The following is a 63,496-nucleotide window of genomic DNA, read 5'->3' as shown; positions in this document are numbered from 1 at the left end:
ACCCCTCAACAAAGTACTCATGGGGCTGGATGCAACGGGCAGCACCCCTAGAAATCCCACATGATTTGGGAGAAGGGGCAGGGAACCTCAGCCGTCTAACAGAGGGGTTGTTTCGTAATACGTGGGACTCAGCTAAGGCATAAGTGCATACCAGCACTACCCATTCAGAATAGGCCTTGAATGGAAACAAAATTCAATTAAATCCATGAATATTTTTGTTGTGTGAAGCAGCTTTAAAATCCACATTGCTGGAATTATTTCTAATTCTTCCCCCCCCCCCCCCAACACACACTCGTCTCTTTGGCTTTGTACTTTTCCTCTCAAAGTCTCTACCTACTTTCTTCAGTGTTTGTCTACAGGCATTGCCACATTCTGACACAGTGGGTTAGAAATATCTATTGACGCTCCAGGGAGACATTGGGCTGGTATTGTTTTTCCCTTATTATTGCTCGCTCTTGTTAGTATGTTTCACCCACACAGCCCTCCGGGGCTGCCAATGCCTTGCTTCCTGTTGAGCCCGAAGAGTGAGACCACATCTAAGAATCAAATTCTAGGCATTTATGTAGCAATTCAAAGATCGTCTACCACATTGTGAAGCTCTATGAATCATATATAATTATAGTGATTACGTAAGAATTCCCAGTTATCACTCTGAGGTTTGACAGGTTCTTGTCTCAAAATCAGACCCAGTATTATTAAAGGTTTCAGAGTAGCAGCCGTGTTAGTCTGTATTCACAAAAAAGAAAAAAAAAAGTATTATTAAAATTACAGTTTAGTTGGGAACCCTGACGTGCACATTTACAACACTCGCACTTTAGGAACACGTCTGTATTTGTAATAGTTTATTAATACATTTAGCTAAATTACAAGCACTCTAATGGCACAAGATACCTAGAGATACTACAGAATGTAGAGCTGAATATTGATATACTCACACCAGCCCTTGCAAAACAATCTGAAATGTTAGCCAGTTTCTTCCTCCTTATCACCAGTGACCATCACCCTGGCATCTCCCAAGGGCTACATTTCTCTCTCCACCAGCCCACAGGCTGGGATACAACTTTTATAATATCTTACAATGTCTAATACATATTCAGTTGGGGTTTCTCCATTTGTATTTCCTCACCCTACTAATGTTGGGGTGCCTGTCTCCCACAGATTAGTGTATTAATGATGTCAATTTATTGCCGTGGCTGTACTTAACAATAGGCGCTTTTCAAGCTGTATTTATGAGCAAATATATTGTAAACTTTCTTCTTTATAATCTGCTGCCTCTTGTCCCACTCCTGAGTGCTCAGCTATGGTGAATTGCAAAGACAAGACCACGATATTGCTGAATGGTGGAGGCTGATTATATCACCATCAGGTGGTTGGCCCCTTTCCTTGAAGTAGGCCCTGTGCCTTTGTGCCAGTACAGCTGGTCCCAGTTTGGCCAATTAAGAGGGTGAGGATGAAAGAGAGTCAGGGAAGTGGGTGGTTCTTGGGGAAGGCAAGAGAACGGGGTGCTGGATGAGCAGCAGCGAGAACCCCAGCTAAGAGGCAGCAAGAGAGCTAAAGGCAGGGGGCCGGCAGAGGGGTTTAATCTCTCCAACCTGGCAAAGGTTAATGGAACGGGGAGTGAGGGGTGCTCCCTGGTGAGGATGGACTCTCCCAGCAGAGATACTATAGGGGGTTCCTGCTAGGAAGAACAGGGCTGTACTCCAACTGGAAGGGCTGGGGCAGCCTGGCAGATGGACAGGAGAGGAACGAAGAAGAGATGCTGTATAATATATGCTCTATTGATGGAGTTGAGATAGTGGTCTTTTCAGGCCCATAAACAAGAGCTGGGCGGGGGGGGGGGGTGATAAATGGACTATGTTTGGGAATTTTTGATATGGACTATGTCATTGTAATAAACTAGGCCCCCTCGGGGGGGGGGGGCAGGGGAGATCGTATTAAGGCTTGGAGTCCTTAGGGGCACGAGAAGGGAAGGGGGATGTTAATCCCAGCATTAGAGCACCAAGCTGCAAGGGAGCTTTTGGGAATAAAGAGGACATGTACACAGTGATTAAGAAAAAACATGTATATGGCCACTGTGATAGTACTTAGGACCCTCCCCTACTTCACTCATTTGGGCTAAACAAACGCTCCCTACCAAATGAGTTACTTTGAAGCCCCCGTCCCCCAGTGTAAGTGAGATCACAATGTTCCTCTAGGTAGTAAGATTCATCTGAATGTCTCAGTCCACTGGCTCCACTGCCTCACAGTAGACAAAAAGGGGCCTTAATCCAGCTGAGTTCAATAAAAAGGAAGTTAGCTTCCTCTTTGTGCCAAGTGAGGATGTTGGTCACATTGGAGGTGCCACTGTTGGTTTTACCAACTTAGGCTTTGATGCAGTAAGGTTCTTTGCCTCCATAAGGTGCGTTGCCTAACTTAAGCATGCGAGTCATCCTATTGCACTACCTTGCTGAATTGGAGCTTTAAAGAAAGGTAGTCGAGACATGTCACTATTGACTCACATGATGTACCTTCTCCTGAGGACTGCTCACCACTTTTGTCAGAATTTGGTCCACTACATTCAGAAGAATTCAAGTGCAAACCCTGGTAAGAGAACCCATTTTTGAAATGTGCTGTCAATCACTTCTCACATGCACCAAAAGCAAACCGTGCATAATGTGGTTGGCACCATTTATATGAACACCTGTTATAAGAGTAATGTTTATAGTAATAAGTTTAAAGACTTTACCAGAAGTTTTCAGTGAAATTTTTTTCTGGTTATAAGAACTGAGTCCCAATCTCCTCCCTCCAAAAAAACCCATAGTCCCTTTACCCTTTAAAGAACATCCATTCTGCCCCCCCGTCCCCCTGTATTTTTTAGCTTTTACAATCAATTTATCTCTATCTGTTGAGAAGTGGCCTACTAGATGCACCATGGGTTTCCTCGTTTTTCAATGCAGTATTTGCATTGAGTATCATGTTCCTTACTTGATACTCAATGCAAATGTGTTCTTGGTAATGGTGCTCTACTGTACTAACTACTGTGGCAGTTTAACAACAACCTTCCAAACTCCCATTCACTAATCTAGCTGGACTGAGATAGCTCCTGCTCCACCAGTAACTTTCCCAGTCTGCTTCTAGGGAACCAGGAAATAAAATGCAAGCTTACTCTTAGGACCTTACAGACCAGCTCTAGTCATAAATGCAATAGAAAAATTCATTTTTCTAAAGGTATGTCTCATAACTTTAAACAGCAGCTTCAGTGACTCTTTGTAGGTATAATGAAGGTTGGCAAATGCAGCTAAACATTACATTAAACTAGATAATGACGCACGAAACCATGTATAATGCAAAATAGTTTATCTATATAGAAACCTATAGAGAAATTTGTTTCAGATCCAGGCAATAATTATTTGACTTTGTACTGGTATAATTATTACAGCATGTTTTAAAAGCTGGTCTTGCTTACTAATTTTCTAAATAGTACATGCTGATGTATTATCTGTATTAAGACTGAAAACTTGTCTAGCCATGCAGTTGATTAAAAATATGCTTCTTGTAAATGCCTTAGAATTTCATAGAAAGAAAATGAACAGCACATTAGAAGAAATCTAGCATTCCTTCTAAGTTGTCTATATGAGGAATTTCAAACTCTTTCACAGAGTTGGTGGCATCTTACTAGAAAGATTGCCTCATGGATCCACCTCCTTGTCCACTCATGATTGACCAGTATCCCTGTGATGACTTCAGCAATTGTAAACATGAACAAGTGATATTAGAAGAGTATTTAATGTATTTTCAGCTGCTTTGAATAAAATTTAGCAGATGGAAACAAGAGGAGGAACAAACACCATGTGAACAGCCAGTTCTCAGCAGACACCTGTAAGTGCTCCATGACCCACAGCTTGGGACATGTGCTCTAGAAGGAGAATACCACAATAAAAGAGACAAAGAAATCAGTAACCTATGTCATTTGTCCTAACAGATAAAATCAAAATTAAACTCACTATGAAAAAGCCAGGCTGTTACTGAAAATCTACAACAGATAAGTTATCGGGCATTCCAGACTGTTCTACTCTGTTGGTCTTATCACCCCCTTCAGGCAGAAGCAAACAAATAGAGCAAAAAGGTATCTCCCAACAATGGGTGAAATCCTGGTGTCACTGAAGTTGATGGGCATTTTATGACTGACTTCACTGGAGCCAGGATTTCACCCACTATATCTAATCATCAGCTGTTCCTAATCCCCAATTTGACTGACTTCACTGGAGCCAGGATTTCACCCACTATATCTAATCATCAGCTGTTCCTAATCCCCAATTTTCTTGTCTCCTTATATCTTCAAGTATTGTAACTACTCAGCCCTGTGCTTAATTCCTGTCTCTCTCCTTCATTCTAGCACCTCCAAGACAATCACTCTGAAAAAGGAAAGGAGAGAGAGAAGGATATAAGCACATGGGTGAGAAGATGAAGGAGGAAGGAAAGAAACTGCCAAAGAAGAAAGAAAATAAGAAACACCCCACTGGTGAGCATCCAACCTTGGTGCAGTATCTGAGGTAGACACTTTGCCTGAGGTCTCTTATTGCCCTAACCCCTTAGCCCTGACCCTAACTGGCTGGTCCGTTCCAGATGTAGGCTGGCTTCTTCACGTGATCTTGTCCTGTATACAAGTCCTTCCTCTCTATCTCTATCCTGGGAAGCAGTGACTCTGAAAAAGATTTGGGGGTCCTGGTGAATAAGCAGCTGAACCTGAGCTCCCAGTATGATGTTCTATATCAAGTTACCTGCCCCCTTCTCTATTTACCACTCCCCCCATTCCTTTTGCCACAAGTGATTGTTGGAGGATGAAATTCCCTCATTCTCTCTTTGTACTCCTTCCAGACGTGTACGCCTGGATAGAGAAAAGCCTTCTCATTGTGCCAATAGTGCTGTGTAAATAGCCTCTATGAGGCTTGCCAACCCCATATCATCCTGCACCCAGGTCTTTTTTGCTTGGCAGGAATATGGGGCCCTCATCTCCCAGGATCCTTGGCTTCGGGAGACAGCAGCATGAGGGTATCCTATCAATTTCCTCAAGGGCCCAAACCCGAGTTCCTTTCAGGGACTTGCCTTCCTCTCTTTCATCTTTCCAGAGGCAAACATTCTTTTAGGAAATATGTCCAATCGCATTCCAGGGAGGATGGGAGAAGGGCTGATCTCCCTAATCCCAACTGTGGAGCAGACCAAGGGATATTTTTCTTCCTACTTCCTGGTCTCCAAGAGGCCTGAATGGTTTGGGTCCACCCTGGATCTCCAACTTTTAAACTGCTGAATTTGGAGATTCCTGCATGATGACCCATTCACTCCATTCTCCCTTTTCTATATCTGGACAGCCTCCAGGATATGTGGTTCCACATCTCTGTCCAGCGGGAGTGGCAGTGGGTCACAGTCTTCCAGAGATATAGTCCTGTGTTGCCTAACTCAACATGGTTTCATCATAAAAGTAAGGAAGGATCATCTTAGATAAATCCCTGTAGAAGGCCTTCATTTCCCAGGACTGTCAAGTCTCTCTGCAGCTTTTGCTGGATGTCACTCTGCCCATCTCCCTTATCCCAGGATATGCTAAGCACTTTTTCAAACTGTGTGGAAAACACTGCCCTGGATTTCATGTTAAGAAACTAGTTAGTATTTTATTACCCAGATCCAGCTTTTTCCTCAGCAAAATAGTGTTCCATTCTTTGGATGCTAAATGTGTTATTGCTTATTTTCAGCCTCAGTCATTCTGCAATTCCAGGCACCCACTTGGCTGATCTGTAGTTCCAATAAAGGTCAGAGGGCTTCAAACCCTTCCCTCTTCTCTTGGATCAGGGACTGCAAAAGCTGACCAAGCTGCAACTTAGCAAGTTTATTTTTTTTAACATAACAGGACATTCTGGAAAGAGGCCTGGTCAGGAAAGGCTTTCAGCATGCCTAAATCACTTGGGCATTTCTGAAAATCCCACCTGTTGTCAACCTTAGAAATGCATAGAGCAGTGACCTTATCATCGCCTCATACCTGCATTATTCACTATTGAGTGGACCTGGTTTCCTCAGCTGATGTGGCCTTGGGCTAGAAAGTGCTCCAGAAAGTGTCTTAATTCCTTTAAGTATGTGAATAAAGGTTTGTCTACAGTGGCAATTTACAGCACTGCAACTTTCTGGCTCTGAGGTGTGAAAAAACACCCCCCTGAACGCAGCAAGTTTCAGCACTGTAAAGTGCTAGTGTAGACAGTGCCCAAGTGCTGGGAGCTATGCCCCTTGTGGAGGTGGGATTTTTTAGAGTGCTGGGATCACACAAGGCACGTTAAAGCGCTGCCACGGCAGTGCTTTAGCATTACCAGCGTAGACTAGCCTCTAGTCTGGAATCTTTCAGGATGTGGGATGTCTGAGAAGGACGAATTCTCCCTAACTCTTCTTTGACAGATCTTTAATTAAGGGCTAGTCTACACTGGCAATGCTGTAGCACTTTAGCATGCCTTGTGTGGTCACAGCGCAGAGCTGGGAGAGAGAGTACGTGCAAAGTTGGTGTAAAGTGATACCATTTTGAAACCATTTTGTATTCCCTTTGTCTGGTACGAATGACCAGACAGGATGCAAGGCAGGGGAGAGTCAGGGTCACAAAGTTCACAAGGGCTCATCTCTATCAAAAATACTCCAATAAACACAAGTTCACTCCAGAGGAACAAATTTCACATGGGACATAGCTGAGGTTTGGATAACTGCAGACAAATCCTCAACCCCATCCTGCTCCTTTATGTACCTCTTAGGAGGTTCAAAGGGAGCAGATGCTGCCTATAACTTCCCTGCTAGGGACAACCTACCATGCGGAACTGGCACAGCTGGCTCCTACATTTCCTTCCCTACAGCCTCCAACCATTGAGTGAGTCAGGGATGGGGAGTGGTCATGGCCACAGTTCAATGCCCTCCAGCAATCCCCTGCTGAAATATGGTCACTTGAGGGCTAGAGCCCACCTGTGCAGTGCAGACCTAGGGCTGCTTTAACATATACCCAGCACAGAGGAATCTCTGAGCAGAGAATCAGGGAGCTCCCTGACAACCTCCTCTCTGCTGCACCTACCAGAAGCTGGGCACAGCAGGAAACCTGGCTCTAGCGGTTCAGGTAAACTGGATTCTATGTTAGCTACAAATGCTGAAGAAATCAGTTTTCCAGCAGTACAGGCAGACTACTCTTCATAGCTCTTCCAAAGCCTACCTGTATAACTGGAAAACAATCTAAAGATGTTGGGCCAAGTCCTCAGCCTGTGTAAATCAACATCTCCAGGTTAATTTGATTAGGCAATTTATGACTAACGGTGGTTTTACTTTTATTCAGAAAATGCTTTCATGTGTTCCTCAAACACAGCAGCTGAGAACATACAAGATCAACTGACTGACATTCTCCATTCTGCCTCCAGCTTTATTTTGTCGAATACCTTTCGCACCAACTGTATCCTGTCTTACCGAGTTAAATAATACAGCCAGAGAGCTAAGAAACAATAGCAGAGGGGGAGAGAAATTAAGAGAGTGAGGAGCTGGAAAAAAGATTACGCTTTCAGACACGAGCAGAAAAGAGGCAGAGTTGATGAGGTGGAGAAAGAGGAAGCATTGCAACCGCCTAAACATGTCAGTTTCCTTCTTTTATGGATATTCCTGCTATTGCACATCCAGCTCCAGAGTTTGGAGAGGCCTGTTCACACAGAAACCCCCTCAGCTGCTCTGCAGATTGCTGTGTTGAGTACCTTCTTCTCCCAGCACCCACAGGCACTTGCTTGCAATCTTTTCCCAAATAACGTTGAGCTTTTTAATCTGTGCGCACCATCAGAGCACCTCACAAACAAAAATGAATTTACCCTCACAATAGCCCTGGGAGGTGGGAGAAGTATTATTGAGTGTCATTTTAAGATGAGGAACTGAGATTGTGTGACCTTGGGTAAATGACCTAAGCAGAGCCAGGGATGGATCCCTGATATCCTGAGTGCCAGTCTAGTGCCTTAACCAAAAGCCCATCTTTCCTCATACCGTAACAAAATACCATCCCTGTTAGGTTCACACCACTGAGTACCAAAACCATGTGTATATACACAAGTGTGTGCGTGTGTGTGTGTGTGTGTGTGTGAGAGAGAGAGAGAGAGATGCCTTTTCAGACTTTGCCAGTGTTCAAATCAGTTAAATGACTTAGATACAGTACTTTAAGAATTTTTTTCTTTTGTGGGGGAAGAGGTAAGGAAGGACAAGGTTCTAGGCCACAAACCTAAGTCTACTCCCATTGCCATCAAACAGACCAAGATCAGGCCTCATCTGATTTGTGTGCTCCAGTAAGTGGGCTGTTCTGTCAACCTGCACTACTGTGGACAGCACTAAAAAAATTACCTCAGCAGAGAGACTCAACTCTCAGTTGACTAAATCCAACAACTAGAGGTAAATCAGTTTAAATCAGGTGGAAAAAGCAGCTGTTACACTGTGTCCCCCACTCTTCATTTCCACAAGCCCAAGCGTGCATGTTTAAGAACAACTTTCCCAGATACCTCTGCCTCCACTCCCAAACCCTCCTTTGCCAAGTCATTTCACTTTAAAGCAAGCATGTAGATACATATCGCAGGTGCCATGCTGTGAGCAAGAAGAGCAGTTTACACTAAATGAAAACAGGACTATAACAACTGTGCATGTGGTCCCTGTAAGCTGATAAACAATGCTGTTTGGGAAGGTGATAACGACACCACATATTTAACAGCATGGAGCTGCATAAAATGTGGTAAAAAAGATCTATAGCCTGTGTTTAAAAGGGAAGTGATTTGAAGAAATCCTGTAGGTAAATAGTGAAGTCTAGTCTATACATGTATTCTGAGTCATTGTTTCTGCATATTAGGAATTCTTTTATAATAAGTCTGAAATCCTTACTGCTTGCAGACCTCATGCTTGCCTTTGTCAGTCACTTTGGTTACCGTGAGGTGCAGGGAACTTCAAGACTTATCTTTATCTTACTCTTAACAGACGTGTATAATTTATTTAGTCGACTGTTCCATGACACCAAGCATATTTTTTACCATCTGAAGCCCAAGCAAATGCTCACCAGAGGCTGAACATTAAAATCCATTGCCTATGGGAATTGCCCTTCCCCCAGTGAAAAATAAATACAGCTCCTTGTGGATACCAAATGAGAAAATGGTGAATACCATGTTTCCCAACATGAGCATCTCTAGACGAGAGTAGTACCAGCAGTAATATCCTATCTCCAGTAACATCTACCCAAAGTTTCATGAAAAACACCCCTGGTGCTAAGGCTGTGACTCAGGTATCCGTAACTCAGCCAGCCTAACTACCTGGTTCTCTGAGAGCCCAAATTCCTCCACGCCTGCTCTGTTCATCACTAGTGCTTGCAGGTGTACATTCCAGGTGCCAAACAGCAAAATACAACTTTGTATCTATAGCAGCAGTTCTCAACAAGGGGTTCGGGGCCCCCTAGGGGGCCACGAGAAGATTTTAGAGGGTCTGCCAAGCAGGTGCAGCATTAGACTCACTGGGGCCCAGGGCAGAAAGTGAAAGTTCCACTGTGTAGGGCTGAAGCCCGGGGCCCTGAGCCCTGCCATCTGGGGCTGAAGCCCAAGCCTGAGCTTGGGGAGGAGGGGGATTGGGCGCTGTGGCAATTGCCCTGCTTGCTACCCCCTAACACCAGCCCTGGCTTTTATATGAAGAAAACCAGTTATTGTGGCACAGGTGGGCTGTGGAGTTTTTATAGCATGTTGGAAGGGGGTAGGTGCTGAGAGAGAAAAAGGTGAGAACCCTTGATGTATAGCATCTTTCATACAAACAGCATCTCCAGAGATTTGAGACCTGATAGTGTGGCAAAATCAAAATAAAGATTCATGAAAAGGAAGGAGCACAATTAAGCAGTATGAGCATGTGAGGAAAGAAAGGTGTTTTCAGCATTTGAAAATGGGCAGACAGATGAAGGGGAGAAATACGGGAAGGCTGGTTCCAGATACAGGAGGTGCCAGGAAGAAGGCTCACACACTAAGAGCGGCAAGATACTGGGAAGGCAGAATGGAGTGACTAGTGCTGGACAACAAGAAAGCAATGGGGAAGGGAAAAAGCATTGTTTATGGAAATGTAAAGCTGGGAGACATAGCAAGAGGTTAACAGGCATATTTTTACACTAAACATGTGATAAGCATAGTGTAAAGGAGACTCTTTTCAGGAATAGTAACGGTATGTCCCACCAGAAGATAAAGAGTCAGACCTCTAAAGTACAACAGTTATTGCACTCAGTATATAAAGATGGCCTTGTTCACGATCTATAGTATGTCTAATAAATAATCAAACATCATAAGTGGGTTTTAGTTCTACCATAGGATGAATTTTAGCTGTGCCTCATTCACCAGACAAATGGTTCTAGTCTCTTGTTGATGTATGGGACATATTTTGTACAGAAGATTAATGGGAGTTACCCACATAACTCCCCAATGCATTCACAGGAGAATAAACTTCAAAGTCTGAATCCTCTATCAACCAGCTGCAAGCAATAAGAAATGAAAAGGTTTTCCCCAAATATAGAAAGAAACTTAGGCAGATTCCTGGTCATGACAAAAATGAAGCAAGTGTTAGAATAAATGCTAGACACACACATGCAAAAAATTAATTATACAATCACCACCTCATACACAGTTACCATTAGTGTTCTGCTCGCTGAATTCTATTAGGCATTAAGTAAAGGAAGTAGAAATATTGATGTCTAGGAAAATGGGGCCTTGGCAATTTATAGGAGTTGGGCTTTGTTCTAAATTATAGTAGACCACCTTTACAACCACCAGTTTCAATAATTTATTCAGCAGTTAAGTGTCTTCAAGAATTTAGACTCCCAAGGCACAGTGGCCCTGCTGTAAAGTCTATTTGTTTTTACTTTTTATCACTGAAACAGCTGGCAGGGACTAGCACTGTGAGCCATTAGAGAATATTCGAATTCTAAAATTAACAATTTTTTCTTCAACAGCAAACTAAAAATAGCCTTTAGAAAGACTGTGCAGGAAGAAAATACTACGACCATTTTGAGTGATTTATTATGCACATGTTTTATTCCATCCGTCTTTCCGCCTTTCCAGTCAACTCTTTCACTTTGAGCAAAAAAGATTGGCCAAAATTTTCAAACATGGTGCAGAAGTTTAGGCACCTTCTAACAGGGCTTGCTGATCCTCTTAAGAGCAGGAACAGCCAACCCACCCTGTCATCGGAGCTTGGTCCTGTTAGGCCAGGTTGCTGTAGTTCAGGTGGTGGGTAAGGTGGGAGATCACATGACCAAGAGGGACCCACGACCACCCTATATGCCAAACCTTACAGGACTGAGCCCCTGGACCAAGAAGGCTGGTGGTGCTTGCTGGTAAAGGGTTCCATATACTGTGCTATGCTGCTAAAGCCATCTTTAGACACTTAGATAAAAGCAACTTGATTTTTGAAAATTATGATTCCCTGCAGCTTCTAATGCTTTCAATGAGCTTTGTGGATAACCAACACCTCTCAAAGTCAGGCCTCTGATATTTAGATTGTTAGATATGGCTCTAGAACCCTAACTTTAAGCACCCTGGTTAGAAAAAATCATTTTTCCTCTTACTTTGATCTCTCATTCCCCCGCCCTACCCCCAAGCATCAAGAGAGTTAGAAATCTTGTGATCTTTGGACAGGCAAACACCATTGTGAGAAGCACAGCTGGATAAATGTCAGCATTAGCAGTACTCCCTTGCTCTGGGAGAGTGGCTAACATAATGGTCATTGCTATGTGTACCAGAGCAGCAAATGATAATAATAGCAAGACAGACTAGTGGAAAGGGGAACTCCATTACAGGTTCAAATACGGCTTTAAATTAACTGTGATGAATAATTTAGGAACGCAGATGACTTTTAGATGCCTCATCCAGGGAAATCCCTTTAATAGAAGTTCTCCATTTCCCTGGGTAACAGAACATTTATTTAGCTCAAACATACAGAGAGGAAAGAGTGGAGTTTTTTCCCAACTGGCGTCTTTGGATGACACTAGGACATTGTGTCCACCCTGGCATCTGAAGCTGGGAAAACCCACTTAGTTGAACCAGCCATCCAATGGCTATAAAGCATTTGACCTGTTTTGCCTTCACCTCCACACAAAAAAGAAAACTGGTGCAAAGAGATAGATAAGTGACTGCCTTGGAGATAATAGTATGCGGTGTAATTGTAGTTGTGTCAGTCCCAGGATAATCAAGAGACAAGAGGGGGGGTGAGGTGATATCTTTTACTGGACCAATTGCTGCTGCTGCAAGAGACAAGCTTTTGAGCCACATAGCGCTCTTCTTAAGGACTAGCAAAGGTCCTCCCAGGCCTGAAGAAGAGTGCCTCGAAAGCCTGTCTCTCTCACAAAGAGAAGTTGATCCAATAAAAGATATTACCTCACCTGCCTTGTCCCCGGAGATAATGCTATTATTTTTTGACTATACTAGACCCTGCAATGAGCGTGTGCTGCGGACCTGTGGGATTGGTCAATGCTATGCACCGCTCATGTGGTGCCTCATGGTCTCGGACACCATCCAGTGGTCCAGGGACATCTACATTGAACACATCACTGGCCACCGACAGTACCAGGAGGTGTGAGCCATCATGCATCAACTATGGGAAAAGCACTGAGAGACTTTTTCCATTGGACCATATGAACTAGAACCATAAACTCACTGAACATTAAATCTCACCAAATGCGGGTAAATCCATCCTCATCATCGTATCCACTCATTATACTCCACATCTGAACATAGCCATTATATGAACAACATACCCCCATATCTCAATGTCTGTACTTTGACCTGTTAACCTTTTACCCCCAATCGGGGATATTGCAGATTATGTATTCCTTACGCCACCCATTCCTAAACTGAACTTCGCAGTCCTTGATAATCTGTACCTTATTCCCTGATAACCAGAAACTTCTATGCTTAAACTCTGTACTGTTTTCTTTTTATTTTATCATCTAAATAAAATTATTAAGATTACATATTTAAGCATTGCTAAGATCAACAAATGCTAAAGTTAAAGTAGTACTCACCACCTCAACTCTGCTTCCTTGTGTATATGCATTATACTACTCTTTAATTACATGAGCATATCCTATATACTAGATAATACAATTTCATAGTCGCTTTTCTACAACCCAGTTACAGCTGTTTAGCATCTTCTATTGCTAAATTCAGTCTGCACAGAGTGTTCATGGAAGTGAGCAAGGAGCCTGATTCACAGACTCCAAGGCCAGACGAAACCATTATGATCATCTAGTCTGACCTCTTGAATAACACAGGGCCATAGAACTTCACCAAAATAATTCCTAGAACATAGCTTTTAGAAAAAACATCCAGCCTTTATTTAAAAATTGCCAGTGATGAAGAATCCCAATTGTTCCAATGGTTAATTAACCTCCCTGTTAAAAATTTACACCTAGAATTAGTTTAGCTTCAACTTCCAGCCATTATATCGTGTTACACCTTGGTCTGCTAGATTGAAGAGACCATTTTAAAATATTTTTCCCCCATGCAGGAACTTATATATTGTAATCAAGTCACCCCTTAAACTTTGCTTGCTATGCTAAACAGATTGCGCCCTGAGTCTATCGCTATACTACATGTTTTTAATCATTCTCACGGCTTTTCTCTGAATGCCCTCATATTTTTCAATATCCTTCTAATATTGTGGGCACCGAAACTAGACACACTATTCCAGCAGCAGTCGCACCAGTGCCAAATATAGAGGTAAAATAGCCTCTCTAATCCTACTCGCAATTTCCATTTATACATCCCATTAGCTCTTTTGGCCACAGCATCACAGAGAAAACTTATGTTCATCTGATTATCCACCATGACCTCCAAAGCTTTTTCACTACTATGTTACTCTAGCTATACACTAGTGTAAATCCATTCAGAAGCAATATTGAATGGAGATATACTGGTGTAAAAAATGGAGTAATACAGACGTGAATGAGGAAAGTGCTCATGCAGCATCCTGGTCTAATTCACTGTACACCATAAGTATTCACTGGGAACAGAGCTTTTGCTCCAGCTCATTCAGTCACCATGAGCCAAGATGTTCCTTGTAAGAATGTACAAAAAAATTACAATATTCAGTTGTTTGGGATATAATTAATTCAAACCTTATTTTAATGCACTCTAAAAATGAAGGGGCAGATTTGGCATTTCCTGATTGTGAGTACTTACAGTGAATATAAAAATGGCCATAGTGGTCAGACCAATGCTCCATTTAGCCCAGTATCCTGTTTTCTGATAGTGGCCAATGCCAAGTGCTTCAGAGGGAATGAACAGAACAGGGGAATTCTCAAGTGATCCATCCTGTTATCATTTCCAGCTTCTGAAAGTCAGAGACTTAAGGACACCCAGAGCATAGGGTTGCATTCATGACCATCTTGGCTAATACCCACTGCTGGACCTATCCTCTATGATCTTAGCTAATTCTTTTTTGAACCCACTTATAATTTTGGCCTTCACAACATCTGCTGGCAACAAGTGCCTCAGGTTGACTAAGTGTTGTGTGAAGAAATATTTCCTTTTGTTTGTTTTAACCTGCTGCCTAATAATTTCATTGGATGACCCCTAGTTCTTGTGTTATGTGACAGAGTAAATAACATTCACTTTCTCCGCACCATTCATGACTTTGTAGACTGCTATCATATTCCCCGCTTTGTCTCTTTTCCAAGCTGAAAAGTCCCAATCTTTTAAATCTCAACACATATGGAAGCTGTTCCATACCCTTAATCATTTTTGTTGCCCTTCTCTGCACCACTGCTAATTCTAATACATCTTTTTTGAGATGGGTTGACAAATGTGTGGGTATGCCATGGATTTATAGAGTGGTGGTAAGATATTTATAGTCTTAGCTATCCCTTTCCTAATGGTTCCTAACATTCTCTTAGCTTTTTTTGACTGCCACTGAAGTTTCAAGAATACCCCCATTCTATAGGAGTGGCCTGAAATCCTTGCTCCTAGCAGTATTACTTGCATTTGGCTGTATTAAAATGCAATTTGTTTGAATAGGCCCAGTGTATCAAGCCAATCGAAAACTCTGTATGAATACCCTGTCCTCATCAATATTTACTACTCTGCCAATATTTACTACTTTGTGTAATCTGCAAATTTTATCAGCAGTGATTTTATATTTACTTCTAGATTATTGATGAAAATGGTGAATAGGGTTGGGTCTATCCCTGCTGAACCCCACTAGAGACACCCCCTATTCTATGATGAGCCCCACTGGCAACTACTTTATGAGATCTGTCAGCTAGCCAGTTCTCAATCCAGTTAACATGTGCTTTATTGATTCTGTATAGTGCTAATTTTTTAATCAGAATGTCATGCAGTACTAAGTCAAACACCTTATAAATGTCTAAGTATATTACATCTACGCAATTCTCTTTATTAACCAAACTTCTAATCTCATTAAAGAATGCAATCAGGTTTGTTTGATAAGATCAGTTTTCCATAACACCCTGTTGACTGGCATTAATCATATTCCCATCCTTTAATTCTTTATTAGTTTACTCCTATATCATCATTTCCATTATTTTCTCTGGGATTGATGTCAGGTTAAATGGTCCATGGGTACTTAGATCATACTGCTTAGCCATTTTGAATACTGATACATCTTTAGGAGTCTGCCAGTCTTCTGAAACATCCCTGGTATCCTTAAATTAAAGTTTGCACCTCCACACAGTTTGGACTCAGGCAGTGATCCACTCATTTCTGGGATGATTGCTTATTTGTCAGAGCAATTTCTGCACTTTCTCTCTGGCTCACCTATTAGGTGCTGATCCTGCCTTGCCTTGGGTGGCACAGGAGCACAGAAAGGGTGTGCACCTTTCCTACTGCACATAAAGGCACAGCAGGTGTGCACCAATAACCAATGGCCTGCACCTTTAGAGGAAATATCCCAGTGTCTCCATCACTCTCTTTCTCTTTTTCAGTCTCCTGTATATCCCAATCTTGTGCCCTCAACTGCAAGAGGGAAGAGGGGTTGGAATTTGGGGAGACAGTAAGGACCACCAGGACAGGCTGACTTCCTACCAACTCTGGCACTGCTAATCAGGTACTGAGCAGTCATGGAGCAAGAAATAAGTTTCTTCAGCCCTGCAGCAGGAGTAAGTGAAGCCCCTCACCTGAGGAAGCTGGCATCCCATAGGATAGAGAGGATTGTTGCCAGTTCTTCAGAAGAGTAACTCTCCCCACCCCCTGGAGCTACACACTAGGCTCAAGCATAAAACTGGAATCTTAATTAATTCATCCTCACAACATGTGGCTTAAATGGAGGAGTGATCACTATAAATATGGGAAACAATGCAGAGGAGAGAGAACTGGTTAGACTGATGTTATATTGGGTGATAAAGGATAGATTTTGTTTACACATCAGCCCAAACATTTTGGAGGATATTTTCAAAGTCATTCAGACAGTAGAATGGTTTGTTTAGCAATGTTGTTGTGGTGAAAATCATGAGACATCTTTAAGGAAAAGAATAGCTTAATTTCTGAAAGAAGTCATGTGGGGTATATTTCTAGCTGATGCATGAACATGCACCAGATGATGTGTTCCAAGCCAGTAATCCATTATTCTGTGATTTCCTGATCCTTCTCTCAACTTCATACCCCTCTGCCAAGCTCTGATGCACAGAATTTAAAAGTGTATATATTTTGGAAGCACAAACTAACATTTTAATATTAATCATTTGACTGAGCCATGTATTGCGCTTCAGTTATTCAATATACTGAAGGCAGAAATCCAATGTATGTACTGCACAAAGGTGACAACAAGAAACAGCAATACAAGTAGCACAAATATTTGGCAGTTGAAATTTTTGTGCACTTTTTTTAAAAAAAGTGTATCAGCTAATAAAATAACCATATATGTCATGCACACTCAGAAGGTATTTACCATAATGGCCTGTCATGTGAATTAATAACTGTTCATGTTAAACAGAGCCTAGTGTAAAAACTAAAAGGTCAGCCCTACAAAGGTGTGATATGCTTTTTTCCCCATTAGTCAGGGATAGGCAAATAATTTACATCAGAACCCCTGCCTCTCATTACAGAGCCACTAAGCTATGCAAAAAACAGGCCCAATTCATATACCACTGCTTGATGTTTCTGACGCAGTCCATTTTGGGGGGGAAGGGGGGGCTGTTTTCAAAATATAACTGTACATTTAATAATAAATTTCTGTGAACCTCAAGTTCAATGGTATAACTGGTCAAACTACTGATTATAAATAATATTAATTGCCAATGTTGCCTCCTCTTGATTAAGAAATCATTTGCAAACTGATCCTGGTTTTCTTCAAGAGTGTTCATAACATGCAAGGGCTCAACGGCAGCTTTGCAACAAGCCCCAAGCAAGGGGAAGCTGGTTGTGCTGCCCCAGGATTTACAATCTGCCTCTTGGATTCCCCCATGCTCCACGGGGGATGTATCCTGAGATAGCTCTGTACCTGGTGCAGCTTCATTCCCTAGGGCGGCAGGGCAACTACGCTAGCCCAAGCTCTGGACAGCTGCTGTTCTTCCCACACAGCTCCCTTGGCATGGGAGCACCTTACACCTCCTTAGCCCTCAGTGCAGCCACACAAGCTGGGACTCAGTTTAGCCCTGGATAATTGGCCACATTAGGACCTAGTCCTACTCCAACGGAGATCAAATGGCAAAGTTTCCATTGGCTTCAGAGTGCCATTAACTTGACTCTTCATGATGAGCCCAATCCTGTGAGGTGCTGAGCAGTGGAAGTGGAGGACACTCAGCAGCTTGTGGTCTGGGGCCCTGGTTCCTAATGTTATAAAATGATTGTTCACCTAAGATGGAGTCTATTGCTTCTGCTCCCTGATGGTGTGAATCAGGGTGCTCTTCTTAACAGTGAAACATTTTTAAACAGGAAAGTCATGAATAACTCCATACCAGTGTGACTTTTGAGAGTATTACCCACTTATCCCAAAAATTCATAACACCCTCAGAGTTCCAAAACTTTTTGCAAATAGCTGGTGGTGGTTTGAATGGTGTAATGAATTATGTGATCCCGGGAATCATAGCCAGCTGAACTCAGTGCTTTTAGTCACAAATATATTTGCAAATCAGTTGATTATCTTTTTACTATTCAATCTGTTTTATCTAAAGCAGCACTTTGGATTGCTCCCTGCGAGATCTAGAACTTTCTATATCTGGTTTATGTATATATAAAGAATAAGGTTTTAGTGTTAATTTTTCTAATTATTCTCATATTAGTTATGGAAAGTTAACAGATAAAGGGTTGCACACTTCATAGCTTATGCACACACCAGCGGTGTCATTCCCGACCCCACAAACTCCCTGTGCCATCATCCCATCCCCTCAGATCTATTTCAGCCCCATCCCCCATGCCAGAAGCTCTACACGTCCCCCGCATTCCATCCTTCCCCAATTCAAGAAGTTGTGTTTTTTCTCCCCCACCCTTCAAAGTACCTTTCTTCCCCCACCCGCAGACTAAAAGAGATGGGTTGGGAGTTGTCCTCTCTCTTTTTCTTTCTTTCCCTCACCATGATGCAGACTTTGCAGAACTAGCACATCTGGAGGAAGGAAGGACGAAAGCTGCCTTTGCTATCCTCACTTTCTGGCTCCCTTTGCTGTCTAAGCAACCTCTCCCTATCTATTAAGGAAAGCAAGAAGCACCTTGTAAGTGTCACAGATGGTGCAGAAGGGGTTAATCCTTCTCTTTGAGCCAAGGAGGCCATGTCCGTCCCCCTGTCTCCCCCAACAGTTCTGCTGGGCATGCTCCAGCTGGAACTAGGATATAAAAGTAAGCATCTCAGCTCAGTCGGGGCTGACCGCTGGAGAGGAGGGAGGTGAGCCCCAGGTTCTTGCAGAAGGACCACTGGCACTTCAGGACTCAGAAACAAGTCAGAAAGTGATGACCTATGACCCCCAGGCTACGGACACCACAGAGGGAGGAGAGACCGTGGGAATGCTGAGACTGCAATCCATGGACGAATGGGTAGGAAGTGGCCCAGGGAAACTTTGCAGGGAATTGGCTGTAGAAACAGAGAGTAGCTCAGCATGTTTCAGCAGGATCCTGGCCAAGCTGGTCACGGGACCCAGTGGAGCAGGGAGGGCCCGGGTCCCCCTATTCTGGCCGCCGCCCTCCCCACCAGAAGGGTGGCCCACCTTTCCAACCTTATTGACCCTGGCTGCTAGGCCACACAGCCCGGCCAGCAAGGGTCATTATATTGACTCCAGCCATCAGGATGCGTGGCCCCCAATTGAGAGAGCCACTTTATGGACTCTGGTCATTACGCTATATGCCCCGAGGCTGGGGCAGTCATCAAAACCCAGCTGCAAGGCCATAACACCCCTTCACCCCCCCGCAAAGAGTGATGGGGTTACCAGCCCCATGACAATAAGAGAAAATGGTTTTTGATGGTGTGAAATTCACCCAAATCAACAGAGTTCTTCCCACCAATACCTAGATCATTTCTTGAAATTTTGGAACTGATCAAGTAACAAAACAGATAGCTAACTGGCATTAGAGATTTTCCCGATAACCCAGCTCTCAAGTGAAATAAAAGAAACTCACTCACAACTGACCATGAGATAATAAAGAAATGATGAACTGTTTAGTCTTGCCTGGAAAGAGGAGTCTGATAATATACAATGACTCACATTTTTAACTCAGGTGTGTTGGTTCAAGCAGGAACAGAAGGAAATATCTATGCTGAAAAATCTCCTCTTGGACACAACTCCAGGCCTCTACTCATCCTCTCTGCTCTTTTGACACAGTTTATGTTCCCTTCCTTGATAACTTCTCCTTTTCCCCAAGCTTTCACTGTATTGTCCGCTCCGGTCTGCCCTTCTACATCTCTGTCTGTTCCTTCAGCATCTCTTCTGCTAGTTCTCGCCTTCTCTCTGTCATTGCAATAAGGGCCCAAAGGAGCTCTGTCCCCATTTCCCTCCCTATAACTCCTTGACACCCTTTCCTCACATCATCATATCTATTAAATACAGTCCGGTGCCAATAGCTATAGCTGAAATATAAGTTTGCCTGTCAACTCCTGACACATTAAAGCATTTTTCTCGGGGTATGTTTTCACAGCAAAACAGCCTATCCGAGTTAGTTTGACTCCAGCAGGGCTTCAGAGTGGGCTAGAGAGCCGAGTACATACCCAGGGTCTGTGCCAGGAGTGTCATATCTGTACTGAAGCACATGTTGTGTACTCTGTGCTGCTGCTATTATTTGCACCAGCTGAGTTCAAGCTAGCCCCTGCACAGCTAATGCTGTGTAGACAAACCTCCAGACAAATCATGCTGTCAACCTGATACTAAGCCAGATTCTGTCCTGCTTTACACCTTAGTGGGGTGTTTTGGGTCAAGGTGCTCGAAGCACCACAGGCCTGGCAGGAGTACTCTGAGAAAAGCAAGGCTTACACACAGCTGTGAGTTATTGGCTTTATTGAAGGTTAGTGACCTACTTGCAATGGGGACTTGAAGCGTTGCAGTCATGGAGACGGGGAACCCAGCACACAGGATCTTTGCCTGGGACGGAGTCCAATGGAGGGGCAGACAGTCAGCGTTAATAAGCATTACACAAAAACAGCTTATGAATATAAAATTAGGTGCTTTTTAAAGGGGAGCTTTTTACTACTTGGCGAAGAGCCATGCAAAGCAGCTATGTCCTTCAAGAACTATTTATATTTTGCAATAACACAGCAGCTGTGTCCTTCAAGAACTATCTCCTACAATAACAAAGCAGCTATTTATGTTCCATGGTAGCCTCTCGGCTCGAGAAAGCGAAAGTTCCCTAGCTAGGACCTAACAAAGTTTTCCGCAATCCCCTACACTCCTTCCTTCACTTTTCTGAGTGATGTTAAGGACCATGAGGATACAGTGCAGAGGGGAAACCGCGCACAGCACTGGGAGACTAGGCCACGGCCGCAAAGGCAGCAAAAATACAAGCCAAGGAGACGGAACAAATACATAGACGCATCTACATTGTATTGGGCGGGACCTAAAGCATACAAATTTATATATGTAATAGTTTTATTAATTGTTTTTAGTAAGGAATAGTGCTAAACGAGGGTTAGGTCTGTGCAGACGCTGATGAAACAGGTCTTTATTGCGGCACTTACGGCATACGTATGTGGTAAGCAAAACGACGTCTCATTAATAGCACTTTGGGCTAACACCAACCAGGTATTTATGGAGGAGGTGGTAGCTCTTGCAATAGTGATTTTTATGAGGAGCGCCACGACAAATGGGAGAGTGAGACCATGCGGGGATAGTCTTCCCCTTCCAGGGGTAAGTATGCCCATCCTTCCCCGGTGGTGAGGACTACAATGGCCTGCGATACCTGCTGTGGTACTGTCCACCACACGTTAGCCAATACGTGCCACTTGGTCTCATTCAGGGTGCTGGTTTTTAGACCTATGGGAGGTAAAGGGAACAGATTACACAGGGCCTTCCCTTTTTCCTATTGCATTGGCCACCGCATTTTAGTGGGCCTCAGAGGTTTTAGCCTTTGTATGGGCGTTTATATGTTGCACGGCTAGAGGGGCTCGTTGGGCATAGCGCAGGAGTTGCTGCCAGAGCATTGCTCCCCATAGGGGCCGGCCTGCGAGTTCCCAACTCTTCGTCTCCCACGCAGTTATTTAGGTCTGGAGGCCCTTGTATAATACCCAGCTGTCCATATTTATTAATGCCAACACGGGTTGGACTTTTTTTTTGGCCAGCGAATTGCTAGGGGTACATAGGGACATCGGTTCCCCTCCTTCCTCCCGTGTGTGGCCGTCACAACACACGGAACAGAGGACCTGCCACGCCCTCAATATGGGCGCAGCAGTTTCCACTTGGCTGGCGGCGCAGAGGGCTCCGCTGGCTTGGTTTGCTTTTTTTTTTTTTTGGTATTACGTTTGGTAGGGGCCAGCTGCATTTACCACTTATATAAATTTGCCATTGGCTTTTTATTGATTTTTTTGCAAGAGACACCAGCCTGCAAGACACCTAGCCACAAGATCTTCTGGGGCACCCGCAACTTCCCTTTCTTCTGTCCCCCACCTTGCTGCCCCTTCGCAGCCCGTATGGCTCTTGGCTTAGCACCCACCAAGGCGGGCTCCAATTACATAAGGGTGGCTGCCAAGTCTCCCACATGCCCATTCTCTGCCATGACGACGGTGAGGAGGGAAAGTTTTAACTTATTAGGGGCTAGGCGTAACACTGTGTCTTTAATTGATTTTGTTACTGGTACATTGTTTGGCCCCATCTCCCCGCCCGTGGAGACAGCCCAGGCCATTCCCAATTGACGGAGGGTTTGGACCCCTTCCGGAACAGCCTTCCAGGGGCGCGTCTGTGCCTTCAACTCCCGCACCGAAGGGTAGGCTGCCTCCACTGCAGCCACCAGCCAGCGGTACAAAGAGGGGTTTGCCACGGCAGGTTTGCCAATTGTGCACACACCTGACAGTCTTGCGATAGCACCCCCAACTGTTGAAATTCATAAGCAAGCAACAAAACCGTGTTACCCGCATTGTCCCAGACCCTCACGAGCCACTGCAGGACGATCTCCCCGGGCTCCTGGCGGAACGTCTTCACAATTTCCTGCAACTCACTCGTTTTAAATGTGCGGACAACTTCTGGTTGTAGGGCGCCTCCTTGCACCCGCAACTCCCGGACCGGGCGCGCCAGAGCCATGGCAGGGGACTCCTCCTCCCTCTCGTCCGAGGATGAGGAGTCCCAAATGTTTCCATCCCAAGTCTCGGGGTCCCAGGAGGGGGCAGCGGTCACCGCACGCACTTGGGCGATGGTGACCGGCTGCCGCCCATGCCTGAGGCGCCTTTTATTCGCTACCTGAGCAACCAACACTTCGCAGTGTTGTCTCAGCTCCTGGGCGCGCTCCGCCTGGGAGGTGACCACTTCTTGAACCACGGCCCGGGCCTCCACCTGCGCTGTGCATTCCTGAGTCTTCCCTTCCAGTGCTTGCTGTAAGCGGAGCACCTCCTCATCTTGGGCCCGGATGGTGGTCAGCAGGAGCCACCCTAGCTCCCCCTTCGCACGCTGCTCCATCCCAGAGTGCCGGTTCGCTCGTAACCATTGTAACCCCTCTACCAGCTGCATGGGCGTAACCCCCACAGCCTGTTGAAACTCAGGCCGATCCGCCGGGGCAGCCCACTCAGCCATAATCCGCGCTACCGGCCCCCAGAGGTCCATCTGGGGCCATCCAAGTATGCGCTGTGGGGACAGCAACGGCTTCCCCACTTCCCCTACCTTCAGCCAAAGCAGCATCACTTCTCAGGGTACCCTGCTCGCTGCGCCAAATGTTCTGGGCCAAGTTGCTCGAAGCACCATAGACCTGGCAGGAGTACTCTGAAAAAAACGAGGCTTACACACAGCTGTGAGTTATTGGCTTTATTGAAGGTTAGTGACCCACCCGCAACGGGGACTCCAAGCATTGCAGTCACAGAGGCGGGGAACACAGCAGACCGGAGCTTTGCCTGGGACGGAGTCCAACGGAGGGGCAGACAGTCAGCGTTAGTAAGCATTACACAAAAACAGCTCATGAATATAAAATTAGGTGCTTTTTAACTTTTTACTACTTGGCGAAGGGCCATGCAAAGCAGCTATGTCCTTCAAGAACTATTTATATTTTGCAATAACACAGCAGCTGTGTCCTTCAAGAACTATCTCCTCTTATTTATGTCCCACAGTAGCCTCTCGGCTCGAGAAAGCGAAAGTTCCCTAGCTAGGCCCTAACGAAGTTTTCCGCAGTCCCCTACATGGGAGTAATTTGGCCCAGTGACTCTTGCTAACATACGCAGGCTTGAACAAACTGATCACAAAGTCTGGAGTTGAAAAGGAATTTTCCCCAGTGAAATATTGGCAGAAACTTTAGACTTTGCTTTCCTTCGGAACACAGAACAAGACTGTCTGTAAGGATCATGAACATGAATGATTTTCTATTACAGCAGGGCAATGGTAGGCACTGGTGACTCAATGTCCGTCCCCATCATCTATGTTTCTCTGTGTTCCTGGAAGAGAGACTCCAAATAGTTCCAAACTATCAGTGCCTATCTGTAGCAGGTGGACATTTTTAAAATATATTAATAGCACATATTCAATAGCGGAATTATGGTCTAGCATATCATCCAATTTTCAAATTTAAATAAGTAAGCCATTTTAATGAAAACAAATACCAATGTGCCATAAACTGATCTCCAAACAGATGTAGCAGTGACCACTGGTCATGATTGAATATAATCAGTCTCTGTGTTTTTCTGGCCACCACCCTGCAACATGAGGGTCAAATTATGGTATAGAATATGGGCTAGAGTGGGGAGCGGACACCCGTTTACCTCCCCTGTGCTCACATGCATCAGCCAGCCTTCATTTGGCTCAGTGTGTTGGCAGCACTTACCAAATCTCAGTGGGAATATCTGATAGGGCCCTGCCTGCCCAACAGAGAGCACCAGCACAGGAACGTTGGGGAAAGCACGCCTGTTTAATGTATAACAGGACCTATACTTCATTTCACCCCACCCCAAAAGCAGCCACCTTGGGCATTCTGACTTACACAGCCATTATGAGCTGCAATCCTGACACTAGCTCTCGCAGAGGCTCATTTTGTTTTCCATCTCTGAACTTATAAGCATCTATGACTCAATTTATAAGGCTGTAAATGGCTAATTCATTAAGAACATAAGAATAGCCATACTGGGTCAGACCAATGGTCCATCTAGCCAAGCATCCTGTATCCCTACACTAGCCAACGCCAGATGCTTCAGAGGGAATGAACAGAACAGGGCTATTATCGAGCGATCCATCCCCTGTCATCAAGTCCCAACTTCTGGCAGTCAGAGATTAAGGACACCCAGATCAGAAGGTTGCATCCTTGATGGTCTTGGCTACTAACCATTGATGGACCTATCCTCCACTAACCAATCTAATTCTTTTTTGAACCCACTTATAGTTTTGGCTTTCATAACATCCCCTGGCAATGAGTTCCACAGGTTAATTGTTTGTTGTGTGAAGAAGTACTTCCTTTTGTTTGTTTTAAACTTGCTGCCTATTAATTTTGTTGGGTGATCCCAGGTTCTTGTGTTAAGTGAAGGGGTAAATAACACTTCCTTAGTCACTTCACACCAGTCATGATTTTTATCCCCACTTAGTCGTCTCTTTTCCAAGCTAAACAGTCCTATTCTTTTTAATCTCTCCTCATAGAGAAGACATTCCATATCCCTCATCATTTTTGTTGCCCTTCTCTGTACCTTTTCCAAATCTAACATATCCTTTTTGAGATGGGGTGACCAGAACTGCATGTAGTATTCAACATGTGGGCATACCATGGATTTATATTGTGGTGTTATGATATTTTCTGTCTTATTATCTACCCCTTTCCTAGTGGTTCTTAACATTCTGTTCGCTTTTTTGACTGCCACTGCACATTGAGTGGATGTTTTCAGACAACTATCTACAGTGACTCCATAATCTCTTTCTTGAGTGATAATAGCTAATTTAGACCCCATCCTTTTGTATGTTGTTCTGGGCCAAGGTGTTTGAAGCACCACACGCCTGGCAGGAGTACTCTGAAAAAATGAGGCTTATACACAGCTGTGAGTTATTGGCTTTACTGAAGGTTAGTGACCCACCCGCAACGGGGACTCCAAGCATTGCAGTCACGGAGGCGGGGAACCCAGGACACCAGAGCTCTGCCTGGGACGGAGTCCGACGGAGGGGCAGACGGCCAGTGTTAATAAGCACTATGCACAAACAGCTCATGAATATAGAATTAGGTACTTCCCAAAGGGGATTTTCGCTGCCTGGCAAAGGGCTATGTGAAGCAGTTATAACTGGCCAATGGCCAGTTCTAGCTGGGTTTCTATGTCCTGCAATAACCTCTCAGCGCAAGAAAGCAGAAGTTTCCTAGGTAGGCTGTAACAAAGTCCCTTACATATGTATACTTGGGATTACATTTTCCAGTGTGCATTACTTTGCATTTATCAACATTGATTTTCATCCCCCATTTTGTTGCCCAGTTTTGTGAGATCCCTTTGCAGTGTGCTTTGGATTTAACTATCTGGAGTAATTTGTATCATCTGCAAATTTTGCCACCTCCCTGTTCACCCCTTTTTCTGGATCACTTATCCAGAACAGCACTGGTCCCAGTACAGATCCCTGGGGGATTCCGCTATTTCTTTCTCTCCATTCTGAAAACGACTATCTAGTCCTACACTTTGTTTCTTGTCTTTTAATCAGTTACTGATCCATGAGAAGAAGCAACTTCCTTCTTATCCCATGACTGCTTATTTGCTTAAGTGTCTTCAGTGAGGGACCTTGTCAAAGGCTTTCTGAAAAGCTGACTGCAGGCATAGTAAAATACAGCATGAGAAGCTTTTCCCTTCTTGATGGTGATTATCGGGGCAGAGAAATAGCAAGAGGTCTCTGTCCCACTGTGTATTGGCCAAATGATGCTTTTAAGTGGAAACCCATTCAGTTGCCCTAGGGTAAAGAAAAACCAAATTGTTCCCTTCCCTGCATTAACTTTATAGGATTGCTAAAGGAAGGTTTATTACAATCTTAACAGCACACATACAAGCTTATAGTAAAAACAAGGAAATGTTTGTGATGTGTTGGCCTATTTCTGAAATCATATAGGACCAGACTGAGAGCCCCTACTCATCTCTTATTGAAATCTGTAGAGCTAGTTATATAATTGTTTACCCATTGAGTCTGAACCAGAGGAAGTAGATCTGACACTGTGAAAATCAGCGAAAAAAATATAGAACACTCCTGAACTCGCATCAACTTCTTGGACACCAAGATCAGCTTCAACAATAGAACCCTACAGACAACTCTATACAAGAAACCAAGAGATCACCACACCTACCTGCACAGATCCAGTAACCTCCGCATACACACCAATGAATTTGTTATCTATAGGCAAGCTCTCGGATACCACAGAAAATGATCCAAGGAGAAAAGTCAGGATACACACTTTAACACACTTAAAACCACGTTCACCAAACAAGGATACCCCACTAGAGAAGTAGATTGCATTATGGAATGGACTACCCAAAAACCCTGCTTCGATATGGTTTTAAAAAAAACATCCTTCAGACCATACACTCCTAATTGTCATCTACCACACCACACTGGAATCGAAACAAGGTATTATTAAACAATTACAACCCATATTCAATGGGAACCAAATCTTTTCTTAACCCAGGGGTCGGCAACCTATGGCACGCATGCCAAAGACGGCACGCGTGCCGATTTTTAATGGCACGCTGCTGCCTGCTGGGTCCCAGCTGCCAGCCCCGCTCAGCGCCTGCTGCCAAACCCAGGCCAGGACCCCGGCAGGCAGCAGCGTGCCATTAAAAATCCTACCTGCCCCGAGGCAGGGTGAAGAAGCTTGGTCCTGCCAGCTGCTGCTGCTGCAGGGCAGGCAAGCTCCCCCCGCCCCCGGCGCCTCTTCCCCCAGTGTGCTGGGTTTCTGCCCCTCCTCCTCTCCCTCCCTGCCACCGATCGCTGATGGTCCTTGTGAGGGAGGGGGAGAAGCAAAGCCGCAGAGCGCTCGCTGCTCCAGGGAGGAGGCGGAGAAGAGGTGGGAAAGGGGGGTGGAATCAGGGCATATCCCCTCCAGCCCCCTGCCATGAGCCGCTCTGGGCAGGGGGCTAGGAGCACCCCCAGGACCCTAGCCCACACCCCATCCCCCTGCCCTGACTCCTGCACCCCTCACATGTACCCAGCCCCCCCAACACCCTATGCCCTGACTCCTGAACCCCCCTCAAGCACCGCCAGCCCTCTGCCCTGATCCTGGCACCCCTCACACATCTCCAGCCCTCTGCCCTGACCCCAGAACCCCTCCATACACCCCCAGCCCTCTGCCCTGACCTCTGCACCCCCCTCCACAACCCCAGCCCTCTGCCCTGACTCCTGCACCCCCCCCACATACCCACCCTCCCAACACCCCATGCCCTGACCCCTGCACCCTCCTCACACACTCCCAGCCCTCTGCCCTGACCCTGGCACCCCTTTCACACACCCCCAGCCCTCTGCCCTGACCCCTGCACTCCCCATGACCCCAGCCTTGACTCCTGCACCCCCACACATACCCAGCCCCCCCCACATCCCATGCCCTGACTCTTGCACCCCCCACATTCTCACCCCCATCCTGAGCACCAAACGGGAGCTCCTGTACCCCTCCCCACATTTCTACCTGCACCCCTCGCACCAAATGGGAGCTGCCCAGGTGAGCACTCCACATCCAAACCTCCTGCCCCAACCCTGTGCCCCCTCCCTCATTCTAGTTCCTGGCCAGATCCTGCACACCAACCCCCAGCCTGCTCCTTCACCTCTAGCCCTGTGTTAGGTGCACTCCCACCCTCAGCTCAGTGCAGAGAGAGACGAAGAGAATGGGCTAGAACCAGGGAGAAGGTAGGTACCCACTCTATGTGGGCAGGGCTGGGATCCCAGACCAGCAGCGGGCTGAGCAGGGCCAGCAGCCGGGACCCTGGCTGGCAGGAGCCAGCGGACGGAACCCCAGACTGGTAGCAGGCTGAGCCACTGAACCCACTGCCGGTCTGGGATCCCGGCCGCCAGCCCCGCTCAGCATGCTGCCAGTCTGGGGTTCTGGCTGCCAGCCCCTTGCCAGCCGGGGTCCCGGCCGCAGGCCCCGCTCAGCCCGCTGCCGGACTAAGTGAATGGAACCCCAGGCTGGCAGCGGGCTGAGCGGACCGGCGGTGTAAGATCAGCATTTTAATTTAATTTTAAATGAAGCTTCTTAAACATTTTGAAAACCTTGTTTACTTTACATATGACAATAGTTTAGTTATATAATGTATAGACTTATAGAGAGAGACTTCCTAAAAAATGTTAAAATGTATTACTGGCATGCGAAACCTTAAATTAAAGTGAATAAATGAAGACTCAGCACACCACTTCTGAAAGGTTACTGACCCCTGTCTTAACCCCTTCTTCTGGCCTTCAAAAAAAACCCACCCCCCACCTCTCCAAGCTCATTATCAGAAGCAAACTCACCACAGACCAAGACTCACCAATTCTAAGTGGCACCAGACCCTGCCAGAACAACAGCTGCAAAACCTGCTGACATATCTCCACTGCTATGATGAAATATACACCACACAACACAGTTTTCAAGAGCCATGGACCTTACACATACCTATTGCAACATGTGGTGTAACTCATCCCAGGCACTAAATGCCCAACTGACGACTCTGTAGGTGAAACCAGACACCAACTAAGCTCCCTGTGATGGGGTAAACTGACCACGCACAGGACAGAAAAGGGTTAACTCCTCCTTGTGAGCTGAGAAAGTCCCACCCCCATGTCCCTACTGGGCATTCCCCAAGTGCAGTACCAGTATAAGAGTGAGCAGCTCAACCCATTCTGGGCTGACTGCTGGAGAGGAAGGATGCCTATTGCAGGCTCCAGCCTAGGAGACATAGCAGCCGCTGACTGTGAAAACCGAAGGTGCTGAGATTCCAGCAGATGCCTTGGTACCTGTGGACACCACAGGGACTTCGTAGCCCCTGTGAACAGCCCTGGCAGAGGAACCCTGAAGCCGCCCAGACTATGGATGCAGGAGTCATGGTAGGAAGTAGCCCAGGGGAGGGACTACCCATAGTCCCGAATGTAGTTGGTGTGTTGTGGCTGGATCCCCACTGACTCAGTGGCAAATGCACTTGCTGCTCTCAGGGCCCTGGGCTGGGACCCAGTGGAGAAGGGAGAGCCCCAGGTCCTCCATACTGGAGCTGCCACCCACCTCCAGGTAGTGGCCCACCACCCTGTTGACTCTGGCCATTAGGCCTTGCTGCCCTGTGAATCAGGGAGATCCCATTGACTCCACCCAGTAGGCCTCCCTGCTCTGCGAATCAGGGTAACTCTATTGACCCTGGCCATGAGGCCGTACTGCCCTACAGATCAGGGTAACCTATTGACTTTAGTTCTTAGGTTTCACTGCCTTGAGGTAAAGGACAGCTTGAGAGATGGGGTGAACTCACCCACACTGGATAGGGACCCCACCCGTCACACTCCTGAATGAACTCACACAGCAAAATGATAAAAGACAAAAAACCATAAACCTGCCTGCAAACACTTTTCACAAAATGATCACTCCATATTTGACCTCTCAGTCCCCAATCTCAAAGGAAACCTACACAACACCTTCAAAAGATGAGCATGGGAGCTTAAATTCATAATTTTGGTAGACACTAAAAATCATGGACTCAATAGAGACTCTGGATTTATGGCTTATTACAACAGTCTATAACCCATTAACTGCTTTTTTTTTTTTTTTTTTTTTTTTTTTTGTCCTAGGACTGCAGAAATGTTAACAGGCCACTTCGCCTTGAATGGTCTCTAGCATTAGTAGTTGACATACTGTTAAACTATCTGCTCCAGGTCTTTGTATTGAGCTGTAACACTCGGAGTACCTTTCCCAGACCTGAAGAAGAGCTCTGTGTAGCTCGAAATTTTGTCTCTCACTAACAGAGTTGGACTAGCTACCTCACCCACCTTGTCTCCATGACACAATCAGACTGTCTGAAGGAAAAAGGCAAAAGAGCCAGCTTGTCAGCTGGTGTAAATGGGCCCAGTTCTGTGGATGACAATGGTGATCTGCCAGTTCACACTAGCTGATGAAGTTCAAACCAGGCTTCCCAATCACATTCTTGTACAGTACTTTGCAGTGATGAAGTGTTATGTAAGGACTGAATATTGTTTTGCCTCATGAAGAGGTTCAAAAGGTCACATTTTAACCCTGCCCCCCCCGACAGAAAACTATTCTCCTCCCACTCCTATCCCCCCTCCCCATACCTCACACTGAAAACAAAATCATTTTTAATGGAAAACAGAATCCTGGAGATGAGCCAGTTTGGTGGTGGAGGCATCGCACTGCATGTAAAAAAGAGACTGCTTTATGAGTAACCTGAAGGGGTTTTAACTTTTGGCTAGCAGAAGCCACATGGGGATGTCTTCCCCACACTCAGAGGTGTGCTGATTGCAGCATGTATTGGCATACCCATGCTAGCTTTAATCTAGCTATTGCATCTGAAAATAGCAGTGCGGGTGTGGTGGCACAACCCCAGAGCAAGCTTAGCTAGCAACCTGTGTGCATAGCCAGGGTCCCTGGCGTGGTTGTACAACCCATGCCACAGCCCACCCACCACGTCTTCACTGCTATTTTTAGCTGTGCTAACTAGACTAACACTAATGTGGGCATGCCAGTCTCTGTTGCAATCAGACCTCCTCTTGCAGCATAGATATCCCTATAGTGGTAAAAGTCTGAAGACCTTGGGAAAGTTGTCAGTTTGCATTTTACCAAGGGCTACCTCCCAGTAGCCTGTACAGTTCACAACCTTCATGGGGGAAGTGTGCAGAGTTCACTGAGAGTGTGAGGATGCTTCATAAAATACCTCCGGGGGTAAAGTGAGAGCGCAGACTGAAGTGATGAATGGCTAAAAGATTTCTCATATACTATCCATGCCTATGAAAAGGAGAAGCCGCTTTGCTTAAACTGGACCTGATCCTGATTTCTCTATCAGGAGTAGCTCTGCTGAAGTCAGTACAGTTACACTAGTATAAAATTGATGTGAGCTCCGAATCGGGCTTATTGTATCTGGAATATTTTGAAATGTAGGAAAGTCAGTCAGAGGCTAGGGGGTTGGCTTGGGCTCCTTCACAAAATAGATTTTCTTGGGGGGAGGGGTCGGGGGGAACAACAAAGAAAGAGAACAGTGCACAAAACTGTTCAACATCTGTAATTTTTCAGATATTACCCATCTAGATCAGCGGGTGTTTGGCCCTGCATTGCTGACATGAGTCAGAGTATTAGATTTTGTGGTCCGGCCAAGATTAACTGTTTTGTTTAGCATTACACTATCTCTCAACTACTGTTTTCACTGCAGTAGAAATGATAGATAAACCAGTGGTATTTAAAACAGGAGATGAGTGCCACCTACTGGCTAGTAACAACAAAAGAAAAAAGTTAATCTTTTTATTTATTTAATCATTTATAATGACCAAAAAGCAGTGTGAGAAATGGGCTGCTGCCTCCTTCTGCACTTTTGGAACAGAAAAGGACATAGAAAAAGATCCACAGGGGGAGAGGATGAGAACAGAATAAAATGGGAGAAAAAGGCAGAGACAGAACCATTGTAAATGCATGAATTTGTTCTGATTTTTAATACAGAAGCTTCAGACTGATGGAGACTTGCAACAGCTTTGGCAATGTGTTGTGCCATATGGACTTATTTCAGAAATCAGGGAGGACCAGGCTGTGAGCCCCTGGCCTCTTATTGAAGTCAATGTGTTATATTTAACACAGCTGATCACATTCTCCTGACTGGCTTATTGTTCTCCCTTATTGTTCATGGCATTTCTTTTGGTGGGTCCTCCTCATTGTCACTTAGGACCACAATCCAGGAATCATTTTTGACTCCCCTCTCTTCTTTCCCCACACATCCAGGCAGTGTTCACACTTTACTGCTTCTTTCTCCATAACATTGCTTAGGTTCAACCTTTCCTGCCTGCCCAGACAGCTAAAACTCTTATCACTCATCACAATTATTGTAACCTCCTCTCTGATCACGTTGTTTCCTTCTCTCATCCATATATTTAGCCACTAAAATCATGTTCTTCACCTATTGTGCTGACCATGTCACACAGGCACACACCCCGATGAGTGCCTATGGAGGGATTCACACATTCCTACTGTATTCAAACTTCTCCATCTTCAAGGCAATTCACAACTGTCTTTCGCTACTTATCTGGTTTGGTCTCATCTCACAGGCCTGTCCTCGCTGCCAGTAACACTAGCCTTGCCTTCTCTTCCCACCATTATTTTCTTGCACAGTGTCCCTTAGGCATGAAATTCGTAAGTCTACTAAGCTGTCCCTTTTCAAATCCTTCCTCTAGACCCACTTCTACTCCAATGCCTACAACAAACAGTCCAGCTGAGAATGTATAGCTTGATAGACAGTTATGTATAGGTATATCTATATAATTTCATTGGATTTGTGCACCTACACCATTTAGGCACCTTTGAAAAATCCCTCCCACCCATGAGTATATACCTAATGCATATACAGATTATAAATATGGTACACATGTGATGGCATCCCTTTAGGGCCTCATCCCATCAGGTGTTGAGCATCTGTTTCCAATAAAATCAATGGAAGTTGAGAACATTATCTATGGTACCTATATGGCCTTTATCACCGTAGTATCTGAGGCCCTCACAGTCTTTAATGTATTTATCCTCAAAACATCCCTGTGAAGTAGTAAAGTGCTAATACCCTATTTGACAGATCAAAGGTAATTTTTTCCAAAGTGCCTAAATACCTTAGTGGCCTAAATCCCATGTAAGTGTGTAGCGAGGGAGTGTGGCCTCCCTGTGAGACTGACAGGGTTTTAGAGATTATTGCTTAGAGGGCCAGAGCCGTAAAGACTGTTAATACCTCACCAATCTCTGCCCAGAGAGGACCCAAGAGCAGGGGAGTGACCTCCCTCTGAGATTGACAGGACAGCCACATGCTCCTACAAGGTGTTTAGGGGCTTATGGTCTCATTGAAATTCAAGCTCCTGAGTGTCTGCTGCTGAAAATAGGACTTAAACTCCTTTAGAAAATCCTCATCAACTTCCCCAAAATCACACTGGATGTCTATATGACAGAGCAGGAATTAAACCTAGGTCTCCCACTGCCGTGGCTATCTCTCATCAGTGGGCCATCTCTCTCTCACTCAGTACCTCTCGGGACATATTAATGCACAGTACTGCAACTATAACTTCATCTAGTTTATTCCCAAAGGGCTTTTCATTTGTGTATCTCTCTGCCCTCAGCCATTACTTTCTACTAGTCTAAGCACGTACTATCGAAGTCCACTTGTCCTATGGAACTGCTGCAGGCTCAGTAACTGCTACACCCTCAAGTTTTCTTATTTGTTTCTATTTAGTAGGAAAAAATATTTTTTTCATCCCCATACTAGTCTATGTACTACAGAAAGGATTATTTCTCTTTGACTATATGAAAATGTGTGATGGTAACGTGTGTGTGTGTGTGTGTGTGTGTGTGTATGTATGTATATATATACACACAATATGTAGAGAGAGAATAACAAAATGGCTGTTCATAGATCTTATTTCATCTTCATGCACTAGCGCACACAGGACACAAGAGAAGATTGTTGCTTCAGGAGACACTATTTCCAGTCAAGCCACTTTAGTGCTGTATGTCAATGTGTTAGGACACTGAGACAGGTAGAAAGGAGAAAGCGATGACAAGGGGAGACAGGGGAATGAGAGAAAAGAGCTAGCCAGGACTGGGGAATATAGATGACATAAGAGTAACAAAGAAGATTGGGGGATGGTAGACAATGACAGGAGGAGAGGAGGTGAAAAACAATGTGGGGGGAAAGGGTGAGACCAGAAATATGAAGAGACAGAAGAAAGCAGAAAAGGAGATCTCATTAGAGAGGAAAAGAGTGTCAGGGGAAAATCCATCCTGACAGAAAGAAACAGCATCTTAATCAATAACAGACAGGACATGCTGTCCCCAGGAAGCAGCAGGAATAAAGAGCGCTAAATCCAATGGAAATGGGGAAGAAAAAAGGAGAGATGCAGGGGATAAAGAGAGAGGGAAAGGCCATCCAATTACTTAAGGCATTTAAATGGTTCTGTCATGTAGCTATGTTTTTAAATTGTTCCCAGTGGAACGATGACCCATTTATCTTGCTCTCTTGCCTTTGGTAGGAAGGTTTGGGATTCCACACCTACAACAAATTCAGAATCTCCGTTTAGTACAGCCTGGCAGACTACTCCACCCCACCCTAACTAGGAGCTAGGGAGGGATTTTTTTAAAGTGAGTAAAAAGCATTAATCTTTTTTCCTCCTCATCCACCCAGGAATGGTGGGCAAGCAGACTGCATAGTACGTTGCATGCCAGCTTACTGTGGCTGCCTTAGCTTGTTGTTTCTCCCTCTGAATTCCCTCCATTGGCAATGCCGGCCAACAGCTCTGTGGGTGTGAAAGGCCTGTTTACACATGCGTTAGCATGTTGAACACTAAGTAACTTTATACTAAAATTATAACCTGGCAAAACCACGATCAGGTAAAACAAGCTATTTTTTCTCATGATGTTAGTTCAGGGATGTGACCTTAATATTTGTAACAAAAGGTTCTTACCCTGGCATAGGGGTTGCCAAGACTTAAATGAGAAAAAGAACTCAGTTATTAATTATGAATAAATGTATTACTTTATTTGTAGAATAAAGTATGCAACACCTAGCAATAGGTGAATTCATTCAGTTACCACTTCCATTTTTGTGTCTCGTCTAGCGTTGCCAATTTTCTACTCTCTCAAAACCGAACATCTTTGCCCTGCCCCTTCTCTGAGGCCCCACCCCATCTCCCCTCCCTCTGTCACTCTCTCTCCACACCCTCCCTCCCTCCCTCACTCACTCATTTTCACCAGGCTGGCTCAGGGGGTTGGGGCCCAGGTAGGGATGAGAGCTGTGGCTGGGGGTGCAGGCTCTGGGAGGGGGGGCAGGGCAGAAATGAAGAGTTCAGCATATGGCAGTGGGCTCCAGGCTGAGGCAGGGGGTTGGGGTGTAGGAGGGGGTACAGGCTCTGGGCTGGGGATGCAGGAGGGGGCTCCAAGCTGGGTCAGGGTGCAAGGCGGTGAGGGCTCCAGCTGGGGGTACAGGCTCTGGGATGGGGATAAGGGATTTGGGGTGCAGTAGTCGACTCTTGGCTGAGGCAGAGGGTTGGGGTGTGAGGACTCTGGGGTTTGGTGTGTTGGAGGGTGCTCCAGGCTCAGACTGAGGAGTCTGGAGCTTGGGAGGGGGATCATGGCTGGGACAGGATGGTGGGGTGCAGGAGGGTGTCAGGGGTGCAGGCTCCAGAAAGTGCTTACCTCAAGCAGCTCTCAGAAGCAGCATGTCCCCTCCTCTGGCTGCTATGCGGAGGTGTAGCCAGGCAGCTCTGTGCACTGCCCCATCTGCAGGTGCTACCCCCGCAGTTCCCATTGGCCACAGTTCCCAGCCAATGCAAACTGCAGAGCCGGCACTTGAGGAGGGGGCAGCATGCTGAACCTCCTGGCTGTCCCTACTCATAGGAGCCAGAGGACATGCCGCCGCTTCCAGGAGTGGCGCAGAGCCATGGCAGGCAGGGAACCTGCCTTAGCCCCACTGCGCCACGGACCAGACTTTTAATGGCCAGGTCAGCGGTGCTGAGTGGAGCCCTCAGGGTTCCCCCTAAGCTATGCGTGTGTGCGTGCACACACAGATCCTAAACCCAGCACACACAGCAAAACACCACGCGCACAAAAATTTGCACAGAAGCACAAAAATTTGCACAGAAGAAATTTTTTGCACACATGGCCTGTCAAAAATTAGAGGGAACGTTGCCAAGGTCCCTTTTCGACTGGGCATTTTGGTCAAAAACCAGACACCTGGCAACTCTACTCTTGTCAAGAGCTTTCAACAGGAGATGATAGTTTCTGTAAGACTGAGGCCCAGCTCCCTGTATGGGATACTGTTCTCCAGGTGAGATCAAACAGGATTTCTCTGAAATCTGATTGTCTACATAAAAGTATTTTACTTTTCAGATATAGCAGGTTGGATTTCACAAAGCATTCAGCACTGGCCTAACGCTGTTCCTGTTGAAGCAAGGGGACTTTTACCATGGACTTCCAGAGGCACAGAATTAGGCTGGTGCTGAGCACTTTTGAAACTCCCACCCAGTACATTTGAAGTTTGTTAAATTTGGAAAAGTTATAAGCAACTGAAAATAGGCTCTTACAATTGGAAGTGTTGTGCAGCCTTTACTATAGGCATTACCTTCATCACCTATAATGGACTCTCTCTCTTTCTCTGTGTGTGTGTGTGTGTGTGTGTGTGTGTGTGCATATATAGATCAGATATGCACATGCATGCACACGAACACACAGGAAGAAAAGCAGATTTCCATTTAAAAAAAGGAAGAAGGATGAGAGATTTGGAGCAGGCAAGAATATGAGTGGAAGATCTAGCAAAACAGAATAGGGAAGTAAGATGTAGAGTGGCTCCTATATCTTCCTCTTGATGATCGAGAGAGAATAGAAGAAGAGGCACAGGGAGAGGTGAGAAAGAATAAAGGAATCAAAACAAGTATGCATGAAGCAGATATACAGAGAAGGCTATAGGCTGAAACAAATATATGAAAATGGAAACAGTGAGAGAGAAAAAGGAAAAGACGTAAGGATCTAAATAGAAAACAAATCGCATGAGAAAATACAATAGACTGGAGATGAGATGAGAACTATTGAGCACACCGCAATAAGTTTTTTTTTAAAAATACAGAGGAAAATATATAGATAATTAAAAGAAGAGATTTAGTGAAAAGCGTGGTATTTTTATTTATCTGGTTTGTGAAATGAGAAGCCATTTTACATACATTGAGGAAACAAATGGAGCCATGTGTATTTCGGAGATTGTCCCCATGCAGAAGACAGGTCTATACTACAGCCAGGAATGTGAATGGCAGCTCATGTAGGCTTCCCTGTGTTAGCTGTACTGTAGCTAGCCTGCTAAAAATAGCAGGCTTCAGCACCTGCTGCACAAGTGAATATGTACCTGGGGTAGTCAAGCAGGCTTGCACAGCCAGTGCTGAAACCTGCACCTCAGTGTCCTGGGATAGTCAGTGCATTAAAGGCTTTCACTGTACCAGACTGGGCAGCCAGAGGTAGACTCTCTCCTTTATCTAGATTGTTTCATGATTCCTTAATAGGCATGTCCCTTTTTGGACTGGGGTTCATTGCTTCAGTTTGAGGCTGGAGGATTTCTTTGGTACCTCACAGCAGCTGGGAAGTTTCCCAGTGTTTGATACTTGCTCACTCATGCTGGCTTTGGCATAAGGACAGTTTGTTCTCTTTGCACTGGAGGATCTCATTAGTTCTTCTGTAGCAAAATTATTGGAAAAAAGTCTTTGGAGCCACACCACTTCACTGCTCTTCTGCAGATTTCTTTGGGAGTTTTTTTATGAGTTCTTAGGAGCACATAATTTTGTATCAATGAGTCCTTTGAAATAGGTCTATAGCTTTTAAAAATTAGTTTCAAGGTCAGAGATATCATGGTCAAATATAAGTGGAGGCCACTAACCACATCGTAAAGAGACTAAAGAGGTGTTAGGATATCAAGAGGGATACAGTAGCTCGGGAAAGTTGTAGAAGAATAAGCTTTGGAATTAAAGCGGAGAAACTGGATAAGTATTTGGAAGAAAAATTATACAGGAGGAAAAGACAGAGCTTACTGGAGAGATTTCTGAGAAGTTATAGCAGGAGGGTAAATAGGATAGACTGAAGGGTAAAATAATGAAACTAAATTGTGTAGAAAAGCTATTTCAGTGATTGAAAGAGTTAGAGGATTGCCCTTGCATTGACAAGTCAGCCTAATAAATGAGGTGAGTACCAGAGTATGGCTCTGTGGTACTAAGATCTTAAACATGATTTGATGGTGGTTGCCTGATGGTTTCTAAAACATTCTGGTGATTGCTTGAACCACCATAGAAATTAGAGTGATTAAAAAATAACCCACAAACACCTTTTAACGTACTCTATAAACAGACCAAGTGATAAGTGCTTCAGATCACAGGGGGCCTGATTCTGTCACCTTTGTTTGCACTCGGTGGCACCAGTACAAGCAATTATAGATGGCAACAAATTGTTGCCAGACAAAGTCTCAAACAGTCCAGACTAGCTGTCTGTACTGATTTCTCAGGCCAGCAACACGAGTAAGCTGACAGAAGGGAAGTTTGTTCAGGAGGGAATGGATCCGAGAAGCATGCACCAACTACCTTGAGCTCTAAGCTTCTGACCCTGGAAACTCAGGAGTCATGAGGAGGACATATCAACTCTGTGATTTTTTTTGAGGAAAATACTGTGTTCCTAGCAATTTCCTAACATTCCTAGGGAAGAAAATGAGCAAAATTCGCACCTGCTTATACCTTATTGGGCATACATGTACACAAGAGAAGCTGCTACCATGAAGGAAACTAATGTGCTAAAATGTTATGCCCAGGGGTCTCCCCCTCCCAAAACTCTTGGCATTCCCCTTTGCTGGGAAAATTAGATTGAGTAGATGCACCTTAGTCCATCTTAGAAAAAAGAAATAAACATTTAGAGAAAAATGTCTGGGGGAAAGTAAACTAAAGCCAGTGTTAAATAAAAATACTTGTTCATCCTCGGAATAGATTTTCATCTGATGTAACTATGAAAAGGACACATGAGGGTTAGTCTGTATATCACCCTAGAGCTCTGACAAACCTCCAGCTAATGATATTAGAAACTGTGGAGTTTGAGTAAAATACACTTCATTTTTGTTATATTTTAAAATTTGGTTTGAATGTAATTATTTTTCTTATTTACCTCCTACTCCCCCCCCCAGATTTGGGTCATTTTTTTATCTCTCAAATAAATAGTACAATGCATAGCTTAATACTAGCAGTACCCAAAAAGCACTAGCTCTGCCTGAATAGGATTGTTGATTGCCATCTTTTTATACTGGGACCTGGGCATCACATAGACAAGCCAATGAAAACCTCTGCTCATAGTGCAGCTGCTAGCTAATGAGACATTCAGATGCATAAGGAATGGAATGGTGAGTATTGACCAACATTCATGGGTGGTGCAACACCTTTGAGTATTTGGCTCATTACTTCTCCTGGCTCATTTGGAGCTTCTATTCTACAGGCTCCTCTTTTAAAACTCTTTTTAGGTTGGGCCAAATACTAGTTGGCACCTCCTCCAAAATTAGTGTTCTCCTTTACTTCTGTGCCTCTCAATGTGTTACATTTGCTAATGCCTCCTCTCAACATTTTATATTACCCTTGTTAGACTCCTGAAATGATGATTTAATAAAGGAAGGTGATATGACTCATCAAGGGCCAATTTGAATTATCTGTAGATAATTCATTAGGCACACATTTCTGTGAGATCCTTAAATCAGCAGGGCTTCTTAATCAGATACTTAAAAATGTTGCCTGTAATAACCAGAGACTTGACACATAAATCAACAGACAGGCCAGCAGGGCTAAGTCATGTTTCACATTTTGCATTGTGAGAATGACATACCTTAATTATCACCAAGGTCACACAAAAGAGGGGGAAAAAACCCTCCAATGCAAAGTTGTTTTCTGAGGTAGCAGCACTGTCAGCATGCTTCATAAAATACAGAATCACACACAACAGAAGACGAAAATACTGCTCAGTGGCATCAGTTCAATATTACTTCGTTGATGATCAGGTTATACAAGTGTAATAACATCTCAGGTCTCTGTCAGAGGGAGGTAATCTGCCCAGGATGGGGCTTTACACTTTTTTTGAGGCTTTTATTATTATGGGGGTTTAACTTTACAATCTCTAACAGACAAGAAAATAAGAACTGATTGTTTGGGTATACAGTTTAACTAGAGAAAGACAAGCATATACTCACTTTCCTAAAGAAGCCCGTGTACCTCAGTCCTAGGATGACCAGATAGCAACTGTGGAAAAAATAGGATGGGGTTGGGGGGTAATAGGCGCCTATATAAGAAAAAGTCCCAAAAAACAGGACATCTGGTCACCCTACTCAGTCCTGACCTAATCACTCTGTGCTAGTCCAGTCCTGGACCTGTTTTTAAACTCCACTGTTCATCAGGTGGAATTTTGTCAGGCTGGTCTTGTAATGAGGACCAATAGGTTACTAAGATTAGGGCAACAAAACTTATTTTCACTTTTAACCACAAGCAAAATTTGAAGAGCACAGAGATGAAATCTTAGTGCATTAGACCACTGTATTACCATCACTTCTTATTTTCAATTTGTGGTATAGATTGAGGAAGTATATGGATTTAAGAATCCCAGGGTCCAAATCTTCAAATATGGATGTCTAAAGCTGGGTTCCTAGATCGCTATTTAGGGATCTAAATAAGTGGCCTGATTTTTAGGAGTGCTGAGCCCCCAGCAACGTCCATTGATCTCAAGACAAGCCCCTGAGTGTTCAGAACTTTTGAAAAATCAGGCCGGTTCCTTAGACGCCTACATATGGATTTTGGAACCTAGATTCAGACACCCATGGTTGAAGATTTGGGCCCTGGGATTCTTAAATCCATACACTTCCTAATCCTACATCATTCAGAGAAAATAAGAGGTGGAAGGTAGCACAGTGGGCCTAGGTTCTGATGGGTAGCAACAGTCCCTTAATAGTTCAGTTCATTAGCAATGCTACACAGCTCAGAATTATTTTCTAAAAGGGGCCCTGGTCTGAAGCTGGAACAAAAATATTGATTAATCTGCCAAATGTATTGGAGTAAGTCAACTGCGCAAAAATTACAATTCAGGATTGTTAGCACCCATCAGTGGTTTGGCCTCTCCTCCTCCCGTGTGGGTGAGATACTTAGCTGCAGGCCCCTGGAGTCTGTCCACACTGCTGTTCCAATCCCCTTTCCTGGCAATCTGCCAATGAGTGAAATCCCCATTGTGGGAGAGAGGGTGGCTTATGTGCAGCTGTGGAGGTGAAGTGAGCTTCTGCTTGTAGGCGTGGATATCTGCTGCCTAGGGACGGAAGAAAGCTCTGGATAGTGACCCTTCTGCTTCTAGCCCAGCCTAAATCCCACAGACACCCTGTGGAGAGTCCACCTGACTGGCATTCTCCTCCTCCCCCTGGCCCCAGGGGGATCTGCAGATTTATGTTCCGTCATATGCAGACATTTAGAGGAGCATTTCAGGTACCTAAGGCAGGGAGAGAGTCCGTTCCTTTGTTTCATGCAACACAAAGCATGCTTTTGTCTCTTCACAAGTCATTAACACAGATGATTAATAATGATGCATTGAATTTGGCCTAAACACGTTGCTTGCTTTCAGGCAGTGAACAAAGGTAGAGCTTCAGGTACGTTTTTATCTGTGGGGGAAAAAACAGCTCAAAAAGTTAGAATGGATAAAGCCCCTCTCTGCTCACTATCACCCTAACTCCAGACACATCTCAACTGTTGGGGTCTAGTGGAAGTAGTAGTTTAAAGGCACTCCTGAAAGCTAGTCCAAGTATGCAGCAAGAAACTACAAACAGTCTGTGAGAGAAAGAAAAGAGGGACTATACACTAATTTTCATCCATCTCTGGTGCAAAGCAGGACCTGGCTGCTGTTTGGATTTGAGCCTGGTGTGGTAATTTGACTTAATGATACTGATTCAGCATTGACTTCTTTGCCTCCTTTTTCAAAACTCTCTGCCACAAAGGGTTTGAAGATAGGAAAGATTTATTCCAGCAGGTCCAGCAGAAACCATGTCTGTCTTGATATCATTGAACATGATGTATTTGTTTAGTGAGCGTATTCTTAGTCAGAATGTAACAATCTCTGTAGTAGATAGAATTCATCTTGTGGAGTTAGATGTTGGAGTGAAGATGCTTTATACTTTTCTAGATATGGGCTTGAGCCTTTGGAGAGAAATAAAAGGTGTAAAGTATCTCACTTATCTCTGTGGCAGGAGTGTCTGTTGGGAGATGCCTGTCTCTGAAGTGAAGGCCTAAGATTAGGCACAATGCTATAAGGTGGAAGTGCCAAAAGATTAATTTCTTAAGATTGAAGCTAAAGTAGCTACTTTTTTACTTGGCAAAGTTGGACAGCACTCAAAAAGACACTATCATTTTTATTTGTTATGATAACAGCATTTGCTCAGTTTCCTGACAATGCACCTGCGTCAGGTGAACTTGAAACAGGAAAACTCTTTCCTGGAAGAGTTCTGACCTGGTTAAAATAGCTATTTCTACACGTTTGCATGATAGAGAGAGGTTTTAAGAACACTTGGGTTTCTGTTGTTATTGCAACTTATACATTTTTTTTTCTTCTTAGTCTCATCATGTGACACAATGGAGCATAGTACTTTACATCTTCAAGGTGTGTTGTTCAAACATTAGCTAACTAAGCTTTCCAAAACCTCAAATATTGTTAACACGGCTTTACAGTGAAATTGAGGGCACCAGTTAAAGGTACTTGTAGAACTGATCACGTAGGGAGATATGGAGATGTGCTACCCCAAGAGCAGGGAGAGGTGGGCAGAGAATTAGGCATCAGAAAGCCGCAGTTCTTTGCTACTTCACACTTGTTCCAGAGCGGTAGCAATCAGCTACTGATCTTCCTTCCCAGTAGTGCTAGCAAGCTGGGTCAGGTCCTAGAAGGCACATTATTGTGTCTCACCAGTCTCTCACCAGTCTCTGCTCTGGTCATGGAGAGAAATGTGCCCAGACTCAAGGTTTTGCATCATCTTGTGTCCCTGTACAGGAATTCTGCTCGGTTGAGCTGGCCCTAATTGACCACAGAGGGACAGAGTGCCAGAACTCGAGTCTCCCCGGCTCCTTCTGCTGCGCACAAACCTTTGAGAAACGTGAGTTATTTCTGAGAACTGTCTTTTTGCTATGTGATCATTATGTATTATCATTAATAATACAATATTCTGACATTCCTTTTCTTTTTATTGGTGTCATTCGTGTATGTATAAAAGGGACTATCAGAGATAGCGGCCAGGTGAGGTTATAGCATGTCAGGGCTGTTTTACTTTATAAAGATATTTTTTTTTAAGTCATGTTCAAATCTGCCTTATTCTCAGTGAAACATTATATCTGGTTACTAATCAAACTCCAGCAGTATTGCCAACTCCAAATATTCAAAGATCATAAGTCAAGCCCCAAGAAATCATGAGATTGTCTGTCTTAAAAATCATGAATTAAAAAAAAAATTGGGGGGGGAGGGGGGAAGAGGTAATTTGTCTTCTGGTTTCAGAGTCTTTAGGGAACAGTACGGTCACAACTCTGCTTTTTACTTTGCAATCATGATGGCTAGGAATTTATTTATTTTAATGAAAACTGAGGTTCTCACATACTCGCTCGTCTCCAGTATTCATTCTCTCTCATTGCATCTCTTACCTTCTCCCCAATGTCATGTCTTTTAGAACGTGACCATACCATCTGTGCCCGACAGTCTGGTGCCCTTGCAGCATTCATTAGTTCTCTTAATCTTAAGAAGTGTCCTCTTTTGTGAGTCTAATAGCCTATATAGAGGGTCTGAGCTTGCAATATGTAGAGGTCCTGAGAGTTGCTCAGTACTCTCAATTTCTAGTGAAGTAATTGGGAGTTGAGGGTTCTCAGCCCCTGGCAGTAGGCACTCAGGCCCAGATCTTCAAAGGCACCTAAGTCTGTTTAGTTAGGCACCTAAATACCTTTGAAGACCTGAGGTTCAGCCTCTTGAGAGACAAGTCCCAAAGTATGTTAGTTTCAAACTTCAGTGCTTTATAGTTCTTATCTGACACATGGCATTCTGTTCTGGTTCTAATTATGTTTCTTCTTGTCATTTCCCCATCTGTTTTATGTCTAGGTGTTAGATTTTTTAAGTTCCAAAACCCACTGAATGTTGGGGCTGCTTAGTGTGATTTAGATTTTATTAATTTCTTTATTTTACCACCATTGGATTCCCGTGGATGAGAGAGAATTATATTAGCACTGAATTGTCATAATTTTGTATGGTGTGCTTTGTCTTTTGGTTTCAGATTCTGACTTGGTTTGGTTCTGTAGAGTTAGAAATTATTTTATCCTTTTTTTTTTTTTTTTTAAACCCACAAGCTCTTCCAGTATAATTTTTCATGCAATTTTTTAACTGGGAATTTTTTTATATCCAAATTTTTGTTTCATTTATGTAAGTTTGTTTTTTGTTTTGTTTTGTTTTTAATTTGGGCCTCTCTTGATTTGTTGAGTGTCTGATCATTAGATTATTTTGCTTTTAAGTATCAAGATGTTAACAGATGATTTAAAAAATGGGTATACAGTTAAGTCAGGTTATTTAAGTTTAAGATGGACAGCAATCACACTGTCTTAATCAGACTTAATGACAGTACGGTACTAGATTTGACACATATTTTAAGAGTGATTGTATAGCAAAATACTATATGTTGCAATATTTTTTTTGGCTGGTGAGTGGATGTATATTCTAACTATGATCCACTTTCTTTAATTCCTATCTACTGTGTGCCAGGAAAGATGCAGAAAGTTCTTCCTGCCACCATATATTAGCATGAGTTAAGTTGAGTGCCAGTTAGAAGAGCATTATTTTTGGAAATAAAACACTTCCAGAAATCTACATGCACATCTAATACATAATCTCATGTTTGTCTTTTTGTTGTTGTATATGAATTTTGAAGTTGCTTTGTCTTGGAATAAAACAATGATGGTGCAATAAGAATTAACAATAGCTGCAATAGACTGTGGAGCAGAATTTGACCTTTGTTTCTACTTCATTTATAAATGGGTTTAGAGAGGAACTTTGAAGTCTGGATCTAAATCCATATTCATGTGTTATGGCTTGAACCCATCTTTACTATAAAATAAAATTTTACTCTACATAGATTAAACTTAAGCATGGTCCACAGTGAATTATGGGCAAAATTTTCAAGAGTCCCTAAAAATGATTTAGGCCCCTAGGTCCCATTATCTTTCAATGGGACGTCGGTGACTCAGTCACAGGAGCTTTTGAAACTGGTTACCCTATACTTCTGCAGTTAGATTTTTCAAAAGGATTGGCCTATTTCTGTCCCCACTGAAATACACAGGCGCTTCACCATTGGCGTCAATGGGAGCGGAGCTACACCAATGCTAGAGCTTTTGAAAATGCCATCCTTGAAGTTTTGTAGATTCAAAAGAGCAAATAAAGTGGTTAAGGAGCAATCTGAACAGACTTCTGATTTTGTCCAATTCATTTTATATCCTGACAAGTCTGATATTTCATTGAGGATATTTAGCATTGTATTCATCAATCTCTTGGGTTGGATTTTTCTCTTGGGTATGAGGAGGCTGGGTGCTAGATAATCCATATAGAAGTGTGATTTCTCTCCCCCCCCTCCCCGTTATGCGCCACATCCTGAAGTCCTTCATTGTTCTTTAATTTGTGTTTATGATGTTTGGCTTTGGTGTAGGTAAGGGGACATTTTATAAATAACGTTATTGTTACATTGCTAAAAGGTATATTTGTCTTCCATTCCTCAGGGGATGCTGCGTCTTTAAAAATTCCACCTGATCTGTCACATAGCTTGGGATCATAAATTTGGCATTATCCTGCTGGCTTTATTTAGTGGTATTTCTAACTTCCCTAATAATCTGCTTTTTGAATAATGACACCATATTTCACCGTAGTGAAGGTGATACAGAATAATATATTATGTCTGGTTATAGCTGTTGGTTGTATCAGACAAGATCTTATCCTGTCCCAAGAAAGTTCCTTCCAAGGCAATTCTGCCAGTTAAACTAGTATAACTGAATAACACTGAGAGAGTTTGTTAACTTTACCTTTGTCAAGTTGTGGTTATTTACAACTGTTGTTTTTATTTAGTATATGTTTAGGGCTGTTCTCGCTCTTGCATCAGCAACAGAATTGTTAATCTGCTTCCAGTTTCATGTCCACATTTTTCCCTGTGCAACCCTACATATACCAAAGGATGAAATATGATTGGTTCCAGATCTTTCTTTCTGTTGGTGATGCATGTGAATTAGAAAGAATCCAGCTTGATTCAGATCCCAGGTGGAGCTTGAGAAGACATACAGCATGGGACAGGCATGGGGGGGTGTCAAGTGCCCCCCTCTATTGGCCTGCCGGGAGGAGGGAGAGGGGCTCTGTCCTCCCTCTGTGTCTTCCCCCGGCACGCTCGGCCCATCCCTGGCAAGGAGCGGAGGGGGCGGTACTAGCTTCTCACTTTGGCCACTGTGGGTCACTGCTCCATGCAATGCGACAGGTGCCTGCGAGAGCCCAGCTCAAGCAGCAGCAGTGGTCCCCCCCCGACCTAGCTACCGGGGACAGGAGCCGAGTGAGCCAGAGCCCCCTCTCCCCTCCGCCCAGCCAGACTCTTGGACAGTTGAGCCGCCTGAGAAGCAGCTCCCTCCCACTCCCCATCCCTTCCACCACCTGGCTTGGCTGCCAGAACATGCCAGAGGGCAGGCAGAGTGTGAGAAAGACAGCGTCCCCTCATCCCCCATGTCAGGGTGTCAAGTGCCCCCCGCATGTAATGTGGGGCGGAGAGAGTATAGGGGCACTGGGCTGGGCACTGGGCAGAGGAGACATTTGGGGCAGTCCCGTGTCCTCCCCTTTAGATTGTGTCCCCCCAGTATGGGAAGGCACATCTGTCTGCCATGCTGTACATTAAGACAAGCCCTGAGATACCTATTAAGAGCTCCCATCATGATTGTGTCTAAGCAACAATCATTTAGGCCTGGATTCAACAAGATAACTTAAACATATGCCTAAATTTTTAAGCCTGACAAGGTGAGTGAGGTAATATCTTTTATTGGACCAACTTCTGTTGGTGAGACAGACAAGCTTTCGAGCTGCACAGAGCTCTTCTTCACTCACTTTGTCTCTTAATAGTCTGGGACTGACATGGCTACAAAAACACTGCATATAACTTTAAACCTGTGAGTCCATCCCACTGAGACCATAATCAGTCAGTTCCCCATCACCCACTTGAAACTTTTCCTTGTTTATATTCTTTCATTTCTTCTCAGAAGCAAGAGTGCTGTAAATTCATGAGAGGAGCTATTCTCTGGTCCAACTGGGGAACCCAATCCATTGGTTGACTGAGACTCCCACTGGCTTCAGTGAGAGATGGATCAGACCCTACAGAAAGAAAGTACTGGGAAATTAGAAAGAGAGAGAGAGACTTCTTGTGAGACTGCCAGCCCAGTTTTGTGTGCAATGAAGTTCAAATATAAGCTTCGGACTGTTTTGGTGCTTATCTGAACTGACCCATTTGATCTTCACACCTCCCTATCAAATCAGGTCAATTTAGGGGAAAGCTGACAGTAACTCTCCCAGCTCTTGTTCTGTGCTGTCCTTTCTGTACCAATGAACCTGGGCTCATTTGTGTGGTGAGACATCCCATAGAAAACTAGGGCCAGATCAGTATAAATGGGCATAGCTGCACTGAGGTCATTAGAGGCATGTCAGTTTACACCAGCTGCAGATATGGCCCATTGTTTTCAGCACGGTACCTCCCCCAAAGAGACTGTATGCACAAGTGCATGAACATCTGACACTATGCACCTTCCCCCACATATATCTGGAACTTTCACCCCCAACCCCCAGAGCGCCACACACATACACTGACAAGCTGGCGATGCAACCTCCCACCCTGCCCTCTTCACACACATGGGCTGGCTCTTCTCTACTCAGTCCCCATCTCCAGACAGGCTGAGTACTTCCTTTCTTCTCCACACAAAAACAGACTTTATTTTCCAGGTGGTGGTGGGGAGATATCAAGGGCATTAGACTCCGCTCCTCACTTAAAGGTAATTCAGGGAGCGCTGTTGGTAAGGGACACTCTTGGGTGAGAGCAGCAAATTATCACAGTATTCTCCTACTGCCTCCCCACATCCAAACCCCAACTTTTGGCTCCCCTGTATGTTTGGCTTTAGCCTGAATACCTGGCCATGGAGAGAGGTTCACTCAAATCTGAATCCCCACCTTCTTGCAAGATTTCATGGGAGATTGAGCTTCAAATTTAAAACCGTTCTCCCATATAAAATAAACTAAATCTACAAATGTAAACCTGTGGATTAAGTCAAACCATAACAAACAGCATATTTTAATGCCTTCAGCACTGTTTTAATCTGACTGGGATTATACTCTGAGGTTTCCTTCAAGGGACCAAATTTTACCTAATATACACTTCCATCCATAGACACACACCCACAGAAAAAAATTTCAGGGTGCTCAGCACCCATAGATTGTGGCCCCACACACACTGCACCCCATGGTGCTCCCCATGCTGTGCCTCTTCCCCCCCAAAGCCCCTGCCATTCACTCCTCTCTGCCCCCTCCCCTGTCACTTGTCCTTAAGGCAGGAAGGGACAGAGAAGAGCGAGCAGCAGGCAGGTTGCCCTCGGGGGAGGGGGCAGAGAGGAGGGAGGGTGAGAGGGTTTCTGGGGAGGGAGCAGAGAGGAGTGAGCAGCAGGCAGGTAGGGGGAGGCTTCAGGGGAAGAGGCAGAGTGGGGGCGGGAAGAGACAGAGATGGGGCCTCTGGGCAAAACTGTGGTGACCACCCACCAGCAAAAACAAAAATCAGCACCTGTGCTTCTACCCACCCCATTGGAAATCAGTGGAAGTGGATCTGGGTTTAAATCAGCATTTGATCCAGAATAGGAAGATTCCGGCTACTGCATGCTTTATCGCTAAACTGTTATTTAAATAAACTAAAAATAATACTTGCAGCCAAAACTGGTCGTCTCCAACTGGTTAATGCCATTAGGCCATTTTTCTGAATTCTCCATACAATTAGGGTCACTCCCTTTCAAGGGTTTTAGCATTTTATCTAACTCCCTAAGGTAAGCCTTCTCAAACATCAAGATTTTTCCAGGCAGTTTAATGGTTCTTCTCTCCTCACAGAAGCAGCTCTGGCACCCTTTATGTCCTCTCAGGTATTTCACCCCTTCTAGGGAGGAAAAAGCTGAATTGTCTCTGGATGGCAATAGCCCAGACTTCAGGAAAGCCAGCATTCATGGCTCTGAACACAGTAATAGTGCCCTCTCTAGTCCTGTCTGGCTTATGGAAATAAGAATATAGAAAGCAGCTTTGAGAATATCTTTCTTCAACCACATGAAACAGGGCAGGAGATCAGAAGACATGTAAGGTGTAGTTTGGTTAAGGGCATGCTTTCAGGCATTCCTAGGCAGCAAGAGTGCAACCCCTGCCTGCTTTCTCCTTTTCCAGCTCTCACTACTCATGCTCTGCTGCAGGACAATTTCTTTTGCCTTCTGGATATGCTGGATACTGGGCAGGAGGAAATTCTTCTACTCCAGGTGTTTTCACTTCAGGGCTAATAAGGATTTCTTTTGATCTTCCTGCTGACCTTTTATTAACCCTTCAGAGGTGGTTTCTTTGTTAGCACAGGATCGGGACCCAGAAATTGCTGAGTTCTAATGCTTGTTATGCTACTGGAGCCTTCTCTGTCACTGGGTAAGTCACTTAACCTCTCTGTCGGTCAATTTCCCATGGAAACTGGAGTAACTATTTACCAACCTCCTGGGAGTGTTGTGAGGATTGACACTGGAAAGAATTCAGCCTCTTTAATAGGGAACTCTTTAATAACAGCTACATTTAATTATTTTTTGATTGTAAAGGTTTTTCTGCTTTCCTGCTGATGGGTATTGCAATGGGCTTTTAAGCAGTAGAGGAATAGTAAGTCTGAGAGGGGGGAAAAAAAAGCAAGCATATTCAGGCCTACCAATCCTTCTCCTCCCCTTTCTTCCCTCTCTGTAAATGCCTGCTTGCTGCTTCTGTTTCACTGCAGCTGTTATTGGACCCAAGGAATAACATGCAGAGAGTGATATCATCATACTAAGTGCCTGACTCTGGGAATCACCTGTAACCCACTGGTCAGTGTGGGTTATGCATCCCAAGTTTTATTTTTCTAAATCTAGAGGGATGGGAGTCTATTATTGCCACCACTTAAGTGATGGCTGACAGTAGGGACTGCACCAGGGGCATTCAGAGCTGAAAGTGTAACCCACACACCTCCTGGGCATGGTATTCTGCCAGAGCGAGAGAGAGAGCGAGAGAGAGAGAGAGGAGTCTGCTCTACAGCCTTAGCTAACAGGATATGGCTTGGCTTTTAGCTCATGCAGTGGAGGTCTAGAGGTCCCAGATTCAATCCTGCCCGATGACCAGAGTCTGTCGGTGTTACAAAAGCACTGAATCTCTACAGATAAAGAGCCAAGCTTTGTAGCTGAGTCTGTAACAGACTCCTATTCTCTGTGGATCAGGCACATGTAACACACAGACCAGGGGGTTACACACTGATTATCAACAAAACAATAGAACTAGACATAGGATCCTGCCAAATGCACAAAGCCTAGAAATTGAAAATTAGAATTGTTTTTCTTTGGTCTCTTTCAGTTACAAGGTGCACTAACAATAGTGTGCACAAAGTCTTCAGGTGGAAACAGGGACGTGTACAAGGGCGAGCAAGCAATGGCACGCCCAACCCCCAAATCTCTGTACCTCCTGGCAGTCCAGGGAGGGAAACTTCACCTCCCCACATGCTTATAGCTGCTGCTTCTCTTTCCTTGCTGCTGGAGTTCCACCTGTTGGCCTCTGCCTGCACCCCCTGCCCAGTGAGCGCTCTGCAAAGCAGGCAGCAGCCATTGGGACTCCAGTAGCAGAGAAGGAGAAGCAGCAGTGGTAGGGGTGGAGGTGGAGGAGAAGCTCAGACAGCCTCCCTGCTGCTTCCTTCCTCCCTGGACTGCAGGGACACTGAGATTGCCACCGTCTCCTCGCTGCTGGGTGTTCCTGCCAGAGGCATTCGGAGAAATCGGAGGGGGGGGGTCTCACTCGCCTTTCATTTCGGTGTGTTGAATGTGCCCTTCCCAAAGGGCTCAAGTTTAAATTCCTGCACATGCCACTGGGTGGAGATGAAACAAGTTGGGGGTGTCCCTTTAATACTTACAAACTTTGCCTTTAAAGTGTTTTATAAGAACTAGGAAATCCTAAGTTTTCGTATTTATTTACACAGAGCCCAAGTGCTAGCTACTTCAGAGACAGATTAAAAATGGTACCCTGACCCAGAGTTTACAATACAACACCTCGACCCTGCAATTGGATTCATGTGAATGGACCTTTACGCTTGTGAAGAAACCTTCTGAGGTTATTCACATGTGTAAATTTACTCAAACACATAATTGTTTGCAGGACTGGGGCCGTAGAATATTTAAGGATGAAACAGGCTGAGAGTTAGGGGAGGGGCGGGATAAAGGATATACAGTAACAAATCATGCTTGCAATGTCTGATTGTATGTTTCCTAAAGGTATTGGATTTTTTTTCCTATGGGCCAGACTGCATTATCCTTATTGATGCTACGTAGTACCTTCTTCCACAATTAGGGATTTCAGCAAGACTACTTGTGGAGGAAGGTATTGTACTATGCAACATAAGGGTCCTACATTCTTTGCTAGGTTTCAGAGTAGCAGCCGTGTTAGTCTGTATCCGTAAAAAGAAAAGGAGTACTTGTGGCACCTTAGAGACTAACAAATTTATTAGCGCATAAACTTTTGTGAGCTACAGCTTACTTCATCGGATGCATACGGTGGAAAATATAGTGGGAAGATTTTATATACACAGAAAACATGAAACAATGGGTATTACCATACACACTGTAATAAGAGAGATCAGGTAAGGTGAGCTATTACCAGTGAGGGGCGGGGGGACCTTTTGTAGTGATGATCAAGGTGGGCCATTTCCAGCAGTTTACAAGAACAGTAGGAGGGGAAATAAACAAGGGGAAATAGTTTTACTTTGTGTAATGACACATCCACTCCCAGTCTTTATTCAAGCCTAAGTTAATTGTATCCAGTTTGCAAATTAATTCCAATTTAGCAGTTTCTTGTTAGTCTGTTTTTGAAGTTTTTTTTTGTTGTTGAAGAATTGCCACTTTTAGGTCTGTAATCGAGTGACCAGAGAGATTGAAGTGTTCTCCAACTGGTTTTTGAATGGTATAATTCTTGACGTCTGATTTGTGTCCATTCATTCTTTTACGTAGAGACTGTCCAGTTTGGCCAATGTACATGGCAGAGGGGCATTGCTGGCACATGATGGCATATATCACATTGGTAGATGCACAGGTGAACGAGCCTCTGATAGTATGGCTGATGTGATTAGGCCCTCCGATGGTGTCCCCTGAATAGATATGTGGACACAGTTGGCAACGGACTTTGTTGCAAGAATAGGTTCCTGGGTCAGTGTTATTTGTTGTGTGGTGTGTGGTTGCTGGTGAGTATTTTCTTCAGGTTGAGGGGCTGTCTGTAAGCAAGGACTGGCCTCTCTCTCAAGATCTGTGAGAGTGATGGGTCATCCTTCAGGATAGGTTGTAGATCCTTGATGCATTGGATAGGTTTTAGTTGGGGGCTTAAGGTGATGGCTAGTGGCGTTCTGTTATTGTCTTTGTTGGGCCTGTCCTGTAGTAGGTAACTTCTGGGTTCTGGCTCGTTCACCTGCGCATCTACCAATGTGATATATGCCATCATGTGCCAGCAATGCCGTTCTGCCATGTACATTGGCCAAATTGGACAGTCTCTACGTAAAAGAATGAATGGACACAAATCAGACGTCAGGAATTATACCATTCAAAAACCAGTTGGAGAACACTTCAATCTCTCTGGTCACTCGATTACAGACCTAAAAGTGGCAATTCTTCAACAAAAAAACTTCAAAACCAGACTCCAGCGAGAGACTGCTGAACTGGAATTAACTTGCAAACTGGATACAATTAACTTAGGCTTGAATAAAGACTGGGAGTGGATGTGTCATTACACAAAGTAAAACTATTTCCCCTCCTACTGTTCTTGTAAACTGCTAGAAATGGCCCACCTTGATTATTACTACAAAAGGTCCCCCAGCCCGCCACTGGTAATATCTCACCTTACCTGATATCTCTCATTACAGTGTGTATGATAATACCCATTGTTTCATGTTCTCCGTGAATATAAAATCTCCCCACTATATTTTCCACTGTATGCATCCGATGAAGTGAGCTGTAGCTCACGAAAGCTTATGCTCTAATAAATTTGTTAGTCTCTAAGGTGCCACAAGTACTCGTTTTACTTTCTTTACTAGTTAAGACTATATTTTTTTGTATTAGCTGATGGTTCTGGAGCCCTCTGCTAAAATCAGGAGGCTCCATTTGGGTAAAATATCATCTACAGTAAATATCAAACAGAACAATAGAAACAAGAAGGCTTCCCTGTGAAGTAACTTAGTGGACTATGGGCAGACTTCATTTTGAAAAGTACTTCAGTCCTCTGGTGGGTTTCAGAGTAGCAGCCGTGTTAGTCTGTATTCGCAAAAAGAAAAGGAGTACTTGTGGCACCTTAGAGACTAACAAATTTATTAGAGCATAAGCTTTCATGAGCTACAGCTTACTTCATCGGATGCATTTGGTGGAAAAAACAGAGGAGAGATTTATATATACACACACACACACACACACACACACACACACACACAGAGAGAGAACATGAAACAATGGGTTTATCATACACACTGTAAGGAGAGTGATCACTTAAGTTAAGCCATCACCAGCAGCAGGGGGGGGAAAGGAGGAAAACCTTTCATGGTGACAAGCAAGGTAGGCTAATTCCAGCAGTTAACAAGAATATCAGAGGAACAGTGGGGGGTGGGGTGGGAGGGAGAAATACCATGGGGAAATAGTTTTACTTTGTGTATTGACTCATCCATTCCCAGTCTCTATTCAAGCCTAAGTTAATTGTATCCAGTTTGCAAATTAATTCCAATTCAGCAGTCTCTCGTTGGAGTCTGTTTTTGAAGCTTTTTTGTTGAAGTATAGCCACTCTTAGGTCTGTGATCGAGTGACCAGAGAGATTGAAGTGTTCTCCAACTGGTTTTTGAATGTTATAATTCTTGACATCTGATTTGTGCCCATTCATTCTTTTACGTACAGACTGTCCAGTTTGGCCAATGTACATGGCAGAGGGGCATTGCTGGCACATGATGGCATATATCACATTGGTAGATGCGCAGGTGAACGAGCCTCTGATAGTGTGGCTGATGTGATTAGGCCCTATGATGGTGTCCCCTGAATAGATATGTGGACAGAGTTGGCAACGGGCTTTGTTGCAAGGATAGGTTCCTGGGTTAGTGGTTCTGTTGTGTGGTGTGTGGTTGCTGGTGAGTATTTGCTTCAGATTGGGGGGCTGTCTGTAAGCAAGGACTGGTCTGTCTCCCAAGATCTGTGAGAGTGATGGGTCATCCTTCAGGATAGGTTGTAGATCCTTGACGATGCGTTGGAGAGGTTTTAGTTGGGGGCTGAAGGTGATGGCTAATGGTGTTCTGTTGTTTTCTTTGTTGGGCCTGTCCTGTGGTAGGTGACTTCTGGGTACTCTTCTGGCTCTATCAATCTGTTTCTTCACTTCAGCAGGTGGGTATTGTAGTTGTAGGAATGCATGATAGAGATCTTGTAGGTGTTTGTCTCTGTCTGAGGGGTTGGAGCAAATGCGGTTATATCGTAGCGCTTGGCTGTAGACAATGGATCGAGTGGTATGATCTGGATGAAAGCTAGAGGCATGTAGGTAGGAATAGTGGTCAGTAGGTTTCCGATATAGGGTGGTATTTATGTGACCATCGCTTATTAGCACCGTAGTGTCCAGGAAGTGGATCTCTTGTGTGGACTGATCCAGGCTGAGGTTGATGGTGGGATGGAAATTGTTGAAATCATGGTGGAATTCCTCAAGAGCTTCTTTTCCATGGGTCCAGATGATGATGTCATCAATGTAGTGCAAGTAGAGTAGGGGCATTAGGGGACGAGAGCTGAGGAAGCGTTGTTCTAAGTCAGCCATAAAAATGTTGGCATACTGTGGGGCCATGCGGGTACCCATCGCAGTGCCGCTGATTTGAAGGTATACATTGTCCCCAAATGTGAAATAGTTATGGGTGAGAACAAAGTCACAAAGTTCAGCCACCAGGTTAGCCGTGACAGTATCGGGGATACTGTTCCTGACGGCTTGTAGTCCATCTTTGTGTGGAATGTTGGTGTAGAGGGCTTCTACATCCATAGTGGCTAGGATGGTGTTTTTAGGAAGATCACCAATGGACTGTAGTTTCCTCAGGAAGTCAGTGGTGTCTCGAAGATAGCTGGGAGTGCTGGTAACGAAGGGCCTGAGGAGGGAGTCTACATAGCCAGACAATCCTGCAGTCAGGGTGCCAATGCCTGAGATGATGGGGCGTCCAGGATTTCCAGGTTTATGGATCTTGGGTAGCAGATAGAATACCCCAGGTCGGGGCTCCAGGGGTGTGTCTGTGCGGATTTGTTCTTGTGCTTTTTCAGGGAGTTTCTTGAGCAAATGCTGTAGTTTCTTTTGGTAATTCTCAGTGGGATCAGAGGGTAATGGCTTGTAGAAAGTGGTGTTGGAGAGCTGCCTAGTAGCCTCTTGTTCATACTCCGACCTATTCATGATGACGACAGCACCTCCTTTGTCAGCCTTTTTGATTATGATGTCAGAGTCCTCTGGTGGTAATTTTCAAGAGATGACTGGGACCAGCATTTGACCCTTTTCTATTATGTGTGGTCTTCTAATTCACTGCAGCATCTCTGGGACTTAGAGCACAAAGGCTTTTCTTTAGGTCTTGAAACAGAGCCCTGTTTCTCCTCTCTCTCTATAAATTCATTGTCCGGGCTGTCACCGATGAGATGTTGATTTCCAGACATGTGGCAGAAGTGGGCCATCCAGAGCAATGTCAGACCTGTTGGGAGTCTATATTTTTTTGGTGGATTGTAAAAAGGCTGTAAATTTGCCAAATTCTGGAAAGCAATTCCCAGGATAACAAAAGATCTCTTTCATTTTTTTTCCTGTAGAACTGAATGAGACAGCTCTACCAGACCAAGGCTAGCTGCACAAATTCCAGCCAACTGCTCTGGAGAATATTATTGAGTCGAGAAAGAACAAGGAGCAATAGTTACATACAACTTGTCAAGAGCTGCTGTTGACATAAGGTTGCCAACTTTCTAATCACACAAAACTGAATGACGCTGCCCTGCTCCCTCACCCGCCTCTTCTCCAAGGCCCTGCCCCCACTTGCTCCGCTCCCCCCCCCATCACTCACTCTTTCCCACCCCCACTCAGTTTCACCGGGATGGGGCAGGGGATTGGGGAGCAGGGGCGTATGGGCTCTGGGGTGGGGGTGCAGGGTCTGGGGTGGGGCCGGGAATGAGGGGTTGGGGTATGGGAGGGAAATCTGGCCTAGGGGTTTGGGGTGCAGCAGAATATGAGGGGTCCAGCTGGGGGTGGGACTGGGGATGAGCGGTTTGGGGTGCAGGACAAGGCTCTGGGCTGGGCTGGGGGGTGAGGGCTCCAGCTGGGGATGAAGGGTTTGAGGTGTAGGATGGGGATCTGGGCTGGACCAGGGAGTTGGGGTGTGTGGGGGGGGGGGGGGGGAGGGGAGTTTGGGGTCTGGCAGCATGGCTCTGGAAGTGGCTGCCAAGTCCCTACAGCCTCTAGGTGCATGGTTGGCCAGGCAGCTCTGCACGGTGCCCAGGCACTCCTCCCTCTCCCGCCCCCCCAGCTCCCATTGGTCATGGTTGGTGGCCAATGGGAGCTGCGGAGCCAGTAGTGGGGCGAGGGTAGTGCAAGGAGCTTCCCTAGCTGCCCTAGTGCCTAGGGGCTGCAGGGACCTGGTGGCCGCTTCCGGGAGCCATGCAGAGTTAGGGCAGGCAGGGAGCCTGCCTTAGCCTGGGGCCCCCACTGTGCCGCCGACTGAACTTTTAATGGCCCTTTCAGCAGTGCCGACTGGAGCCACCAGGGTCCCTTTTCGACTGGGCATTACAGTAAAAAAGCAGATGCCTGGCAACCCTATCTTCACACTCAGCACAGTGGGAGACTTCTTTTGGAGCCTGATCCTAAAGGGTACTGAGCCCCACCTTAGAGGTAACTAAGTGATCTCGACTCCACGTCTTTCCATAGGAATTGAGGGACTTCAGAACTTCTCAGGAATTCCTTGAAAGTTGCAGGGTCAGACCTTTAGTTTACAGTCCAGCATGGCTGAAGTAGAACTGCCAGACCAAACACAAAGAGAACTCAGAATATTTTTAATATTTTGAGATCAACTGTTGGATAATGCTTCTGACACCCAGCAGGGGCCTATAACAAGAGTTTTAAAATGGTTCCTTTACACAACATTGCCCAGCATTTACTGTACATTCTTGTATCAATGAGGAAAATCTAATGTTTAGCTGTACTGTATGACAACGAGCTGATAGCACTAAGCAGCAGAGAGAGCCTCAAGTGAAAGTAGGAAAATACCTTTAAAATATTATAAAATAACAGTTGATTTGTTTTAAATAACTCCGGGGGGGGGGGAATCTTGGCCCCATTGAAGTCCATAGCAAAACTCCACTGACTGGGAAGGGGCCTAGGATTTCCCCCCAGTTTGTGGAATACCCAGGAGCGAGATCCACATCTGCTACTTATGAGCTACACTGAGGCTTTTGGTTTATGAGATTGCTTCAGGTGAAAATAGCGTGGGGATGTTAAAAATAAAACAAAGACAAGCCCTAACATTTCTGATTTTTGTGGTGTTGCACAACACTCAACCCCTTCCTGATATCTAATTGGAAAGCCCCCTCATTTTCTCCTCCAGCAGTGGGTACAACCTCCCGAAAGGCCAGGATTTGTTATAAAAGCAAAACACACAAAAAGGTGCCCTTTTCCTGTAACAGCATGTGGCCTTGTGTTGAAAATTCCTTTGTAGGTCAAGGCCAATTAAAATGTCCCTCTCTTTCTTAGGGACAGTTTTCCTGATTTCTGAGAGGCTGAGCAATGTGTGGGCCCTGACATGGAGATGGTTATTGCTGTGGTCCTTGTATACCCAGCTAGCGAGAGAATAAAGAACATTCCAACAGAACAGTTGTATCCACAACAAGATTTTTGGAAGGACAGTACAAAACTTCTGTACAATAAGTACTCCCTTCTTTCTAGTTTAAATTTTTGGTGTAGTGACAGTTAAAAATATATTCTCCACAGCTGCAGTGGAGAAATGTTGCAGAAAATTGTGGGCATCGGCATTAAAATCCATTGTTACCAGTAGTGCAGAAATAACTAAAAAGAAGGGCGATGTTCAACTTTCAGCCTGGGAGAAGCAGAGGCCTACTGTAGCTTTGCCACCTATATTGTTCTCCCTGATTCTGGGTTGATCTAGGGTCTGGAGAGGCCCCGCAGCATAACTTAAGCAGCCCTAGGGGCCTCTCAAAGTTACAGCAGCCTTCCTGGGACTACCCTAGGGGCTGCAGCATTGCATAGGATCTCTGCAGTGGTGTGGCCTTGCCCCTGACATGCCTCTACTTCACCTAGCCCACTCCCACCCAAAAATGCCCCAGGACTTGTGAGGGGGTCCTTAGAAAGCAGTCCATCTGGCTGTCATTTGTAGTGCCTGCCTCCAGGGAATTCTCCCTCAGCCAGAACTGAGGCTTTTATAGCCTCTTTACACTGCTCTGGCTCTTTCACCTAGCATGAAGAGGCTGTGGTGGCGGGTGGGGAGTTCATCTCAAAATTATGCTGCTTGCATCATCCTAGTTAAGAGTATTAAAGTGAATGCCCATAAACTCACACTCACCCACAAATTCTGACCAACAGGATAAGTCTAAAAATGAAAACCAGTGCATGAATAAATACATAAAATGTGTTTGTTTGTAATAGTTAGTTTGCTTTTTCTTCTTACCCTTATACTCAGCATCAAAAGTCCCCCCCCACAGACTGTTTTGTAGAGGTCCATTTGTGTGTGCAGTTACACATAGTTCTGCACCGAGTTGCTGTGACTGCTCACACAAATTATGGTATTTGTCACTGCAGATTACCGTTTTGGCACTTAACTGGTTGTTTGATTCTATAAATACCTGATTTACATGTACAGTCATGGTAATTACATATACAAATGGAGACATGATTGTGCATAAAACTGAGTCTCCTTTTTGGGCCTTAAAGAGCCATTGGGATCGCACATGGTGTCAAGGCTAATTCCCCACTCTGGCACTTTGAGTGCAGATTCTAAAAATTAATACTGGCCGCTCCAGGCTTGTATTAAACTCCCAAGGCTACAGCTTTTCTCTGACCTTGAACTGGTAGATGCTACCACCACCCAAGTGCAGAACCTCTTTGAGAACCCAGGAAGATGTACTTGGGAATTCCTTCCTGTGGGGTACCCTTAGCCCTTTCACCCCCACTCTGGGGACGAGCTGAGAAAGGAAAAAAAAAAAAGTTAGCTGTTGCCACCAGCTAATTAAACAACATGTGCGCAAACCTCTTAAGACACAAAAATCCAGTTCTGTTCTTAAAGGAAAGAAAATACATCTGGGAACTCAGGCTGTTGCTAGATTTTTAAAGGAGCAACTACAAGGATTAAGCATCAAGAATAGCTTTCTTGAGGTCAAGCTTAAAGGTTACTAGCAAAACAAAAGCACCTGGAGTTAGCACAGAGGAATCCACAAGCCATAACTAAATAAAAGGGATAAACCTAATCGTGTCTTCCTGGACAATTCCTGATCTGCTTACATATCTGGGGTTTTAAATTAGTAGTTTCTAGGTATGATACTGATGATTTTTTCATATCTGGCCCAAGCTTCTTACAGCATAGCTCTGCCCTGACCACCTCTTCCCAGGAGAAAACAGACAGACAAAAGGGCAGTCTTGTTTCTATATTAAAAAGTTCTAGTCTTCCCATTGGCTCTTTTGAGCAGGTGCACTCTCACTTCCTTTTATCTATGCATAGCAGTGAGACTTTTTAACCCTTTACAAGTAGAGCAATTAGAGAACAGTTACGAAGAGGGATTTTATACTTCTTTCTGGCATCTGATGAAGTGAGCTGTAGCTCACGAAAACTTATGCTCAAAAAAATTTTAGTCTATAAGGTGCCACAAGTACTCCTTTTCTTTTTGCAAATACAGACTAACACGGCTGCTACTCTGAATACTTTCTGGCTGGGTGCCCAGGGTCCATAAAAGGGAGCTACCTCCCTCCCTCTTCATTTATCACACATGGTATATTGAATGTAAAGCAATACAGATTACAGTCAATATTATTTGAAGTTCCTTCCTCCACATTCATAGATTCATAAAGGCCACAAGGAACCATTGTGACCTTCTAGCCTGAACTGCTGTACAACACAGGCTATAGAACTTCCCCAAAGTCATTCCTAGATCATGTCTTTTAGAAAAACGTCCAATCTTGATTTAAAAAATGTGAGTTATGGACAACCGGCCATGCCCCTTTGTAAATTATTCCATTACCTGGCAGTAGTTCAGATAAGTGAATAGTTGATAGCACTGTACTATTTTCCTGTGAATTTGCTTTCTTAGTACTTTTGTTATAGACTATAAAGAAATTGCTTTAGGACTTTCACTGCCACCCAGACGGTTTCATTTGTGTTAAGTACACCATGCTAGAGTCATTAATTCCCCAGGAAGGGCCTGATCTCACAAGGTGCTCAGGACCCCACTACTCCCATAGAAGTCCAGAGGTGCCCAGGACCCCACAGAATCAGGCCATAGATATACACAGTGATAACACGTTTCCTTATCTAACTCATCTTAATGTTGTAGCAGCGCTCAAATGCCCAGGCAATATATTTTCTAAGAGGCTGTTTGGACCTTGTGATAGGAGTAAGCAAACTGGCTTGGCTAAAATTATAAGAACCACCTCATTCCTTAGGATTTTTTGATTGTTGAAAATGTCTATTAATTTTATTGTAATATTTTCAGACCTTTCACCTGCCTTGTCATGGGTTTGCTCGACTTTAGCTAAAAAGTAGAAAACTTCATTTCAACAGCTCCTTCAAGGAGATGGAATTCTGCATGCTACATTGTGAAAATGCAAGTGATACAGGGATGCTGCCCAGAGACTCGTGTTGGAATACCTCCTTCGTTAACATTATTTAAGGTTGGGGACAAAAAAGTCAGTGGTGCAATTTAAGCATCATTACAATAACGTAAATTAAACCACTCCCCTCCTACTCTTAATCAGGCCCCATCTCAGATCAGAAATGCACTTTACCCCTCTTCTACACTACCCTGGTAGTTTTTTAATGTTAACTACTGCATTTCAGTTGGTTTACTTTGACAACTCATCCGTTTGTAGGCCTCAGAATTTGAGATGTGCTCTGGACAAGCATCCATAATTTAGGAAAAGTTCAGCTTCTCCAACTTAGACAAATCTACAAGATTTCTGAGATTGGCCCCATGCTGTTTGGATGGTTGAATCCACTCAGCCTTTGGGTTTGTTCCTCAGAGTGGGTAAAATTCATCCATGAGCAAAGGACCAGCCCAAGGCCTGGTCATTGCACGAATCCAGCTTCAGCCCTCAGAATAGGTTGCTCAAAACAAGACTTAAGCAGGATCAGGAATGCAGAGGATTTTGATGGCCTCCTCAGTGAGGGGGAATTTCACTCCGTGTTATCAGGATGCTCATTGCTCTCCCTGAAACACATGTTGTTTAGCACATCTTATTGCTTACAGCTATCACATTTGTTATTCCCACAGCCATTAACAGCATGGATATAGTCCACACAATAGAGATAATTTTCAGCATTAAAAAGCAGCTGTATAATTACTCTCAACTCTGTCTGTTCACTGAATGGGTTTCTTAATTGTGTACCTTACAAAGAGAATGGCCAGAGGCAGGAATCAATAACTCATTACACAGCCTGGTTGGGATAAATGCACATTGAATCCTGAAGCAAACACATTCACAGGTAAAGAATTCACTTTTTCTTAAAGACGCACACACTGGTACTGATACCTCTGCAATACGAACAGTGGGAATCAAGCTGAAAGAAGCTAATGTATGTAAAAGTAAGCACAGTTGTTACAGCAGGTACTGGCTAAGGAATAAAATTGTGTTTGAACTTATGCAGGGGTGCAAAGAGGCTTTCCACATCTTACAACACTGTAGCAGCTAGACACAATCCCACTCCTTGTACTCAGAGAACACAGACTTTCCAGGCTAATACAGGCATTTCCTCCCTCAGACAACCCCGTCATGGTCGCACACATCCTGACATTCATCAGAAGAGCTGGTAGCCAGGGTTTCTACTTCTGCACCTTGTAAAAGGATATAGCAGGGACCGCATAGGCCATGCTTCTCTAGGATCCTTAAAGCCACTATGCCTTGTTTAGATACAATACCCCTAAAAATGCCTGCTAGGTACAGTGCTCCTCCACGCAGCATACTGTAACCCAGGCTCTGCTTTAAAGGCAGGTTCTTGTCCCTGTTGCTATTATGCAGTAATGGAATCCTTCAGGTGCTCATCAGCTGCTTGAGCACTTCTCAATTAAGAGATCACTCTCTCCTTAGAGAGCCTGTCACCAGCTCGCTCAGTCGTTACATACCACAAATTCATTCTCCAGGACAGTGTTTTATAACTCTTAACCGATTCTTTCTCTCTGGTGGTTCTTGACTTAAAAGAAAGCTACCTGAAGTGATTAATATCTCCTTGCCCCAAACCTGCTTTCAGGAATTAAATAACATTTCTTACAAACCAAAACTGTTGTTTACAAAAGCATTTGGAAAAACTCCTCCCCCTGTTTACTGAGAGCAACTGAGGTGATGTTGACCCTGCTCAATCAAGAAGTCAGTACTGCCCTGGTCTGATCCACAGTCCTCTGAACAGACCATATGTACCCGCTCACGGCACCCAATACTCCTGCCACACAGTATACATGAAATTCACTAGTAATGGAGGTAATACAAAGTTAATAAAGGCTGCAGGTATTTCCCTCAGTCACAGCACCACCAGCAACCTAAGGGAGCCTTGAGAAGAAGAGGCTCAGCAGCAGACATCATGAGAAGGCCATATCTAAACTATGTGAGTTACCTGTTGCTCACAACAGATGCCAGCAATGAGTGCTGGACTTGGTTTAGATGCAAGTGAAATGGATATCCCAAGG

At 44.5% G+C, this 63,496-nt stretch overlaps 1 long non-coding RNA gene across 1 annotated transcript; it reads left to right on the top strand.

The window, feature by feature from the left end:
• The first annotated feature begins 29,406 nt into the window (after positions 1-29,406).
• On the top strand, positions 29,407-59,351 carry LOC119846185. Its single transcript, XR_005289781.1, has 5 exons — positions 29,407-29,608; positions 43,305-43,407; positions 56,420-56,557; positions 57,342-57,488; positions 58,347-59,351. It is a non-coding gene; the product is annotated as an uncharacterized LOC119846185 (long non-coding RNA).
• Positions 59,352-63,496: the final 4,145 nt, after the last annotated feature.

The sequence above is a fragment of the Dermochelys coriacea genome, chromosome 1, assembly GCF_009764565.3.
Source record: "Dermochelys coriacea isolate rDerCor1 chromosome 1, rDerCor1.pri.v4, whole genome shotgun sequence".
In the NCBI taxonomy this organism is placed as follows: Eukaryota; Metazoa; Chordata; order Testudines; family Dermochelyidae; genus Dermochelys; species Dermochelys coriacea.
Note: the sequence above shows the minus strand (reverse complement) of the source record. Positions and strands in the feature narration are given on the sequence as shown.